Source organism: Scylla paramamosain, chromosome 48 (assembly GCF_035594125.1).
Source record: "Scylla paramamosain isolate STU-SP2022 chromosome 48, ASM3559412v1, whole genome shotgun sequence".
NCBI classification, from domain to species: domain Eukaryota; kingdom Metazoa; phylum Arthropoda; class Malacostraca; order Decapoda; family Portunidae; genus Scylla; species Scylla paramamosain.
This window is the reverse complement of record NC_087198.1, coordinates 7,243,425-7,310,081: the sequence shown is the minus strand read 5'-3', so window position 1 is coordinate 7,310,081 and position 66,657 is coordinate 7,243,425. Positions and strand designations below refer to the sequence as shown.

Sequence of the window (66,657 nt, the reverse complement as noted above, 5' to 3'; positions counted from 1 at the left end):
TAAAAATTTACAAGGAATTTGCTGTAGAGCTAGCAACACCGCTATGCTCCATAATAAACGCTTCACTCTCCCAACACTCTTGCCCCGAGGACTGGAAGACATCTTACGTCATCCCCATCCACAAAACCTCCAGTCCACAGTCACTCAATGACCTCAGGCCAGTCTCTATCACCTCCATCCCTAGACTTATTTGTGAAGATTTTGCATATGACTGGGCCTACACCAAAATCTGTAATACTGTGGATATCAGACAGTTTGGAAATATTAAAGCCACCTCTACCTCCCATTACCTGACCAGCTTCCTTGAATTCATCCACAGCCAACTGGACAAGCGAAAAACCTCTCTAGCTGTTGCTTTTGTGGACTTCAAAAAAGCCTTTGATCTTGTTGATCACACTGTTGTCATCAGCAAGGCAGTAAGTCTGGGTCTCCCTCCTAACCTGATAGCGTGGCTAGCCGACTTCCTCACAGGGAGGCGTCAGGCAGTTCGCTATCAGGGCTCTGTCTCTACTTTCCAACAGCTGACATGTGGAGTCCCCCAGGGGACCAAGATGGGTCCTCTATGCTTCCTCCTCTTCATTAACGACGCCCTCACTGACACCCCCCATCGCTGGAAGTATGTGGACGACTGCACCGTGGGCGTCCCAGTTTCCACCAAGAACCCGGACTACTCGCCACTGCAAACGATTCTGGAGCGACTGCAGACGTGGACGGAGGAGAGCAGGATGACCATCAACCACAGCAAAACCGTGGTGATGCATTTTTGTACCTCCTCTGTACCAGTGCCCCCTCCCCAGCTCTCAGTGGGCCCTCACCCCCTTCCAGGTGGTCAGATGTGCCAAGCTCCTCGGAGTCATGGTGGACGACTAGCTGACCTGGAAGCAGCATGTCGCCAGCACCATAAGATCAGCTACCTACAGGCTGTACATGCTGCGCAGACTCAGGTTGCTCGGGACGCCGACAGATGAGTTAAGGGGGTGTATCTTACCTTTATCCTCCCCAAACTCATGTACGCCTCCCCAGTGTGGTCCTCCTCCCTCACACAAACTCAACAGCTACAGTTGGAGAGTGTGCAGAAAAGGTCGTGCAGGGTCATCCTTGGCCCTGCATACACCACCTATAAAGAAGCCCTGAACACCCTGAGCCTGTCCAGACTATCCACCAGGTACCGCTAGGCTGTGGAGAAGTTTGGAAGGGGACTTCTGCATCATCCACGTCTCAGAAACATGCTGCCGCCTGACGCGCCTCGCCCGGCCCGTGCAACGAGACACCACAACAAGATAACGCCCCTAAAGTCGCCACGTACGGACCAGTACAGACTCAGTGCGATTCCCACCATGGTGCGAGCCATCAATCAATAGTCCTTTCTAGATTTGACTTACCTTTAGGATTAATGTCAAGTATTTCCCCACCCCCAATGTACATTTTCAGTTTGTTGACAGCTTAAAGAATAAACCGTTTATTATTTTTATTATTATTATTATTACACTGCTATCAGAAACAAACAGGCCGACCAAACATGACGACCATCACTGGTCGCAGGTACCATTATACGCACGCATGCAGTATCCACAGCCATTTTTATACGCCCGTACGGAACCATACATCCATACACACGCCCACATAAAGCCATACATACTTCAGCAGACGGCAACACAAGGAAATGCACGTCCACCCAAGTCCACACACCCACACGCACTCACAGGCATTCATACACGCATATACGTATCGATACATCCAAACACACGCCCACATAAAACCATACCTGCTTCCACACTCGCCTACGTAAGGAAATACACGCCCACACACACCCAATTAAAGCTACACGTGCACGCAAACATTTGCACATTCCTGTACGTATACATATACCTACACACACGCCCACACATATGTAAACACGCACCCACACATCCATAAATTAAATAAGATTACATGACATCGAAACAAAAGCTTCAAGATGCTGCCGACATGGTTTTTCAGTCACCACTTTTTAAAGGCTGGCCTTATCCATTTCAGCCACTGACGACTAAAACCAATGATTAGCGGCAAAGATAATACATATAGCTTTGATTTGTTGGTCACTGATGAAACATAACAGCGCCAGATAGACGATTTCTGGAACGCCTAAATTTGCAGTGAAGCCAGCTTAGGCATCTATATAATTTGTGACAAAACATAGCCCAAAATATCAGAAACACCGTCCCATAAACACCCAGAAAACAGAACAACATGGCAAAAACACCCTCAGACAACAGCAACAACACCAATAACAACATCCCTATCCTTCCCAAAACACCTTGAAAATACACAAACGTCAGCAGGGTAGGTAGCGGTACACACACACACACACACACACACACACACACACACACACACACACACACACACACTGGGTAGGTAGATGAGTGAGTGGGTATTTGGATGGGTGACTGGGTGAATTGGTGTGCGGATGCGTGTGGATGGGTGAGTGATTGGGTAGGTGGATGGGTAGGTTGGTAATTGGGATGTGGATGTGTTTGTGGGTGTGTAGGTGCATGGATAATTGGATAGGTTGTGTATGGGAGTTTGTGTGGATGGGTGAGTGGATGGGTAGGTGGATGGGTAAATGGGTAGTTTAATGGGTGGGTGAATGAGTGGAGGGTGTGGGTGATGTGACGTGTGAATGAGGTGAGGAAGGGTACACCAGCTCAGCGTAACACACAAAATTAGAAGTTGTTTCTCTCACCCCTTGCACCTCTTTCATAGCCCAGTTATAAACTGTAATCAGCGGATGTCCGCGCCTCGCAGCCATTCCAGTGAACACAAAAGAGCCGCGTCGGACAGCCTGCGCTTCATAATGAATGGCACCTCTTTATAGTTTCGTATAAAGGAGGCTAATTTCAATACATGACATCATTTGTTTTGTGCGTGTTGCTTCACCACAGACGACAGACAATACTTAGCTATTACGGGCGAATGGGCTGCTATAATACGCCGTCAGACAGTGGGAGGACTCGATACGAGGGGGACAGTGCAGCGGGGTTTTGTACCTCGACCATATATGAGTCGTTGCTTGTTATAAAGTTTTTTTTTTTTTTCCCTAGACGTGGATGGCGATTCTTGCCCAGCGGGTGGAGTTTGTTGTAGATGTTGTATTACTTCCTTGTATGTGGGTTTGTAAAAGAGATTGGTGATCTCATTAGTGTGACCTGGCATTAAAACCAGTTGTGAAAAGAGTGCAGGAGTTACGAGGATCCCTGGACACCCCAATTTGAGCCCTGCACTGAATCACTTGGGAGGTAGTTCAGGCGAGGTAGTCGAATTGCAGCAGCTGTGAGAAGCGGCCGAAAATTGTGGTCGTAACAGAAGAATTTTCCGTAGAGTATTTATTTATTATTTTTTTTTTTTTTGGCAACTAGAAGTGAGTGAGTGAGTCGGTAGGGTTGGGTGGAGTGTCTCCCCGTTCTTCCCTCTCGCCTCTGGCGTGTGTCATCGCCTGAGACGTCACTCTAAGCAGTGTTCTCACGTTCTAGTGGGTCACAGTCCACGCTTTACTAAAGGCAGACGTACAGACAGGCACGTACTACCTGCAGGAGACGGGGAAGGGGTTTACAGCTAGTGGACCAGTTGCTTCAAGGGTTATTTGAGTCACTTACTGCAGTACGCCCATGTCTATACATATAGCTTTCAGGGGTCTCCATCAATCTGCCTATGAGTGTACTTCCCTGCAAGGCACTCAGTATATATATATATTTAGACGTGACTCCTCCCCTTTTCTGGAGGCGAGTACTTTGTGTAGCAGTGAGAGGTCCTCCACTCTCCTGGTGTTTATCGCTTATTGCAACTGTTCTTCCCGGGAACGTAGCTGGCAATTCTTTCCCAGCTGCTGGAAATAGTTGTTGTAATATATCCTTGTCTGTGGATGAGAGATGCAGACTGATGACCCTTATGTGTAACTGGTGCTATGACCGTTTCGTAAAGAGAGCAAGAATTTCAAATGAATCTTATAAACTATACTAAGCACTGCACCCAATCACTTAGGTGGTGACTACTGGGGAAGCTAGTCCATTTGAGGCAGCTATGGGAAGGGAGAAGGCGGTAATAAAACGCAGTCTTCTTATATAAGTATACTAAAGAAGATTTAGCATACAGAGCTGCACGACTCCCCGGTGGAGTGGCTGTTTTTGCTTTGGTAAGGTCAGACAGACGTGGTGAGTGCTCTCATCGTTCTGTCCCAACGTCGCTACCTCACGCATCTTTGCCATTTCTCCTCCAGCCTGACATCACGCCAAACCACAGCCCCGCCTCTGTAAACCATCGCTCCAGAAATACTGGAATACTAAGGAAAATAACATTAACGATATGTTACCTTCAGACAGTTAGTACGTAAATAGCTCGTTCACCAAACTAACATACGAACACACACACACACACACACACACACACACACACAGAGAGAGAGAGAGACACGAGAACCATTCATAGTTAAAACAGAACAAAGGGTAGCCGAAACAACACAAGAAGAAGAAGAAGAAGAAGAAGAAGAAGAAGAAGAAGAAGAAGAAGAAGAAAAAGAAGAAGTTATTTGTAACAGCATACGAGCAAACAGATGAGATAAAAGGGAATCACTAGATTAGTGACAAGGAGCACACAAGACTTCATTTATCCTTTATTGAAGCTTACACCTTCATTCTAAAGGCAATAAAATGTTTCTTCTACTCCTCATGCACTAATCCGCCTGCTACCTGTAACAAGACATGGCACATGAGATTAAAGGGAATTACGAGTGACAGAGAAGACATAATTAAGGCTTTATTTATGACCTACTCCTTTTTTACTTTTATTGTAAAGGCAATAACGTGTTTCTTGTACATTTACCCTGTGTTGTCACTTTACAAAATGGAGCTTTAAGCCTGAAATGTAGCAATTGGGTCTGTTCATGAAAGAAGCTAGGTGTTACGGTGGGCATGAAAGCGTTACCGCCTTTATTTGTGCCTTATTATACATTTTCGCTATCTTTATCGTATTTGTAAAGGAAATAAAGCTTTCATTATACCCTAGACTTATTTTATTCCCCATTCACAATACTTAACGAAACACATATACCAAAGAATTAAACTAAAACAATGCTAGCGAAAAATATACGAGACAAGTCAACAGATGCACGATAATTATTAGATAGTGTACGATATTTGAGATAAAGAAGCAATAATACCTAACTAAACACATAGGAAACAGTAGATAAAAATAACTAAATCAAGACTTGTGAAAATATACGAGTAAAAGGCTTAATTCAACAGATATACGATAGTTATCTAATAGAAGCGGAAATACGTAAGCAAACACATTCTCCAAAATAAAATTAATTAATCTATAACAATACTACTAGAAAAAAAAACAATAATATTTAACCATAAGACATGAGAAAAAAAACTGCCAAATCCTAAACATTTTCCTTTAAAACCGCCTAATTTGCCAACAAATGCTAAAAACATAAAAACTCCACACTCGTCATTAATAGTCTAATTACTTAAATAGGTAGTACAATAGTCTTGCTTCTCACCCCCCAGCCATGCCTACTGTCAACGAACACAACACCCTATCTTATGAGCTACTGTTGGCTTGTTGGCCAGAGTTCAGGCATTTGAACCCTTTGCCAACAAACCAAGACTGCCACGCATCTTATTCTCACTTATAAGCCAATATTGCCGAAGTTTTAAGAGTAATTACGCATTTCAAGCTCGATTTCAAACATAAAATTTTAAGGGATTAAGCTTAAAATATTTACCTAATTTTCAAACAAATTAGTTCAATTCGTCTCAAGAAACATCAGCAAAAAACAAGCGGAAATAATTCATTTCAACACCGTGAAAGTTAGGAATGGACACCATGGTATCTATGAATGGGAGAGTAACAGCCCCCCTATAATGTAGTAGCCGCCCCTCCCATTCCAGCCCTGTGTCCCTCCCCTCCCTAGCACGAGGAACACCCGCACTTATGGCCTGCTGTTGGTTGAATTTTGTGCTTAACTTGAACTTTTTTATGTTTCGTGGCTTTGCGATGAAGGCAATTATTTTGTTCTTGTGGGTTTGTTTTTCATTTATCTCTTATTCCTCGTGTTGGTATGAGTCGTTTGTGAGTTGATGTTTGTTATTCCACGCATTCTAGATATGTTCAGGCTTTTTGATGAGTTCCTCGCCAGCCAGGCTGAGCAGCAGTGATAATAATGAATGTTCCTTCTTCCCGGGTGACTTTTTTTTTCTATCCTTGTATGAAGTTATTCATTATTTCCTGTGTGTTATTCATGTATTCATCTTATTCTATACGTGCACCCTGTTATTCTGTTTATCTGTTTTGTTGTTTATTTCCCTTGTATGAAGTCATTCGTTATTCCCTGTGTGATATTCATGTATTTATCTTGTTTAATACACATATTATTCTGTTACATCTCCTCAATACTTCGTCTGTTACGTTTATTTACTTATTCATCTCTATATATTTTTTTTCTTCTTCTTCTCATCCTTTTTCTTCAAATTCCGTGGATCTCTTTATATTTATTGCTTGCTGTGTGTCTCCCTCAGTTTATTAAAGATTCTTTAAATATAACTATGCATTTTTTTTTTCCTGTTTTGTGTTTTTATATTTGTTCGTTTATTTATGACAAAGTAAAAATGAAAATTTTAGTTTTGTTCCTATTTTTTTTTAATTAATTTATTTATTTATTTTTGTTTTAATTTATATTTCCAGTCTTTTAACACGCTTTTCCAAAATCTTGGACTCTTCTTCTGTCACCTCACCGACTCTGTACATCTTGTGGAATAATTTTAAAATCAGTCACATTTTGATGGCGCTGTCTTAGAAGGAATCAGGTAAAATAAATACTTGCGAATTACAAGCAATCTTAGTCATTTATTGAGCGTAAATACAAAAAAAAACGAAAAAAAAAACATGGTCTTTTATGCCACGAATACAAAAAAATTCCGAGTCTTAATAATGATGATGCCTGTGGGAGCCGGCAAGAGGGGCTGAGTGGCTCGTTCCTGCGCCGGTCAGGCGGCAGAGAGGAGAGCTGTGGGCGTGGGCGTGCGTACCAGACTCGTCTCCTTACGCGGCAGTCACGTGGAATCTGTGTTCACAATGAAAGAGCTTATATTTCACCAGCAAGTTACTTATCAGCTGTATGAATCATTAGTTATGTTTTAACACTTCAGACAACAAAATGCGTGGCATCGCTAAACAAGTGTGTGATCCTCAGAGGTGTGACAAACATGAGGAGAGCAAGTCACTCACACACACACACACACACACACACACACACACACACACATCAGACAAGCATACGCATCTCTGCTCCAGCTACTTTCCCCAACAGCAATTCCAAACAGTGTCTTCATGTCACGTGAGGCTACGTGACACCTTGAGGCTGGATAGGTGGCTGGCTGGGTTGATGGCTGGCTGGTTGGCTCGAGGCTGGCTGGCTGGCTGGCTGACTGGATAGAGGCTGGCTGGCTGGCTGAGTGGCTGGAGGCTGAATGGCTGGAGGCTGGTTTATATCCATCCTGGAAAAAAAAATTCGTGGTGATAAACAATTTCACCACAGTAAATAAGTGAAAATAAAGATTCCCTTATCAATTCTTTATTATTGATATAACAAATCTTATAAAATTTTAACAATAAAGCGAAAAACATAGACTTCCTGAAATCTCTGCTGCAGAAACACAAGCCTGGTAAGTAAAGCAAGATACTTCACCTGATTACACGTGAAGGCAATGCAAACACGTACTGCAACATTCAATAAAGCAATAAAAGACGCACAAACACAAGGCTGGTACACACCGGGACTCTCTCACTATCTGGCCACAAGGAAATGTTTGCAATGAGCCACAGAAGCGCTTACAGGAAAAACAAATTACTCGTATATTGAAACGAACCCTCACAGCAGGCATGGGGCGCCTCACACGCTGCGAAATGGGAAACACGAGCGTCGAGGAGGAGGACTTCACCCGGGCAGCTGGGCACAGCTGCTGCGGCGCTGCTTCATCCAGTCACTCTCAGAACAATCACACAGAGCAGAGAGAGGAAAACACTCCTTTCCGTGTGTCCATGTATCACACAGCAGTACACAAGTTCCCGTGCAATACACTCACTACACACAGAGGCAGGCACAGAGGCGACAGGCACTCGCACCTCGAACTTTACTCCCAAGTAACCAACTCAATTTCTCCTTCACACACTCATAGAACTACAATCAGACGGTACCGTACAACAATTACTGTATTATTCAACACACACGCACACACACACACACACACACACACACACACACACACACACACACTGTACATTGTCAGTTTGTTAACTGCCTAAATTATAATTTAGGCAGTTGCTGGCAGTTTATTATTATTATTATTATTATTATTATTATTATTATTATTATTATTATTATTATTATTATTATTACACTCACACGGGCCTCCTCATGATCCCAGGGCTTCAGAGATGTGTAAAATGTTATGAAAATAAAGATAAAATTTCTGAGAGAAACAGGCAGTGCCAAACGACTGCATATTACGTATAGCATGTAACAGTGGAATAGTTCAGTAGTGGAGAGTAGCAGAGAGTAGCAGGCACAGAAGCAGAGAGGGCTTGACCAGAGAGGGGCTGAGATGGACGGAATAACTTGAAAGTAAGTGGCGCTTGAAAGCGTAATGCAGTCTATAAATGAATGATGTTATTAAAGGAGGAGTAGGATGTTTAACTGATGTTTTATGTTTGGTATGATAGGTTTGTATGGTGTACGAAGATTTACTTCGTTATGGAGAGTGTTTATAGTAACTGATGTGTTCCTGATGTCACGTGTGTTTTTATAACTGAACATTAATGGCGCCGATTGAATAGTTGTTGTGAAGATGCATTTGATATGGTCTGTGTTTTGCACGGTGATTGCCTTGATCAATGAATGTGTTCAACAAACAAAGTGACACCTAAAAACTTTAGATTACTTGAAAATTAATGCGAATGACAAATTTTGACTTGTAAGAAATGTAAATGATTATTAGTGATCAATTGAAATATGAAAATGTTTTTGAGTTTTCCAGTAGCCTTTATAAAGCAATTCCTCGCAATATCTCGGACCACGACAGTTGGATGGGCGAGTGGATGTATGCATGGCTGGATGGATAGATGAATGGATAGATGGATAGACGAGTGGATGGATGGATGAACAGATAGATGGATGTGATGATAGATGAGTGGATGGATGGATGAGTGGATAGATGGATGGATGAGAAGGTGGATGGATGGAACAGTGAACAGATCGATGGATGTATAAATGAATGAATGAGCGGATGGATAGATGGATAGACGGTTGGATGGGTGGATAGGTGGGGATGAGTGGTTATATGAATGAAAGGCTGGCTGGATGGACGAGTGGATGAAGATGTGGATGGATGTATGGACTGATGAATTGATGTAATGGTGGATGAATGAGAGGATACACGGATGGATGTATGATTGGATGGATAGGTAGAAGAATGGATGACTCCATTAGTGGGTGAATGGATGAAGGACACGTAGATGGATGAATGGATAGATGGAAGGATGGATGGGTGGATAAAATGAGAGATGAATGAGTGGATAAATGGATGAATGGGTGAGTAGATTGATGGACGGATGGATATATGGATAAGTGGAGGAGTAGATGGATGAGTGGATGGATGTAGGAGTGGATGAATAAGAGGAAGATTGAATACATGAATGGATGGAAGGATGGATGGGTAGAGAGGCGGATAGTTGGAGGGAGGAGTGAAAACATGGTAGGATGGATGGATGTAATGATGCATGGATGAGATGATGGATTAATGGCTGGCTGGATGTGTGGGTAGGTGGATGGATATATAGGGTGAATAGAAGGATTAAAGGATGGATAGAAGAATGAGTGGATATGTATATATATATATATATATATAGAGAGAGAGAGAGAGAGAGAGAGAGAGAGAGAGAGAGAGAGAGAGAGAGAGAGAGAGAGAGAGAGAGAGAGAGAGAGAGAGAGAGAGAGAGAGAGAGAGAGAGAGAGAGAAGTCTTATGCAGCGAGGACGCAGGAGGACAGCAAGCATGCAGTTAGCAAGATCAGTAGAGCAGTTAACATGAAAATATCGGTAGAAGACAGCTAGAGATGCAACACTGTGGCAATGAGAGAGAGAGAGACAGAGACTGAAGACAGTCAGTTAGAGGAAAGGAGTTGATAGGACGAAAAGCTTTTGATTCCACCCTGTCTAGAAGAGTGGTATTAGTGGAACCCTTCAGACATGTGAAGCATACTCCATACATGGATGGATAAGGCCTTTGTACAGAGTTTTTAGCTGAGGGGAGTGATAAAAGCTGGCGGAGATGTCTCAAAAAACCCAAGTTCACAGAAGCTGTTTTACCTAGAGATGAGATGTGAAATTTTCAGTTCAGATTATAAATAAAGGACACACTGAGGGTCTTCAGTGTAGAAGGGGGGAACAGGTGAGTGTCACTGAAGAAGAGGGGATAGTTGTCTGGAAGTTTGAGTCGAGTTGATAGATGGAGGAATTGAGTTTTTGAGGATACCAAATTTGCTTTGCCCCAATCAGAAATTTTTGAAAGATCAGAAGTCAAGCGTTCTGTGGCTTCCCTGCGTGAAATGTTTACTTCCTGAAATGTTCGACATCTATGAAAAGACGTGGAAAAGTGAAGGGTGGAATCATCAGCATAGGAGTGGACAGGTTCAGAAGATTATTGATGAATAATTAGAAGAGAGTGGGTTACAGGACAGAACACTGAAAAACACCACTGTTAATAGATTTAGGAGAAAAACAGTAACTGTCTACCACAGCGGCAATAGATTTGTTAGAAAGGAAACTTAAGATGAAGTTACAGAGAAAATGATAGAAGTCGTAGGAGGGTAGTTTGGAAATGAAAGCTTTATGCCAGACTCTATCTAAAGCTTTTGATATATCCAAGACAATAGCAAAGGTTTCACCAAAATCTCTAAAAGAGAATGACGAAGATTCAGTAAGGAAAGCCAGAAGATCACTAGTAGAGCGGCCATGACGGAACCCATACTGGCGATTAGATAGAAGATTGTGAAGTGATAGATGTTTAAGAATCTTCCCATTGAGGTTATATTAAAAAAAAAATTACATAGGCAGGAAATTAAGGGATTAGAAAGGTCACCATTTTTAGGAACAGGCTAAATACTCGTATAGGCAAACTTCCAGCAAGAAGGAAAGGTAGATGTTGACAGAGTTGAGTTTGACTAGGCAAGGCGCAAGAACAGAGGCACACTTTCGGAGAACAATATGGAGGACCTTATCAGGTCCATAAGCCTTCCGAGGGTTTAGGCCAGCGAGGGCATGGAGAGCATCATTGTGAAGAATTTTAATAGGTATTGTGAAGTCGTCAGAGGGTGGAGGAGAGGGAGGAACAACCACTAAATCGTCCAAGGTAGAGTTTTTAGGAAAGGTTTGAGTGAAGAGTTCAGCTTTAGAGATAGATGTGATAGCAGTGTTGCCATCTGATTGAAATAAAGGAGGAAAAAAAAAGAAGCAAAGTTATTGGAGATATTTTTGGCTAGATGCCAGAAGTCACTAGAAAAGTTAGATCTTGATAGATTTTGACACTTTCTGTTAGTGAAGGAGTTTTTGGCTAGTTGCAGAACAGACTTGGTATGGCTCCGGCCAGAAACATAAAGTGCATGAGATTCTGGTGATGGAAGGCTTAAGTACCTTTTGTGAGCCACCTCTCTATCATGTATATCACGAGAACAATCTGTATTAAATCAAGGTTTTGAAGGTTTAGGTCAAGAAAAAGACTGAAGAATGTACGACTCCATGCCAGACACTATCACCTCTGTTATGCGCTCGGCATACAAAGAACGGTGTCTGACATGGAAGCAGTAGTCATTCCAAGGAAAATTAGCAAAATACATCCTCAGGTCCTTCGTTTAAGGGGATCCTGAGGAGTAACTGGATAGGTAGGACAAGATACATAAATGAGATTGTGATAGGAGGAGCCTAACGGAAAAGAGAGGATGACAGCATAAACAAAAGGATTAGAGGTCAGGAAAAGGTCAAGAATGTTGGGCTTATCTCCAAGACAGTTAGGAATATGAGTAGGTTGTAGCACCAATTGCTCTAGGTAGTTGAGGATAGCAAAGTCAAGGCTAGTTCACCAGGATGGTCAGTGAAGGGAGATGAAAGCCAAAGCTGGTGGTGAACATTGAAGTCTCAAAGAATGGACATCTCTACAAAAGGGAAGAGAGTCAGAATTTTCTCCACTTTGGAAGTTAAGTAGTCAAAGAATCTCTTATAGTCAAAGGAGTTAGGTAAGAGATATACAGTACAGATAAATTTAGTTTGAGAGTGACTCTGTATTCGTAGCCAGATGGTGTAAAACTCGGAAGATTCAGGAGCGTGGGCACAAGAGCAGGTTAAGTCGTTGCGCACATATGCGCAACATCCAGCTAGGGATTAAAAATGAAGATAGAGAATGTACGAAGGAACAGAAGAGGGGCTATTGTCCGTTGCCTCAGACACCTGAGTTTCAGTGAGTAAATCAAGAAGAGGTTTAGAAGAGGAGACGTGATGCTCTACAAATTGACAATTAGATCTTAGACCACCAATGTTGCAGAAGTTAATGAAAAAAAAAGTTGAGGGGGTTTGTCAAATCTCTTAGGGTCGTTCTCAGAAGGGCAGTCTGAGCTGAAGACATTTATGTTTCCCTCCCTAGATGAGGACTCTGAGGCTGGTGTAGGAGTCGCCATGATAATTTTGAAATTTTGAGTAAAGGGTGTGTGTTATTAGGTGCTTGTAGTTTTATGTGGAGGAAGAGAGTTGTCTTTAGAGGGCAGACTGTGACTGCCCCCTTGTGTTGTGAGACACAAAGGAAAACGTTCAGTGAGGTCACAGCTGGGGTTTAATGATTAGTTCACAGCACCCCCTGAACTGTGCTTTAGACCTCACTGGGAGTAATTATCGTTTCGGCAGGTGCCTCCTGCCTCCTCCAATCCCAGTACCTATAAGGAGAGCCAGACAGTCGTTATGCAGTCAGAATAAAATGGTTGTGTTATATATTGACAAAGACGGATTGAGTAGGTGTAGGATGTGTTCCTCATTGAATGTTAGTTGCGAGGTTTGTGTAGGGTGTGATTTGTCATTGATAATTAAATATGTGAAGTGATTTGAATCGGAACTGTAATGTGAAGTGTTTGAAATATTTAATGGAATTTTATTTTTAAGAGAGACAAAACAATTTTTTGTAGTGTATCGTTGTTGTCAGAAATCGTATATGATTACCATAGTGAAAATACATGTATATAATACAAATTAAGTAAAAATTATAAAAAAAAGTTTAAGCGTTTCCGAGAAAACACAAAAGCCAGTCTCATAGATTAGGGATGCATCAAGATCGTGCAATGTATAAGCACGACACTGGTGGCAGCATTGGGATTTTATATTGCAAAGGATAATGTTGCAAAGATAGCATTGTATAGATTGACACTGCAGAGAGAGATATTATCATACTGTTATTGCAAAATTAAGAATTTTGCAAGTATAGGATGTGGCAAATGTGACACGATAGTTGTAATGATTTGTTGCAATGGATGTTATAATTAATTGTTGTTGAGTCGCCTGCTAAATTTGGTGATGTACTGAAATAATAAGAAAGAAGTTTTGGTCACATCAGAAAAAAAAAAATATATATATATATATATATATATATATATATATATATATATATATATATATATATATATATATATATATATATATATATATATATATATATATATATATATATATATATATATATATATATATATTGCAAAATTTAGAATTTTGCAAGTATAGGATGTGGCAAAAGTGACACGAGAGTTGTAATGATTTGTTATACATTCTGCGTCTGTGTTGCTCGCAAATCATCGTCACACAAGTTCTCACTCCCACACACTTCATGATTATTTGACTGCTTAAACCGTCTTGCTCTGATTAAAAAAAAAATGTAATATGTTCAAAGGATTATATTGCTCATGAGATCAAGAAATTATGTCCTCTTGTTATGGTCATCAGTTACGTACTTGTTTCACCAGCGGCGTACATTTGTGAAGCAGGGAAGCACATATGGCAAAAAAATAAAAATCTACAGCATGTCATAGGTGCTGTCATAGTAACTGGTATAAAAGAAAAAAAAAAAAAAAGGAATATTGTTGCCTTCTGGACGGTAGACCAAATTTAGCAGGCGACTCAACAACAAGTAATTATAACATCCATTGCAACAAATCATTACAACTCTCATGTCACATTTGCCACATCCTATACTTGCAGTATTCTAAATTCAACAAGTTACTTATAGATTCAGCTGGGACATGGAACGCAGGTGCTAGAGATTTGTACAGAAGATGGTGAGGATAAGATTGAGTTGTAAACACTTAATTCTACAAATGGCAGAGTCTGTTTGATACGAGAAAATTTAGTTGTTAAGAGACGTAATGGAAAGGATTTATTAAGCAGAAATTTACAGAGAGAAGCAAGTGAAGAGAAACAAGACGATAACTTTAATGGAGGAAACATACGAGCCGAAAAATTAACAATATATAAGTAGTAGCTTTGATACAGAAGCGAGTGTCTCAAATAATGTTGAAAAATTCTGAAGGGTGATGTATGTTTGTATGATCATTATAAAAAAATAAATAAGTAAATAAAAATAAATAAATAAATAAAATAAATAAAATAAACGAAAACTAAAAAAAAAAAAAAAAGAGCTGTCCTCACAGCTGATGTGAGTACTTGATATGAATAAATTAAAGGTATATGAAAATTACCGTGGAAGCGTATGTGTGATTTCCAGGCCTAAATAAGCCATAACTAAACTGAGTTGATAAGGCGACTGGACATAAAAGGAAATGTTAGGGGTGAAGACAGAGGAAATTTTTCAGTGAAGCATTAACAAAACTCTCAGCTATGTGTTAAGAAACATAAAGGGAAGAATTAGGATACTGAGGTCCCTGTAAAGTACTGGGAGAGGTCATCGAATCAGGTAACACTGTTGGAACGGTGGTAGCTCATGCAACAGAAGGACTGTTAGTTAGACTCTGACTCACGGGACTCTCTCAGTGACGAAATGCGAGATAGATCAGGTTATCACTGCAGCTTCTGCTTGTGCTATGAGATCAATTACAATTAGATCAATTATTTGTAGACAGACTGAGTAAAGAGAATTTAAGCATATGGTAACAAAAAAATAAATAGTGTGGAAAGGTAAATACATGTTAATCATACGGAATCATGACTGTATATTCACAAAAAGTAGTTAACAACAAGTGTCTGTATTAAAAGACGATAGCATGCTGATCTGCCTTCTTGCAAAGTACAATGATATGTGGTAAAAAATATTAAATGATATCGCAAAGAGAGGAGTAGATTTTCAAAATAATAAAGAGATAAGGTTGAAGAAGTCTTAAAAGGTAACGTAAGTCTGAGTTCGCAGTGTGAAAATTAGCCGCCAGTAAATGGCGAGAATTGTTTATGTTAGAATAGTTAAGAGTGGGGCGATGGAACAACTGTTTTGCAACTTCTGTAGCTCACACTCCAAATACACTGCAAATTCGGCGATAATGACTTGATGAGGATTACGAAGATTATGGAAGGGCATCTTGATAAATTAAGACATTGGTCAGAGTCGTATATCACGTACTATTATAATGATGATTTACAAAATTCGTGCTGTTTCATAAATTGAAATCAGAATAAGAGATAATGCAAGTGCATAGTACTGAAATAGACAAGTGCATCACTGAGAAAGCCCTCTCCTTCCTTGCTATTAATAACGATTTCAATAAACAGAATTACGTGTTGGGTAACAAGTTGTTTTCAAGAAACCAGAGCCTCCTGTAGTGGGTACTGTCTACAGCTAGACGCACAGTGTAGTATATCAAAATGACACTGATGGCACAAGCTGACATCAAGGTGAAGTACATTCCCGGGAAAAAAAAAAAAAAAATGATATTATAGCAATGTTATCATGTGTGGATGACCTTAAATGATGGAATATGATGGAGAGATTTTTCATATAATTGAAAGAAAGTATACACTGATGCGTGATATATATATATATATATATATATATATATATATATATATATATATATATATATATATATATATATATATATATATATATATATATATATATATATATATATATATATATATATATATATATATATATATATATATATATATATATATATATATATATATATATATATATATATATATATATATATATATATATATATATATATATATATATATATATATATATATATATATATATATATATTTTCATCTCATTTATATTCTCTCAATCATTTTAAGTAGCAAATTTTGACATTTTAGCACAAGATGAACGATCGTTAATATTTTAAGCACATCACTAATTGGAAATTTAACATTAACTTTTCCTTCCTCGCTTTTTGAAAATACAACACTGAAGCAATTATGCATCAAATTATCTGAGTCTGCGTTGCGTGCAATGTTTTTTTTTCTTTTCCTTTTCTTCAGTTGAGTATTTTTCTTTTCTATCTCGGATAATTTTTCGATCATTCATATATATATATATATATATATATATATATATATATATATATATATATATATATATATATATATATATATATATATATATATATATATATATATATATATATATATATATATATATATATATATATATATATATATATATATATATATATATATATATATATATATATATATATATATATATATATATATATATATATATATATATATATATATATATATATATATATATATATATATATATATATATATATATATATATATATATATATATATATATATATATATATATATATATATATATATATATGAATGATCGAAAAATTATCCGAGATAGAAAAGAAAAATACTCAACTGAAGAAAAGGAAAAGAAAAAAAAACATTGCACGCAACGCAGACTCAGATAATTTGATGCATAATTGCTTCAGTGTTGTATTTTCAAAAAGCGAGGAAGGAAAAGTTAATGTTAAATTTCCAATTAGTGATGTGCTTAAAATATTAACGATCGTTCATCTTGTGCTAAAATGTCAAAATTTGCTACTTAATATGATTGAGAGAATATAAATGAGATGAAAATATTTGTGTCTATGGATAAAGGGAAGTCATTACTTATATATAAGACTCTGATGTTGTCCAGTTGGCTATTGTGTCCATTGCAGCAGTTCATATTGTTCTTATGATGTGATTAAAAACCATGATGAAGGTACATGCTTTTAGATAATTATTGTTGTTCCTTCTGCACATTATTTAAACACATAATGAAATGTTTATTCCTCTAAGAGATGATATTCCTGCCGACACCTGATGTCCGCAGGATGACCTCCCTTCCATTATTTCTTTATAAATACAAGTGTTTTCTGACTGCATCAGACTTGTAGTCATATTGAAAATACTCAGAACTGATTTTCCTGCCTTACGATATAACTATTGTAGAAAAATATGATTGATTGTTGATATCTCTTCTTCCTAGTCAAGATATTGAATTTTATATTTTGTTTTCGCCACAAAGGCTCTATTTCTAAACTCGGAAGTTATGAATTTTGCTAATATATGCCTTCCCAAAAGTTATTGATGGGTACCTTTGTCTCGACACAATGTAGAAATAACATGCACTTCCTGATAAAGGTATCAGCCACACAGGACATGGACAGGTACAACTGGCTGTTGACAATGCTGGCTGTTGGGATCACCCTGGTGTTCGTGGGCGTGGATGAGGGCCGCACCGATGGCTCCCCTGGTTCCGGGAGCATGAAGCGGGCCTTCCAAACCCACACCCTGCACCACATCCACGGATGAGGGAACGAACACCTAGCTAAGTAACCAGTCGCGGGAGGACGCGCGAGCATAAGGAGGGAGGCGTGTTGTAACGCAAAAAAAACAAAAAAAAAAACAAGAAGAAAAGAAACACGTAACAAGAGAGAAAAATTTAAAAAAAATATATAAAAAAATAAGAAATAAAAAAGGAAATAAGAAGTAGAAAGAATAAATGAGGGAAGACGATGATAAAAACGAAAGCATATACCAAGAAGCTATCACCACCTTGATAGATAAGAGACGTGACGTGACCACCGAAGAGATGCGGTGAGTCATCACAAGACTAACATAGCCGGAGATTAATACAAGATTACAAGAAGAGATACCTAGGTATCACTGAATTAGTACACGATTAGAGCAGAAGTCAACGGGATCTGATAACGAGGACAACATGGACAGAAAGAACACCATAGGAGTCGCCGCCTCCTTGTTCCTGACTAGAAGATGCGATTACCAAAGGTACTCGAGAATGAACCTTATTGGAAGTTAAGGAAAAATAAACTGTATGATCGAAGTACGGGGAGATAAATATAGTTACTTGAAAATCAACCTTATTGAAAGATACAGGAAAATGAACTGTGTGATTGAAGTATTGGAAAATAAACCTTACAGAAACGGAAGCCTTCTTGGGGCAAAAGGTCGCTCTAACCTCACGTGTATATTATGAGGTGTAGAAGAAGGGAATAGACAGAAGCAGACAGAGAGATAAGCTAGACAGAGCTGTCAGACCAAAGAGGGTCAGGATGGGCAAGCCGCCTGTCTCAGTACCAGTAAGTAAAGCCAGACAGTTGTAATGCAGTCATAGTAAAATGTTGGTGATATATATTGACAGAGAGGGATTGGATAGGTGTAGGATGTGTTCCTCATTGAATGTTAGTTGCGAGGTTTGTGTAGGATGTGATTTATCATTGAGTATTAAACATGTCAAATGATTTGAATCGGAAGTGTAATGTGAAGTGTTCGAGATTTTTAATGGAATTTATCTAAAGAGAGATGAAACAACATTTTTTTTCGTTATTGTCGGAAGTTGCATATGATTGCTTGAGGATATATATATATATATATATATATATATATATATATATATATATATATATATATATATATATATATATATATATATATATATATATATATATATATATATATATATATATATATATATATATATATATATATATATATTAAGCAAAAATTTGAAAAAACAAAATCCAAGCTTTCCTTTGAACCCACAAAAGCCAGTGTTATAGATGAGGGGCGCAACAAGGTTGTGCGACGTAGAAGCACAGCATCCCAACAAGACACTTAATATGTAGCTTCTTTTTATACACAGCTTCTTTTTCCCGCAAATATTCTACCATAACTGCATCTACAATCAGTGTTAACACAAAGCCTTCTATGTGCTTTTTTGTACTTTCATTTCATGGGAATTCTGAACTGAAATTACTTTTCTTTCAAGTGTTTTTATTCTAAACAAGAACATTACCTGCTTAACGAGTCAAAACTCCCTGAAGCCTCAACCCCTCGCTTGCTGTCTCCTTCCTTCATCTGACAGACAGTGTCAGCGCAGTGTTGCTGAGTCACAGGGGAAGAGCGCAGAGCTGTGTGGTGTCGACTCCTCTGCTGATCCAAGCTGTCAGCATGCAGACAATAAGTCCCCAAGAGAAGACTAAACCTGCATCAGCCAGCAGTTCACTGATCATTGCAAATACAGTATGACACTGACAAAGAAAAAAGTGTACGTGAGGCCTGTAAATCAATTAAAGAAATCACCCGTGGGCTTGAGTATACTGGAATAAAATACCAAGAAAATCTACAGGGAAATGACATAAGTTTTGTGCAGTGGTGTAATAACTACAAAGACTTACTTTTACATAAAAGTTGTGGCTGAGTGGCACTTTTCTATGAAACACTGTACCAACATAATCCTTAACAAGACAGAAAACCACCGGTACATTTCTTTCATTAACTGTAAGTGGTAATGTGCTATTTATAGAACATGGAAAGAAAACAGGCAGACAAGTTTTTGGTGTATAAGGTACCAATACACTTCCTTACACCGTATAAACTGAGTGTACGACTGACGCTTACGAAGTGTGCACCCTAATCCTGCTCAAAACCTGTTTTAAATTGCTCACTATGACAATTACAAGAAACTATGATTAAGAATAATATTACGTGTGTGGAATACCCATCATAAACACATAAGAACTCAAAAAATATATCGTGTTAAAGAAAAGAAAGTGACAAATATGCACTTATGTTTAAATATAGTGAAAGCATTTGCATATATAACCCTCGCAAGCCCATGTTACCATTCCTCACTAAGTGCAGTACTACACCAGAATATATATATATATATATATATATATATATATATATATATATATATATATATATATATATATATATATATATATATATATATATATATATATATATATATATATATATATATATATATATATATATATATATATATATATATATATATATATATATATATATATATATATATATATATATATATATATATATATATATATATATATATATATATATATATATATATATATATATATATATATATATATATATATATATATATATATATATATATATATATATATATATATATATATATATATATATATATATATTAGCACTGGTAGTTCTGTATACCTAAACTTGATGCAAACTCCCGAACAAAAAATAAATAAATAAATAAATAAAAAGAAAAAAATTACACGGATGCACAAAGCAAGCAAACTCCACTCATCGCACATCACCTCCACTCTTGCTCCACTAGGCTTCGCCACCCGCCCGGCTACCACGCCAACATATTATTATTATTATTATTATTATTATTATTATTATTATTATTATTATTATTATTATTATTATTATTATTATTATTATTATTATTATTATTATTACTAACATAATAATTGTTTTAATTTTCATTAGTGTCATTTTAATTATCATTTTTATTACCTATAATCATTACTTTCTTTATTTCCATCAATATTTTTATTAATAATAATAATATATTCAACAATATTATAATTATAACTACAATTGTTATTGTTAACCTAATGTATGGAAGAAGTTGTCGATGGAGAGGCCAGCGGTGCAGGAGGTGCTTCATGGAGAGGAGGAGGCGGCTATGCATGGCAGCATATGTGCAGGGAGGGTGCACTCCATCCTGAGGCGTGCCACGATTAAATGCAATAGAAAAATGCAATATAAAAAAAATGTGAACAAGACTTTGTAAGTTTGCTTTAGTCACCGTCACTGCGTTGATCTCCTCGAAGACTGCGTTGACGGAAGGGGTGACTGCACCAATGCCACTGATGGGATGCACTGCGCTTAAAACTGTCAGGCATTACTGTCATCGTTGAGGGAATTGAAAAAAAAGGGATGTGCTTCAGAACTGGAAAAAAAGCAGGGAGGATCTAGATACTTGCAAAGCCATGGGAGTGACAAATGTAATGGTTGCACCGCTTGTTTAGGTGGCTGATGAATAACAACATAATGAAATTAGTCAAACGCAAAATTTTGTGAGAGGAGGAGCAAAGGGATTTACGTTGTAGCAATGTTTGAGTGACCCCTCTGTGTATTAAGTACATAAGTGATAGAAGCACCGCAGGATAGCAGAGCTGGGTTAAAAAAGACACTTAGTGTTGATGGAAATTTGCCTTGCAGGAAAGATAAGGAAGGGTGCAAAAGAAAGGAGAAACTAGACTTGACGAAGAATGGCATAGGTGAGGCAGCAAGATGGTGAGGAAGACAGCAGAGGAGAATATGACTGGGGCAGTAGACAGTCAGTTGAAGCAATGACAGTGCCAGTATTGTGAAAGCCTCTGCCCTCACCAACTCTGTTAGCGATTGGCTGGGTTTTTTTTTGGTGTTTTTCCTGTAAATAACGTAAAAAAAAAAAGGCAATCTGTCACTAGAAGAGTCAAAACCTCCTTAAAAGCCCGTCTCACTTGAAGCACAGCCTAGTGAACGTAGCGGAGGTGCGGTGCAGAAAGGCTGCACAGTACTAGCTTGTGTAGAATGAAGAGGCGATGGAAAGGTTCAGCGTCAAGTGTTGTAGATGTGAGCGACACAGAGGCACACTTTTTAGAAGGGCAGTTGTGGGAGCCACAGTTGAACCAGCGTGGTGGTGGCAAGGGAGGAGGTGCTTAGACAGAGATGGACTCTGGCAGTGCTGCCAGTGTATCATGGCAATGAAGAAATGGAAGGGACCCTAAAAGAGAAGAAAAGTCCTTTGTGCACTTTTAGGAAGTACGCCACACAGAGCTTACTTTTTAAATTAGAGGAGACATGTTGACACTGTGCTTCAGAAAGCGGACCTACGGAAGGCCCTATCTTGATCTTGGTCTTGATCTTACAGGAGGCTCAGGATTTCTCACAAGCCAGTCCTTTACATCGGCACTCCTGTGGGGAAAACAATGAACGACAAACAGAAAATGGCATGTAGAGTCATGCAGCATCAATCACAACACTGGTTTCCATATCTAGAGCGTTACTTGTTCTCCAGGAACTCTTCCACAGCCTCAATCATCCTTTCATTGTCTCCCACACAGTCCCAGCAGCAACACCATCCATTCCCTTCTTGTCTTCTCCACTCTGGTATGCCCCATTTCCCTCAGCACCACTTGTATCATCTCATATCTGTCTGTGGCATACTTTACACAGTTCAGCACTATCTTCTCCACTGTCACATCCTCTCCCATGGCACACGTTGCTATGGGACTCAGACCATCTGTAGCTCCTTACGTTCACAACCATACACTGCGCCCTCGCTCGGAAGAGATGATCCCCACTCAGGCTTCCCTCTTACCACTTTTCATACATTGTGGCCTCTTTCTCTCTATACCACTCCTAAGTACTCTTTTGTTCCATCTTACTCTTCATTTCACTCAATCCCACATACTTCACTACTCTGTCTCACTTTTCCGCTTTCTTACATCCCATACTAAGCCTTCTCATTTCTGACAATCATACTCCAGTCAATCTCTACATGCCTCCCTTCAAACCGCTGAAAAGCCCAGCTAGTTTCCATGCTACTCTTTACTAACATCTTAACACACTTTTTCCCCCACCTGGTGTTCCTAACATTCCACAGAAACACCTTTTCTCACTAGTCTGGCATCATCCATTCGCTCTAATCTACCTTTGTACCTCAAGGCTGCTTTTGCATGACTCTCTAAAAGTACTCCTTCCCATTTTCCCCTCTCAAAGCCTCTACCGCAGCATACCTTGGTGCATTCAGTGCCATTCTTGCTACTGTACTCTGTCTTACTTTTAAATTTATCAGTACATTCTCATTCCACACAATCACATCCATAACATACACAATGCTCGGAACAGTCACGCTCTTCCTAACTTCTCGTAGCGCGTCATTTTTACTCACTCTCGTCCTTGCTGCACTTCCTAGACGACCCATCCACCCGTCCAGAATGCTCATCTTTTCATTATTTACCTTCACACAGCCATTCGGACTCATCCACATACCCAGCTACTTGTATTCATCTGTCTGTTGCAGCTCATTCCCTGTCGGTCTCCAAACTTAATTTCTCTCATCCTCTAACTTATTCACAATCATGTCCTTGCTTCTCTCACTGCTAAATCTCACACCAAAGTCCCTTCCATACCCATCTACAACAACAAACAAACTTTGAGGCTCATCTGCCGATTCAGTCATAACCACTACATCATCTGGACAAAAAAGCACACACATCTTAACATTCCCCACACTCACTCCCCACATTCATTCGTCTCATTCTGGGTGCTAACTCTTCTGTGTACAAGCTAAAAATGGTTAGTGATAAAAAAACAGCCTTGCCTAACACCCCCTCTGACTCTTTACCCAGTCTGTTTCTATATCTCCTAATCTGTATCTAGCTCTTGTATCCACATATCATTATTATTATTGTTTATTGACCATCAACATCCCTTATAAATTTACACTTAATAACATACGACTGGTTCATAAAAAAATGACAAATAATTCCTCATATATGCCCATAAACTTCATATTTCAATAATAATACATCGCTGTAATGCATCGCTGCTAGCAGTTAACCGAAAGAAGAAAGAAAAGGAACTAAATTATTTACGTAAAAAATCAATAAAACACTACTTTTCAACTGAGAAAACTGCAAAAAAAAAATATCCTGTAAAAAAAATAATCTTCAAAATAGACTTCAAATAAACTGTAACAATTTACATGCGTACTAAACAAAATAAAAGGGAATAACATTCAAAAACATTAACTTAAAACTTAATCAAACTAACCTAATATAAAAAAAAAGTTGTAAATAAAAACTATTCTAAAAAGGTAAATCTCAAGTAAAAGTAATCCAAAACTTAATTACACACGCATCAATACACACAAGAAAAAAAATATTAAAATTAGTTAAATCACAATTAAACATCCCCTAATTAACTACATAAAAAGTATTATTTACACACAAAAAAGCTATTGATATACTATCAAGATCTTATAAATTATCTCACATATCAGAGCATCACTATACTTATCTGAGAACACCTCAGCAACAGCGGAAAAATTGTAGGTGTCTCTTAATTGTTGTGTTAATGTACAATATTGAACCACATGTACCTCTGTTTGTATCTGACCACACACACATGTCCTGTCCTCTACTGGCAATCTTCCTTTACCATTTCTGTTTCACCTTCCAACTTCAATTGCCAGCGAATGTGCCGACACCCGGAACCGAGTGAAGGCAACACGATGGTGCTCACTGACGTTACATTTCGTACTATACACAGAGTGAACTGACAAACTAGGGTTTATATCTTTATATACAATTCGTCTGGAAAAGGTTGAATTAAGGAGATTTGCTCTCAGCTCATTAACTCCCTCACATATGTCGTCAGTGTTGGCATACAACAAATCACTGACGTAATTACGTATCCTATATTGACTTTCCATAACAGTTTTTACAGAGAGAACCAAGGGATCATCATCCATTGACGACCTCTCGTTCCACATCTTACCAAAGAAGTTTCTCTGTCTACTCTTTACTAAAGCGGGCAATGGGGGACAACCAGACTCGGTATAACATACATCATTTCATGTAGATAATCGTACTCCCAATAAATATTTTAATGCCCAATTATATAATTTCATCACCGGTCTCAAGTCAGCGTTCAGCCAGGACTCACACCCATACAGTATAGCTGACATTACACAGGCTTCAAACACTCGTTTTTTGACATGGAATGGAATATCATTATTTTTCTTTAGGAACGATATAAATTTCGTGACATGAGCCATTTTAGCAGTGGCGTGGGCCTTCACTGACGACGACACGGACCCATCAGCAGTGAAGGGTGCAGCCAGTACATGTACTGGCTGCACGGCTCCACCTTCAGGTCACCTATGCGTACGATTTCTTTGTCCTCGATCGTGCCATTTATCACAAAAAAAATTGTTTTTGCCTCATTGACTTCCATTCCGTAATCATCACAAAACTTATTCATAAGAGACAGTTTTTGAATCATTCTTTCTCTGGTAGTTGACAATAAAACAGTGTCATCCATTACAATAATTATGTGTAACCATTTCAAGAAGCCATCATCATTACAGTTATCCTTAATAAGCTTAATAAGATCATTTACATATATAATAAATAACAGACAGGATGTGGGAGAGCCCTGGCGGACCTCGATTGTGGCCACGAACATAGCGGTGCCAATGATACTCTCTGTCATACTGTACATGGCACAGACGACACTCAGCATCACCATTCCACACCCAAGGCGCACTAGAATTCTTATTAATATATGTCTTGGCACTAAATCATACGCTTTCCTAAAATCGAAAAAAAAGTAACAATTTTTTTTCTTTCTTCTTCTGGCAAAGTCCATGAGGAGACGTAAGGTAACAATATTAGTGACCCGTTAGTTTCTGTCTTTAGGAAATCACTGGAGTCGGGTGAGATAGCAGTAATGTGGAGGCAGGCTAATGTAGTACCCATCTTTAAGAAAGGAGATAAAACTTTAGCGTCTAATTATAGACCTGTCAGCTTAACTTCAGTTGTAGGTAAAATGTTACAGTCAATAATAGCGAGGAACATTAGGAAACATTCAAACAAACATAACTTGATAAATCAGTCACAGCATGGCTTCACGAAGGGGAAGTCTTACCTGACAAACTTGTTAAGTTTTTACAGTAAGGTGTACGAGGCAGTAGATAATGGTGATAGCTATGATATCTTATATCTGGACTTTAGTAAAGCATTCGACAAGGTACCCCATCAAAGGCTCTTGAGAAAGGTTAGGGCACACGGGATAGATGGGAAGGTGTTAGGCTGGATAGGGTCATGGTTTAGCGACAGGCGACAGAAAGTGGTAATAAACGGCTCGAAATCCGAGTGGGGTCATGTAATTAGTGGGGTGCCACAGGGATCAGTATTAGGGCCATTGTTATTTCAAATATATATCAATGACTTGGATAGTGGAATTAGTAGTGATGTTAGTAAATTTGCGGATGACACAAAGATAAGTAGATTAATTAGGTCAGAATCGGATGCCATCGCCTTGCAGGCAGACTTAGATAGAATGAATGAATGGACGGATAGATGGCAAATGCAATTTAATATCAATAAATGCAAAGTGTTTAGCGTAGGTAGAGGAAACCCACACAATAGGTACACATTAAACAACCAAACTCTGGTAGGTACAGGGTACGAGAAAGATTTAGGAGTTATAGTTAGCTCTTAACTCCGTCTAGGAAAACAATGCATAGAAGCCAGAAACAAGACAAATAGAGAACTAGGATTCATTTTTAGGAGTGTTAAAAGTAGAAGTAATATTAAAGTTATACTTGGCACTGGTCAGACCTCATCTAGACTACGCTGTGCAGTTCTGGTCCCCACATTACAGGAAAGATATAGGTCTATTAGAATCAGTACAGAGGAGAATGACTTAAAGGATACAGGAGATGAGGAGTATTCCTTGCGAGGCGAGGTTGAAGCTATTAAATTTACATTCTCTAGAGAGACGTAGGTTAAGAGGGGACCTGATAGAAGTCTTTAAGTGGTATAAGGGTTATAACAAGGGAGATGTAAGCAAAATTCTTAGGATCAGCAACCAGGGTAGAACAAAAAATAACGGGTTCAAGCTTAAAAAAATTAGGTTTAGGAAGGAGATAGGAAAAAATTGGTTCGCAAATAGAGTGGTAGATGAGTGGAACGGACTCAGTAATCATGTAGTTAGTGCTAGGACACTAGAGAGCTTTAAGAGAATATTAGACAAGTTTATGGATGGGGATAACAGATGGAAACAGGTAGGTGTGTTCCATACAGGGACTGCCACGTGTAAGCCTGGTCGCTTCTTGCAGCTTCCCTTATTTCTTATGTTCTTATGTTCTTAAGTAAAAGGTTTGTGAAATGTTTTATATGGTCGGTTTTGTTGTATGGCTGTGAGTCCTGGACAATGAGAAAGGCAGATGAACAAAAGACTGCAAGCAGCTGAGATGTGGTTCTGGAGGAGGATGCTTAAGATATCTTGGACAGAAAGAACAAATGAAGAAGTGCTGCAAGGGGTGGGTGTTGGAAGAGAGTTGATGAGTACGGTTAGGAGTAGACAGATGCACTTCCTGGGCCATGTTATGAGAAGAGAGGGACTGGAACATCTATCTCTAACTGGTAAAATAGAAGGCAAGAGACCACAAGGAAGACCAAGACAGAAGTACATGGATGGACTGGTGCAAGTGACTGGAGGAGGAATGTCTGCACTCTGAACCTCACCTAACCTCCCCTAACTTCAACAAATGTCACCTAACATTACTTAACCTTATCTAACCTCACTTAACCTAACCTAACCTCAACTAACTTCAACTATCTTCAACTAACCACAATAATCTTACATAACCTCACCTAACCACACCTAACCTCACCCAACCTCACCTAATCTCACCTAACAATACCTAACCTCACATAACATCACCGAACCTCACCTAATGTCACCTAGCTTTTCAAAACTTCTTCCAACAACAACCTAACTAACCTCTAACAATCACCTAATCTACATAACCTAAAGTAAATTCACCTAACGCTATTAACCTTACATAACCTCACGAACTTCACCTAACCTCTTGTAGTGTAGGATAATGACTATGATTGGGCTGACTTGCTGTATCTTGATTTATTGATTGATTCAGCCTGCAAATTTAATGTCAACATAAACACAGCATACCTCAATATCATGTAACTCCCTTCAATATCTTGTAACTTCACCCAGTAAACAGAAGAATAACATAAGATGAACACATATCCCATTCTATTATTCACTATTGCAATGACACACGATACATATAAAATAGTACTCACAAAATGACCGCCCATAATCAGCCAAGGCAGACTTCACCATATGTCTGATTACAGCATTACCCCAACTATGCTGCAAAGTTACACTTAATCAAATCCTCCTATCAGCACCGCATTCAATATAACACCAACCAATATGCACAATCAGCGGCATAACATAAGTCAAACAAATCAGAGAAATAATGTTATCACAAAACTCACCTCAGTCAAACAACCGCCACTCACCCCTGACAGGCACCAACTGTACCTCTGTCTACCTTCCCCCTACAACCTGAGTGCGGTATAATAATATCCGTGTTACATACACAGACCCTAAAAGAAAACTTCCTCTTGACAAACAAATACACATTACTAACCAATACCAAACTTGTTAATAAGTAAGAAAACAATATATGTATCTCAATAATAATTACAATTCTTGTCATATATGCCAATAACAATTATACAGTAACTGGAATACAACCCGTATCTACACCTCTTTCCAACCAATGACAGCGACACACGCTGCCCGCTCCACATTCAAAGGTGCCAACAATGACATTATAATTCTAATATGATGAGAATCATATTACACCTCTCATAACATAACAAAACCTCATGTAACCTCACATAATTACACCTGACCTCACTTAACCTCACCTAAACACACATAATTCTCCTAACATCGCCTAATCACACCTAACCAAACCTAACCTCATCCAACCTCACCTAATGTCTCCTAACTACACATAGACTCACCTCACCTAACCTCCACAACAAACCTCACCTAACCAAACATAACCCAACCTAACCTCACGTAACTTCTACCCAAACCTAACCACACCTATCCATACTTAACCTCACCATACCTCACGTAACCTAACCTAACGTAAAACAGTCAAGAGGTTAATGAGGAAAGCTAAGGGCAAATATGAATTAAAGATAGCCTCCTGGCGGAAACAGACTCCAAGAGATTTTATCAGGTATACAGGACGATGAATAAGGATACTATAAGTCCATTAAAGGCAGGTGGTTAGTTCTGAGGGGGAGATTAGTAAAATTTGGAATGAGTATTTCTTAACTGTCTTTAACCAGGAAAACATACAGGATATGCCAAATAGTGAACAGATATTTAGAGCAGATGAGAATAAGAAGCTGACATATATTACCTTAACTAAAGAGATAGTGGAACAGGAGATAGATTGGATAAAAAAAAAAGTTCAATACACCAGAACCAGGTGAAATGTGTTCTAGAGTACTTAAGAAATGCAAAGAGGTTATAAGTGAGCCATTCATTTCTGTCTTTTGGAAACCACTTGAGTCAGGTGAGGCACCAGTAACCTAACCTCACATAACCAAACCTACTGAACATACCCTAACCTTACCTAAAAAACACCAATCCACACCTAACCTCAATTAGCCTAACCTAACCTCTCCTAACGTCTCCTAACCTCAGATAATATTTTTTAACCTCACGACACGTAACCTAACCCAACTTCAATTACCATTACCTACCATCCCTTAACCTCAGCTAACTTCACACCTAATCTCACCTAACCTCTCTTAACAACACCTAATCACACCTAACATTACCCAACATCAACTAACAATAACTAACCATAAATAACATTCTCAAACTTCACCTAGCCTCTCCTAACCACACTTAACCACACATAACCTCATATAACCTTACCAAACGTCTCCTAACCTTACTTAACCTCTCCTAAGAACACCTAACCTCCACTAACCTCACCTAAGTCACATAACATTAGTTAATTCCACATTTTTTTTTTTTTTTTATGTAGGAAGGACACTGGCCAAGGGCAACAAAAATCAATAAAAAAAATGCCCACTGAAATGACAGTCCCATAAAAGGGTCAAAGCAGTAGTCAAAAATTGATGAAAAAGTGTCTTGAAACCTCCCTCTTGAAGGAATTCAAGTCATAGGAAGGTGGAAATACAGAAGCAGGCAAGGAGTTCCAGAGTTTACCAGGGAAAGGGATGAATGATTGAGAATACTGGTTAACTCTTACGTTAGAGAGGTGGACAGAATAGGGGTGAGAGAAAGAAGAAAGTCTTGTGCAGCGTGGCCGCGGGAGAAGGGGAGGCATGCAGTTAGCGTGATCAGAAGAGCAGTTAGCATGAAAATAGCGGTAGAAGACAACTAGATATGCAACATTGTGGCGGTGAGAGAGAGGCTGAAGACAGTCAGTTAGAGGAGAGGAGTCGATGAGACAAAAAACTTTTGATTCCAGCCTGTCTAGAAGAGCAGTATGAGTGTAACCCCCCCAGACATGTGAAGCATACTCAATACATGGACGGATAAGACCCTTGTACAGAGTTAGCCGCTGGGGGAGGTGAGAAAAACTGGCGGAGACGTCTCAGAATGCCTAACTTCATAGAAGCTGTTTTAGTTAGAGATGAGATGTGAAGTTTCCAGTTCAGATTATAAGTAAAGGACAGACCGCGGATGTTCAGTGTAGAAGACGGGGACAGTTGAGTGTCATTGAAGAAGAGGAGATAGTTGTCTGGAAGGTTGTGTCGAGTTGATGGATGGAGGAATTGAGTTTTTGAGGCATTGAACAATACCAAGATTGCTCTGCCCCATTCAGAAATTTTAGAAAGATCAGAAGTCAAGCGTTCTATGGCTTCCCTGCGTGAAATGTTTACCTCCTCTCTCACAACAATTCTCACATAACCAAACTTAACCACATTTAATCACAGATAACCACACCTAACCTCTCCTAGCCTCATTTAACTTTACCTAACCTCACCTAATCTCAGTTAACAACACCTAACCACACCTAACCTCACCTAACTTCAATTAATCACACTTAATCTCACCTAACCTCAACTAAACTTACCTAACTTCACCTAAACTCTCCTAACCACATCTGACCTCACATAACCTCTCCTAACTTTCCCTTATATCTTTTAACTTCACCTATCTTCACCTAACTACATGTAACCTCACCTAATCTTAACTAAACACACATATTCTCAACTAACAACACCTAAATACACTTAACCTCACCTAACCTCACCTAACCTCTCTTAACCACATCTAATCTCACCTAACCTTACCTAGCCTCTCCTAACCTCACCAAATCTCACTTAAGCACATCTTATTTCACCTAACTTCACCTAAATTCACATAACTCTAACATCACTTAACAACACCTAACCTAACCTAACCTTTCTTACCCTCTCCTAACCTCATGTAACATCACCTAATTCACCTAACTTTACCTAACCTTACTAACCACACCTAACATCATCTAATATCACGAAAACTACACTTAACCTCACCTAACCTCTTCTAACCTAAGTAACCTGACATAACATGACATACCCTCACCTTACCTATCCTAACATCAGGTAATATCATCTAACCTCACTTAACCTCACCTTCCCTTACTTAACCTCACTTAACTTGACCTAACCATACCTAACCTCATCTAACTTCAACAATCCACAACTAACCACTCATAATCTCACTTAACCTCACCTAAGGACATGGAACATCACCTAACCTTACCTAATCTAACATATCCTCACCTGATCACACCTAACCTCACACAACCTCACCTAACCTCACATACCTTCTCCTAACCTCACATATCCATAACTAACTTCATTTAATCACATCTAACCTCACATAACCTCAACTAACCTTACCTAACCATACCTAACCTCACCTAACTTCACATAACCTCACCTAAACTAATGTAACCTACCATAACCATACCTAACCTCACTTAAACCCCAGAAAACCTCACCTAACTATACCCAACACCACCAAAACTTACCTCACCACAGCTATCCTCATTCAACCTTTACTTAACCTTACTTAACTAACTTACTCACCTAACCTTATCTAACAACACCTAACCTCACCCATCATCAACTAACCATACATAAGGTCACCTAACCTCACCTAACCACACTGAACCTCACCTAACTTTACCTATCACCAACTAAACATACATAATGTCACATAAACTTACCTAACCACACTGAACCTCACCTAACCTCACCTAAACACAACTAACCTCACTTAACCCAACATAAGAACTCCTAAGCTCACCTAACATCACCTAACCTCACCCAACATCTCCTAACCACGTGTAACCTCACCTAACCTCAGCTAACTACTCCAAACCACACCTAACATCAACTAACCACACCTAACCACACCTAACCTCCTATAACCCGACATAACCTCTCTTATACATAGCTAACCAAACCTAACCTCACCTAACCTCTTCTAACCTCACTTAACATCACCCAATTTCAACCTAAGCACACCTAACATCAACTAGACACAAATAACCTCGACTATTGTCATGTAACCACATTTAACCTCATATAAAATATACTAACCTCACTTAACTTAACCTGACATCACCTAAGTCCTTAACTTCACCTAATGACACCTAAACTCATCTAACCTCATCTAATCACAAATAACCACACCTGACCTCACTTAACGTCCCCTAAAAATACCTTACCTACCATAACATCGCCTAACTTCAGATAACCTCGTCTAACCTCGCCTATCTACACCTAATCCCATTTAACGACATTTAACATGACATAGCCTCACAAAACCTTACTTTCCCTCACCTAACTTTACCTAACATTATATAACTTGACCTATCAACACCTGACCATACTTAACGTCACCTAACCTCACTTTAACATACCTAACATCACCTAACCTCACCTAAAATCAACTAAACTCAGCTAACCTCACCTAACCTAATTTAACCTCCACCTCACCTCAACTATCCTTATATATTGACACCTAATCTCACCAAAACAAAAAAGATTATGTAACCTCACATAATCTCATCTAACCTTTGCTAACCACAACTAAAAAAAAAACTTTCCTCAAACAGCCACACCTAGCATCACCTAGACACCTGCCGAAACGATAATTACTCCCAGTGAGGTCTAAAGCACTGTTCAGGGGGTGCTGTGAACTTATCATTAAACCCAGCTGTGACTTCACTGAACGTTTCCCTTTGTGTCTCACAACACAAGGGGGTAGTCACAGCCTGCCCTCTAAAGACAACTCTCTTCCTCCACACAAAACTACAAGCACCTAATAACACACACACCCTTCACTCCAAAAATTTTAAAATCATGGCGACTCCTACACCAGCCTTGGAGTCCCCATCTGGGGAGGGGACCATAAATGTCCCCAGGTCGGACTGCCTTTCCGTCGACGACCCTAAGTGTCTTGACACCCCCCTCAACTTTTTCTTCATTAACTTCTGCAACATTCGCGGTCTAAGATCTAATTTTCAATCTGTAGAACACCACCTCTCCTCTTCTAAACCTCATCTTCTTTTCCTCACTGAAACTCAGGTGTCTGAGGCAATTGACAGTAGCCCCTTTTCTGTTCCCTCCTACTTTCTCTATCCTCATTTTCGATCCAAAGCTGGATGCTGCGTTTATGTCCGCAATGACTTAACCTGCTCTCGTGCCCACGCTCTTGAATCTTCCGAGTTTTCCACCATCTGGCTACTGACAGTAACCCCTTTTCTGTTCCTTCCTACTTTCTCTATCCTCATTTTCGATCCAAAGCTGGATGCTGCGTTTACGTGCGCAATGACTTAACCTGCTCTCGTGCCCACGCTCTTGAATCTTCCGAGTTTTCCACCATCTGGCTACGACTACAGAGTCATTCTCATACTAAATTTATTTGTGCTGTATACCTCTCTCCTAACTCCTCTGACTATAAGAAATTCTTTGACTACTTAACTTCCAAAGTGGAGCACATTCTGACCCTCTTCCCTTTTGCAGAGATCTCCATTCTTGGAGACTTCAATGTTCACCACCAGCTTTGGCTTTCCTCTCCCTTCACTGACCATCCTGGTGAACTAGCCTACAACTTTGTTATCCTCCATGACCTAGAGCAATTGGTGCAACACCCTACTCGTATTCCTGACCGTCTTGGAGATACGCCCAACATTCTTGACCTTCCTGACCTCTAATCCTTCTGCTTATGCTGTCACCCTTTCTTCTCCTTTGGGCTCCTCCGATCACAATCTCATATCTTTATCTTGTCCTATCACTCCAATCCCTCCTCAGGATCCCCCTAAGCGAAGGTGCCTCTGGCGTTTTGCCTCTGCTAGTTGGAGGGACCTCAGGAGGTATTTTGCTGATTTTCCTTGGAATGACTACTGCTTTCGTGTCAGAGACCCGTCTTTGTGTGCTGAGCGCATAACAGAGGTGATAGTGTCTGGCATGGAGGCGTACATTCCTCACTCTTTTTCTCGTCCTAAACCTTCTAAACCTTGGTTTAACACAGCTTGTTCTCGTGCTATACATGATAGAGAGGTGGCCCACAAAAGGTACTTAAGCCTTCCTTCACCAGAATCTCATGCACTTTATATTTCTGCCCGGAACCATGCCAAGTCTGTTCTCCAACTAGCCAAAAACTCCTTCATTAACAGAAAATGTCAAAACCTTTCAAGATCTAACTCCCCTCGTGATTTCTGGCATCTAGCCAAAAATATCTCCAATAACTTTGCTTCTTCTTCTTTCCCTCCTCTACTTCAACCAGATGGCACCACTGCTATCACATCTATTTCTAAAGCTGAACTCTTTGCTCAAACCTTTGCTAAAAACTCTACCTTGGACGATTCTGGGCTTGTTCCTCCCTCTCCTCCACCCTCTGACTACTTCATGCCACGTATTAAAATTCTTCGTAATGATGTCTTCCATGCCCTCGCTGGCCTAAACCCTCGGAAGGCTTATGGACCTGATGGGGTCCCTCCTATTGTTCTCCGAAACTGTGCCTCCGTGCTTGCATCTTGTCTAGTCAAATTCTTTCAGCTCTGTCTGTCAGCATCTACCTTTCCTTCTTGCTGGAAGTTTGCCTACATTCAACCTGTTCCTAAAAAGGGTGACCGCTCTAATCCCTCAAACTACCGTCCTATTGCTTTAATTTCCTGCTTATCTAAAGTTTTTGAATCTATCCTCAACAGGAAGATTCTTAAACATCTATCACTTCACAACTTTCTATCTGATCGCCAGTATGGGTTCCGTCAAGGCCGCTCTACTGGTGATCTTCTGGCTTTCCTTACTGAGTCTTGGTCATCCTCTTTTAGAGACTTTGGTGAAACTTTTGCTGTTGCCTTGGACATATCAAAAGCTTTTGATAGAGTCTGGCACAAAGCTTTGATTTCCAAACTACCCTCCTACGGTTTCTATTCTTCTCTCTGTAACTTCATCTCAAGTTTCCTTTCTGACCGTTCTATTGCTGCTGTGGTAGACGGTCACTGTTCTTCTCCTAAATCTATTAACAGTGGTGTTCCTGAGGGTTCTGTCCTGTCACCCACTCTCTTCTTATTATTCATTAATGATCTTCTAAATCAAACTTCTTGTCCTATCCACTCCTATGCTGATGATACCACCCTGCACTTTTCCACGTCTTTTCATAGACGTCCAACCCTTCAGGAGGTAAACATATCATGCAGGGAAGCCTCAGAACGCCTGACTTCTGATCTTTCTAAAATTTCTGATTGGGGCAGGGCAAACTTGGTATTGTTCAATGCCTCAAAAACTCAATTCCTCCATCTATCAACTCGACACAATCTTCCAGACAACTATCCCCTCTTCTTCAATGACACTCAACTGTCCCCGTCTTCTACACTGAACATCCTCGGTCTGTCCTTTACTTATAATCTGAACTGGAAACTTCACATCTCATCTTTAGCTAAAACAGCTTCTATGAAGTTAGGTGTTCTGAGACGTCTCCGCCAGTTTTTCTCACCCCCCCAGCTGCTAACTCTGTACAAGGGCCTTATCCGTCCATGTATGGAGTATGCTTCACATGTCTGGGGGGGTTCCACTCATACTGCTCTTCTAGACAGGGTGGAATCAAAAGCTTTTCGTCTCATCAACTCCTCTCCTCTAACTGACTGTCTTCAGCCCCTCTCTCACCGCCGCAATGTTGCATATCTAGCTGTCTTCTACCGCTATTTTCATGCCAACTGCTCTTCTGATCTTGCTAACTGCATGCCTCCCCTCCTTCTACGGCCTCGCTGCACAAGACTTTCTTCTTTCTCTCACCCCTATTCTGTCCACCTCTCTAACACAAGAGTTAACCAGTATTCTCAATCATTCATCCCTTTTTCTGGTAAACTCTGGAACTCCTTGCCTGCTTCTGTATTTCCACCTTCCTATGACTTGAATTCCTTCAAGAGGGAGGTTTCAAGACACTTATCCACCAATTTTTGACCACTGCTTTGACCCTTTTAAGGGACTGGCATTTCAGTGGGCATTTTTTTTTATTAGATTTTTGTTGCCCTTGGCCAGTATCCTTCCTACATAAAAAAAAAAAAAAACACACATAACCTCAAATAGTCTTATGTAACCTTTCTTAATGACACCAAACCTCATCTAGCTTTCCCTAACCTTCCTTAAGGAAACTAACATCACTTAACCTTGCCTAAATACACCGATCCTCACCGAATATCAACTAACTCACTTACTGCTAACTAACTAACTAACTCACTTACATCTAAACTATCTCACTTAAGCACACCTCATATCACCTAACCTCACCAAACCACACTTTAGCACACCTAACCTCAACTAACCTCACCTAACATCACCTAAACTAACATAAGCACACCTAACCTCATCTAACCTCACATTAGCACATCTAACCTAATGTAACCTCAAGTAAGATCACCTAACCTCACTGACCTTCAAATAACCTCACCTAACCACACCTTTCCACACCTAACCTCACCTAGCCTCACTTAACCTCATCTGACATCACCTTATGTTTCCTAACCTAAGCTAATCTCACTTAACCACAGCTAAGCTTATATAACCTCCCCTGACAACACATACTCACAAATAACCTTAACATCACTTAAACATACCTAAGGACAACTAACCTTACATAACCTCACTTGACTACATCTAACCTCAAATAACTTTACCCAACCTCTTCTAACAATACCAAATCTCACCTAAGCAGAAATGTCTCACCTAACCACACCTAACATCACCTAAGTCACCTAAACTCTGATCACACCAAACCACACAGAAACACACCTATCCTCACCTAGCCACAGTAGACACCTGACGAAACGATAATTACTCCCAGTGAGGTCTAAAGCACTGTTCAGGGGGTGCTGTGAACTTATCACTAAACCCAGCTGTGACCTCACTGAACGTTTCCCTTAATGTCTCACAACACAAGGGGGCAGTCACAGCCTGCCCTCTAAAGACAACTCTCTTCCTCCACACAAAACTACAAGCACCTAATAACACACACACCCTTCACTCAAAAATTTTAAAATCATGGCGACTCCTACACCAGCCTCGGAGTCCCCATCAGGGGAGGGGACCATAAATGTCTCCAGGTCGGACTGCCTTTCTGTCGACGACCCTAAGTGTCTTGACACCCCCTTCAACTTTTTCTTCATTAACTTCTGCAACATTCGCGGTCTAAGATCTAATTTTCAATCTGTAGAACACCACCTCTCCTCTTCTAAACCTCATCTTCTTTTCCTCACTGAAACTCAGGTGTCTGAGGCAACTGACAGTAGCCCCTTTTCTGTTCCCTCCTACTTTCTCTATCCTCATTTTCGATCCAAAGCTGGATGCTGCGTTTATGTCCGCAATGACTTAACCTGCTCTCGTGCCCACGCTCTTGAATCTTCCGAGTTTTCCACCATCTGGCTACGACTACAGAGTCATTCTCATACTAAATTTATCTGTGCTGTATACCTCTCTCCTAACTCCTCTGACTATAAGAAATTCTTTGACTACTTAACTTCTAAACTGGAGCACATTCTGACCCTCTTCCCTTTTGCAGAGATCTCCATTCTTGGATACTTCAATGTTCACCACCAGCTTTGGCTTTCCTCTCCCTTCACTGACCATCCTGGTGAACTAGCCTACAACTTTGCTATCCTCCATGACTTAGAGCAATTGGTGCAATACCCTACTCGTATTTCTGACTGTCTTGGAGATACGCCCAACATTCTTGACCTTTTCCTGAACTCTAATCCTTCTGCTTATGCTGTCACCCTTTCTTCTCTGTTGGGTTCTTCCGATCACAATCTCATATCTTTATCTTGTCCTATCACTCCAATCCCTCCTCAGGATACCCCTAAGCGAAGGTGCCTCTGGCGTTTTGCCTCTGCTAGTTGGGGGGACCTGAGGAGGTATTTTGCTGATTTTCCTTGGAATGACTACTGCTTCCATGTCAGAGACCCATCTTTGTGTGCTGAGCGCATAACAGAGGTGATAGTGTCTGGCATGGAGGCGTACATTCCTCACTCTTTTTCTCGTCCTAAACCTTCTAAACCTTGGTTTAACACAGCTTGTTCTCGTGCTATACATAATAGAGAGGTGGCCCACAAAAGGTACTTAAGCCTTCCATCACCAGAATCTCTTGCACTTTATATTTCTGCCCGGAACCATGCGAAATCTGTTCTCCAACTAGCCAAAAACTCCTTCATTAACAGAAAATGTCAAAACCTTTCAAGATCTAACTCCTCTCGTGATTTCTGGCATCTAGCCAAAAATATCTCCAATAACTTTGCTTCTTCTTCTTTTCCTCCTCTACTTCAACCAGATGGCACCACTGCTATCACATCTAACTCTGAACTCTTTGCTCAAACCTTTGCTAAAAACTCTACCTTGGACGATTCTGGGCTTGTTCCTCCCTCTCCTCCACCCTCTGACTACTTCATGCCACGTATTAAAATTCTTCGTAATGATGTTTTCCATGCCCTCGCTGGTCTAAACCCTCGGAAGGCTTATGGACCTGATGGGGTCCCTCCTATTGTTCTCCGAAACTGTGCCTCCGTGCTTGCACCTTGCCTAGTCAAACTCTTTCAGCTCTGTCTGTCAACATCTACCTTTCCTTCTTGCTGGAAGTTTGCCTACATTCAACCTCTTCCTAAAAAGGGTGACCGCTCTAATCCCTCAAACTATCGTCCTATTGCTTTAATTTCCTGCTTATCTAAAGTTTTTGAATCTATCCTCAACAGGAAGATTCTTAAACATCTATCACTTCACAACCTTCTATCTGATCTTGATCACCGCTCTACTGGTGATCTTCTGGCTTTCCTTACTGAGTCTTGGTGATCTTCTTTTAGAGACTTTGGTGAAACTTTTGCTGTTGCCTTGGACATATCAAAAGCCTTTGATAGAGTCTGGCACAAAGCTTTGATTTCCAAATTACCCTCTTACGGTTTCTATCCTTCTCTCTAAAACTTTATCTCAAGTTTCCTTTCTGACCATTCTATTGCTGCTGTGGTAGACGGTCACTGTTCTTCTCCTAAATCTATTAACAGTGGTGTTCCTCAGGGTTCTGTCCTGTCACCCACTCTCTTCTTATTATTTATTAATGATTTTCTAAACCAAACTTCTTGTCCTATCCACTCCTATGCTGATGATACCACCCTGCACTTTTCCACGTCTTTTCATAGACGTCCAACCCTTCAGGAGGTAAACATATCATGCAGGGAAGCCACAGAACGCCTGACTTCTGATCTTTCTAAAATTTCTGATTGGGGCAGAGCAAACTTGGTTGTGTTCAATGCCTCTAAAACTCAATTCCTCCATCTATCAACTCGACACAACCTTCCAGACAACTATCCCCTCTTCTTGACACTCAACTGTCCCCCTCATCTACACTGAACATCCTCGGTCTGTCCTTTACTTATGATCTGAGCTGTAAACTTCACATCTCATCTCTAGCTAAAACAGCTTCTATGAAGTTAGGTGTTCTGAGACGTCTCCGCCAGTTTTTCTCACCCCCCCCAGCTGCTAACTCTGTACAAGGGCCTTATCCGTCCATGTATGGAGTATGCTTCACATGTGTCTGGGGGTTCCACTCATACTGCTCTTCTAGACAGGGTGGAATCAAAAGCCTTTCGTCTCATCAACTCCTCTCCTCTAACTGACTGTCTTCACCCCCTCTCTCACCGCCGCAATGTTGCATATCTAGCTGTCTTCTACCGCTATTTTCATGCCAACTGCTCTTCTGATCTTGCTAACTGCATGCCTCCCCTCCTTCCGTGGTCTCGCTGCACAAGACTTTCTTCTTTCTCTCACCCCTATTCTGTCCACCTCTCTAACGCAAGAGTTAACCAGTATTCTCAATCATTCATCCCTTTCTCTGGTAAACTCTGGAACTCCCTTCCTGCTTCTGTATTTCCACCTTCCTATGACTTGAATTCCTTCAAGAGGGAGGTTTCAAGACACTTATCCACCAATTTTTGACTACTGCTTTGACCCTTTTATGGGACTGGCATTTCATTGGGCATTTTTTTTTTTTTATTAGATTTTTGTTGCCCTTGGACATTATCCTTCCTACATGAAAAAAAAAAAAAAGAAAAAGACCTAACATCACTTAACCTCACCTAACCTCCCACAACCTTACCTAATATCTTTAATATTCACCTAACTTAACCTTACCCGATTTAACCTCACCTAACCTTACATAACTTCATCTAACTTCAACTGTCCTCAACTAACCACTCATAACCTTACCTAACATCACCTAACCACAGCTAACCTCACTTAACCTCACCTAATCTCATCTATCCTTATCTAAATATACCTAACCTCACATAAAATCACCTAATCTCATATAAGCTCACCTAACATGAAATATCCTATTCTAACCTAATCTAACCACACCTAACCTTACCTAACTTCACCTAGCCAAAACTATACCTAACATTACCTATCCTCAACTAATATCACCTTATGTTTCCTAACCTAAGCTAATCTCACTTAACCACAGCTAAGCTTATATAACCTCCCCTGACAACACATACTCACAAATAACCTTACCTAACATCACTTAAACATACCTAAGGACAACTAACCTTACATAACCTCACTTGACTACATCTAATCTCAAATAACTTTACCTAACCTCTTCTAACAACACCTAATCTCAGCTAAGCAGAAATGTCTCACCTAACCACACCTAACATCACCTAAGTCACCTAAACTCTGATCACACCAAACCCACCATAAACTAACATTAACTAACGTCAGCTAAATTCACCTAACCACACCTATACTCGTTTATCGTCTCCAAGCCTCACCTAACTTAAATTCACTTCACATAAGTTCCTAATCTCACCTAATCACACTACACTCAACCTCACCTAATGACATCTAACCACATCTAACCTCACCTAATTTCGCCTAACCACACCAATCTTCACCTAACCTCTCCTAACCCCAGCTAACCTTCCCTAACCTCACCTAACTCACCTTACATTAACTAACCTCTTATAGCCTCACTTAACCATACTAACACCTGACTTCAGCAAACCAAAGTTAACAACACCTAAGAAAAAATAGCCTCACCTATTCACACCTAACCTAAAGTTACCTAACCTCACCTATCCACACCTAACATCACCTAACCTCACTTAACCACAGTTAACATCACATAACCTCACTTATCCTTACCTAACCTCACCTAACCACATGTAACATGAAATGACCTCACCAAACCTTAACTTACCTCACCTAACCTTAATTATACTCACTTAACCATACCTATTCTCACCTAACCTCAACTACCAACACCTAACCTAATCTAACAACACCTAACTACACCTAAACTCACCTGACCTCACTTAACCTCACCTAACCTTTACACATATTACAAAATCTAACATCACACAACCTTACCTAACCAGACCTAACATCACTTTAAGCTCACCTAACCTCCCAAAACCTTACCTAATATCTTTAAAATTCACCTAACCTAACCTTACCTGATTTAACCTCACCTAACCTTACATAACTTCATCTAACTTCAACTGTCCTCAACTAATCATTCATAACCTTACCTAACATCACCTAACCACAGCTAACCTCATTTAACCTCACCTAATCTCATCTATCCTTATCTAATTATACCTAATCTCACATAAAATCACCTAATCTCATATAATAATAATAATAATAATAATAATAATAATAATAATAATAATAATAATAATAATAATAATAATAATAATAATAAACGGTTTATTATTTAGGCAGTTGACAAACTGAAAATGTACATAGGGGATGGGGAAAAACTTAACATTAATCCTAAAGGTAAGTCTAATCTAGGAGGGAAATATTATAAGCTCACCTAACATGAAATATCCTATTCTAACCTAATCTAACCACACCTAACCTTACCTAACTTCACCTAACCATAACTATACCTAATATCACCTAACCTCACTTAATATCAACTAACTTTATCTAACCTCACCTAATCTAAAATCAACTAAATTAACTTCACTAACCTTCCATAACATCTCTTAACCACACTTCTCTTCATCTCTTATCCTCACTAACTATAGCTAACTTGAGCAAACCTTTCCTAAACACACCTAATATCACCTAATCTAACCTAACTTCACATATGCTCACCTAACCACATCTAACGTCACTTAACCTCATCTAATAACATTTAACTTCACCTTCCTAAAAACAAATAACCACACCTAACCTCACCTACCAATACCTAAACTCACATATGTTCACCTAACCTAACCTAACCTAAACTAACTTCACCTAACCTTTCCTAAGCAAAACTAAACACACCTAACATCACCTTACCTCACCTAAACCTTACAACGCCTAACCTCACATAACCTCACCTAACCAAGCAAAACCTTTCTTAACCTTATTAAGGACACCTAACCTCTCCTAAAATTACTTAAGCTCACCCAAGCACAACTAAATACAACTAACCTCACTTAAATCTCTGAGCAGACCTAACATCAGCTAATCTCACCTAACCTCACCTAACATTAACTAATCTCACTTCACCACACCTAAATACACCTAACCTCACATAACCACACCTAACCACACCTAATCTAAACTCTCCTGAACATGCAAAACCTTATCTAACCTCACCTAAACCCACCTAACCTCACATATACTCACTTAATAACACCTAACATCACTAACCTTAGCACACTTAACCTCATCTAACCACACTTAAACACAACCAACTCAACCAACCCCACATAAACTCACCTAACATCACTTAACCTCACCAAAACACATCTAACCTCACCTAACCACACCTAACCTCTCCTAAACTCTCATGACCACACCTATCCATCCTTATCTCATTTAACCTCCCCTACTTTTTATCTAACCTTACTTACCACACCTAACCTCACTTAACTTCACCTAAACTATCCTAAAAACACCTAATATTCCCTAATCTAATTTAATCACACCTAACCTCATCTAATCTTTCCCAACTACATCTATCCATACCTAACCATACCTAATCCCACATAGCCTTTTGTAATCTCAGTTAACGTCACTTAATATCACCTAAAAACACAAAACCACACCTAACCTCACCTAACCTCAGCGAACCTTAATATAACCTCATCTAACCATATGTAACCTCACTTAACGTCACATCACCTAACCACACCTAACTGCACCTAACCTCACCTAGTCTCTCCTATCTTCACCTTAACTCATAACCTCAAATAATCACAAATAACGTCACCTAGCATAACCTACCCTCATCTAACCAAACCTAACCACATGTAGCCTCACCTAACCACATCAAACTACGAGTACACTTAATCTTACCTAACCTCACCTAACCTCTCCTAACCACACCTAACCAATTTAACCTAATTTAACACCTCATAACCTCTATAACCTCACTTAATTTATGCATACCTAACTTCATCTAACCTCACCTGACCTCACATAACCACAACTAACCTTACCTAACCTGTCTTAACCTCACATAACCGCACTTAATCTCATCTAAGTGGCCTAACCTTACATAATCAAAGCTAACCGAACCTAACCTCACCTAATATCATCTAACCAAACCTAACCATATGCAACCTCACCTAACCACAATTAACCACATCTAACCACACCTAACCACACCTAACCACATCCAAGTTAACATCAGCTAACATCACATAAGCCCACCTAACCTCACCTATAACTCACCTATACCAAACCTACTATAACCTTACCTAGCCTCTCTTAAGTTCATCTAATCTCACATAATCTCTCTTAAGTCATCTAGCCTCACCTAATCACACCTGATCGCATCTAACCTCAACTAACATCATGTAACCATACCTAAACACATATAAGCTCACATAACCTAACTTAACCTCACCTAACCATACCTAACATAAACTACTCTTACCTCACGTAATTTCACGTAACCCTAGCTAATATTATCTAACCATATCTAACATAACCTAACAACACATAACCTCACGTAATGCTAGCTAATATCACCTACCCTCAACTAACCTTACTTATCTTCACCTAACCTCACCTAACCATACCTAAAATCACCAATCCTTACCTATACTAACCTAACCACACCTAACCTAACCTAACATCACCTAACCTTAACTAACAACACTTAACCTCATTAAACCTCACTGACCCTCACCAAACCTTTCCTAACAACACCAAACCTCACAAAATCTCAAGTAATCACAATTAACCTCACATATCCTTGCCTAAACATAACCTGTCATAACCTCAACTAACCTCACAAAAGACCTCTAAAACCTTTTCTAACTTCACCTAATGTCTTGTAAATACATCAAATATCACCTAAACTCACTCAACCACACCTTACCTTACTTAACCTCACCTAACCACAGCTAAGCTCAAATAACCTCACCTAACCTCTCTTAACCACACCTAACTAAACCTAACCATACTTAACCTCACTTAACTTCTCTTAATGAAACTTAACCTTGCCTAACTTCACCTATCATCACTTAACCTCAGTTAACCTTACACAACCTTACCTAAACTTAGCTAAGCTCAAGTAATCTCACCTAACCACACCGAACTCTCCTATTCTCATGTAACTTCTCTTAACGACAAATAACCTCACCTAACTATAACTAACCTCACTTAACCTCACCTAAAAACATCTAATCTCACCTAACCTCTCTTAAGTACTACTAAACACACCTAACCACAACTAACCTTGCCTAACAAAACCTAACCACACATAGCATAACATAACCTCACATAATCTCATCTAACCTGTTTTAACCTCACCTAACTTAATCTTAGCACACCTACCCTCATCTAATTACAGCTAAGGACACCTAACCTTCCTAAACCGTTCCTAATTTTTCCTAGCACACCAAACCTTTCTTAACCTCACCTAACCACACCTAAACTAATCTAACACCACCTAACCTCATATTACCTTACCTAACTTTACCTAAGCACATCTAACTTCATCTAACAACACCTAAGCACACTTAATCTGAAGTAAACTAAAAAAAAAACTTATTTATAGACATCTAACCTCATCTAACAACACCTACCCTAACATAACCTCTCTTAAGCACACATACCATCAACGAACCTCACCTAAACTCACCTAACCATACCTATCCATATAAAACCTTACTTAGCTTCACCTAACCTCACCTATGCTCACCTAACATCTCTTAACATCTCAATTAGCCTGGTCTAACATCTTCTTATCTCAATTAACTTTACCTAAACTCACCTAACCTCACCTAAACTCACCAATTCTCACCTAACCTCTCCTAACCACAACTAACTACACATATCTATACCTAACTTAACCTAACCTCACTCAACGCAACCTGACCTCAACCAACCTCACATAAACACTTCTAAACACACCTAACCTCACATAACCTCACCTAATCTCTCTTAACCACTCCTAACCACATCTAACCTCACGAAACCTTACCTAACCTCTCCTAACGTCACCTAATCTCATATAAGGATGTCAAACCTCATCTAATAACATCTAACCGCACCTAACCACACCTAACCTCTCCAAACCTCAGCTAACCTAACGTCGCCTCACAAAACTCACCTAATCGCACTTAATCACACATAACTTCACCTAATGAGACCTCAAAAAATCTAATCTTATCTAACCTTACCTAACTACATCTAACCTCAATAACATAACTGTCCTCACTTACCCTCACCTAACCTTACCTAACTTCACCTAACCTAATTTAACAACACAAAAGCATAAATAACCACACCTAACATCAACTAACCATACAAAACGTCATCTAACATAATGTAACCTCATCTAATGTTAGCTAATCTCACCTAAGCTCACTTAATATTACCGAACCTAAAACTAAACTAACCTAAGCTAAATTCACCTACCCACAGATAACCTCATCTAACCATCATTTAAACATATCTAACCTCACCTAATCTTCTCTAATATCATTTAACATCTCATAAACTCCTTACCTAATATAATAACACCTAACTACACCAAGCATTATCTAACCTCATCTAACCTCACCTAACCCTTAATAACCTCACCTAACCACACATAAGCACACAAAACTTCACCTAACCTCCCAAGAGCACACCTAACTTCCCATAACCCCACCTAACCACACATAATTTTAACTAACTTCATCTAACTTCATCTAAACAACTCCAACTAACCACACCTGACATCATATAACCTCACCTAACCTCATATAAGCACATCTAACCTCGTTTAACTTCACCTAAGCACACTTAACCTCAACTAACCTCACCTAAACTCATCTAAGCATACCCAACTTCACCTAACCTCTCATACCCTTACCTAACGTCAGTTATGTACACCTAACCTCACTTAACCTCACCTAAGCACACCTAACATAACCTAACCTATCATAACCTCACCTAACCTCACTTAACCTTACCTAACCTCTCCTAACCAGACCTAATGAGACCTATCCACACATAACTTAACCTAACTTCCCTTAACGAAGCATGACCCTAATTAACATTACCTAAACTCTCCTAACCACACAAAACCACACCTAACCTCACCTAACTACACCACTAACAGAAATATCCTCACCCAAACTTACATAACGTTATCTAACAACACCTAACCACACATAACCTCACCTAACCTCAAATAACCTCGCCTAACCTCACATTATCTCACCTACCTAACCTAATTTAACCTCACCTAACGAAACCTAACTCACCTAAACTCTCTTAATGTAACTTCACCTAAATCACCTAAATTCACCTAATCAAACCTAAACTCACTAATCACACCTAACTACACCTAACCTCACCTAACCTCACCTAACCATACCTGACCTCAACTAACCTCACATAACCTCAGATAACCTCACCTAACCTCACTTATTTTTACCTAACCTCACCTAACCACTCCTAACCATACCTAACCATATGTAACACTTTGCCTATACTTATGTAACCTCACCTAACCTCAGCTAACCTCACCTAAACCTCACTTAACCTAACCGAACCTAAACTAACTTAACCTAACCTAACTTTACCTAAGTTCACCCAATCACACCTAACCTCACCTAGCCTGATCTGACCACACCTAACCTCAAATAATGTCTTCTAACCTTATTTAATCTCACTTAAACTCTCCTAAATTCATCTAACTTCACATAACCAAACCTAACCTCACCTTAACTCACCTATCCACTCCTAACCTAACCCAACCTAACCTAACTTCAAGTAACAACATCTAACATTACCTAACCTCTCCTAACATCACCTAATCACACCTAACCTCACCTTGCCTAGCCTCACGAAACCTCTCCTAACCATACCTAACCTCACCTAACCACCTATTTTTTCATAACCTCACCTAACCTCCCATAACTTGACCTAACCCCAACCAACCTCACATTTTAACACCTAAGCTCATCTAACCTCTCTTAACCCCAATTAACCTCACAAAACGTCACTTATTCACAGCTAACCTCACCTAACCTCACATAACGTCATCTAACCTCAAGTATTGTGACCTAACCACACCTAATTTCACCTAACTTCATCTAACCTCTCCTAACCATACCTAACGTCAACTAAACTCTTCTAATCATACCTAACCACCTAAACTCACCTAACCTCATCTATCCTCACCGGACCACACCTAACCTTACCTAACAACTACCAACCTCACTTAACCTTACAGAACCTTCCCTAACCACACCTAAGCACAACTGACATAACCTAAACCCATATAACCTCAAATAAAATCACCTAATGACAATTAAACATAACATCTCTCAACCTCATCCAACCTAACTTAATATCACCTCACGACACATAACTACACCTAACCTCTCCTAACGTTACTTAACCTCTCTTAATCATACCTAATTATCTTAGTCTCAACCTACTATCTCAAACTTCAGCTAATATCATCTCATTTCACCTAACCTCACCTAACATTACTTAACCTCACTTAACCTCACCTAACTTCAACTATCCTCAAATAATCATTCATAACCTCACCTAACCACACCCAAGCTCACCTAACATTACCTAATCTCACCTATTATCACCTAACCATACCTGTAGGACAAAAGTAGCCTGGCTGAGCGCCGTCAAATGTTTAATATCAACCTGATAAATATATCACAATAAGATAATTGATACTGACAATGTAATCCTGGCCAGTACAATAAATCAATAAACTCACAATGTTAATGATATAAATACACCACAAAACATGGCCCCAAAGCTGATAGTGGTAAAATATACCAGAGAAAAAGCGAAAATGTTGTACCAAATCCATGATCTATTTTCACCATACACATGTATGTAAATAATAATCATTATACGGAAAGAAACATAATGCTGAAAGGTATACATAATTCAATGAGCCTACACCACTTTTGTCCTAAGCAGTGCTGGACAGCCGCCTCAAATATGCACACTTGTCACCACTCGGACAGTTACCATGCAGCGTAACCTGAATCACGTCATAAATTCACACAACAATAAAAACCTGCGCTATTATCAAAACTAAACATGTAACACCAATACTGAATATTCATCATAACACTATTTCACCCAACACCGCGTAACTCTCTAACCCCACAGTAAAATACAACGTGAAAACATAGTAGTATAAATTATACATACATCACTGGTCCTATGGAGCCCAAAGCAGTCCTGAGATCACTTGCACTGGCCCCACACCCTGGCCACCTTGCTCCACCAAATCCAAGCGTTCAAGAGACGTAGTCACATGACATAAAACAGTAATAGGATTAACGATCCACGGAGAGTAGTTGGGAAATTGCCATGGGGGTCGCCCCCCTAAAAAGGCTTGCCACTGAGGTCCCCATTGCATGGGGACCTCAGTGGCAAGCCTTTTTAGGGGGGCTCGACCCCCATGGCAATTACCCGGAGTGGCAATCCATTTCAGGATGGAGACCCTGACTGTAAATAGAGTGTTGGGGGATGGGAGAGGGAGGGAGGGGGGGGGGAGGGAGGGGGGGGGAGGGGGGGGGAGGGGGATCCCACCCCCACCCCAGGAGCGACTCTGATGGCATGCCATATTGTGAGTGTGGGGCTGATCAAGTTGCAATGGGGAAACCTGACAGCAATTTTCCGTAGACTTCAGTGGCAGTCCATGTCAGGATGGAGACCCAGGCTTGGGAAAGGGAGGATGGCGATTCACGACGGCAACACCAAGGGGTGGGGGGGAGGGAGGGGGGAGGGACGGTGACGGCGACACTGACGGAGAGGTGGGGGGCGTGCGTCCTTATCCTTCGGCGACGATGGAATGACTAAATGAATCAATGATGGTGGGTGGAAAATAATTGAGTGAAAGGAGGGGGGAGGGTGTGGACTGGCGGCCAGACGTGGAAGTCGCCACACACACGCGTGGCTAGGGGACTGTGACGGCAATGCCGTGTAGGTCGCCCTTTCACGTCCCCCCCCCCACCCCCAACCCACCCACCCAGGGGCGACTCTGACGGCAAGCCATATTGCGATGGTGATCCTGATAGCAATTTTCCATAGATCCATGCTTGGGAAGGGGGGGGTGATTCACGACGGCAAACACCAAGGGGGGGGAGGGAGGGGGGAGGGACGGTGACGGCGACACTGACGGAGAGGTGAGGGGGCGTGCGTCCTTATGCTTCGGCGACGATGGAATGACTAATGAATCAATGATGGTGGGCGGAAAATAATTGAGTGAAAAGGGGGTGGAGGGGGGGAGGAGAGGTGATGGGGGGGCTGGCGGCCAGACGTGGCAGCCGCCCGCCACACACGCGTGATTAGGGGGACTCTGACGGCGCTTGCCATAGAAGTCGCCCTTTCCCTTTCATTCACGGAATCCTGGAGGGTGGGATGACCGAGTGTTGCCATCACGCGTTCCCTCCGACGTCTCAATACATCCCCTATGGTCAAGGTCGTCGCGACTGCCGCACGAGATCCCGTTACCTGTCCATCCTTTTTACCTGGAGAAAGCGTCTGTGACGGCCAGGGCGGAGCGGCGGCCTCTTCCACTTTCACCGACCACCAGCGGCATGGCTGACGTAATACTTATGTCGGATGGCGGTCTTATTACTATCATTATTATTATTATTATTATTAATATTATTATTATTATTATTATTATTATTAGAAAGGTTATGCAGAGTCGATGGAACATTTTATTTTTATTAGGACAAATACAGCTCATTGCTTATTAGGGCAAATACATCTCTTTCATTCAAAACATTTGCGAATTGAAGGCGAAGAGATCATCGTCATCGCTGTCAATGACGGGCGTAGTTTTAATAACTCTAGGAACCAGCTTCTTACGAGGGGCGGCTGGAGCAACGGGGAGTTTTGGTGTGCTGTCGTCCTCTGGCGTGTTAGGGGGAATATTTTTTTTTTTTCTGTTTTCCTGCGACTTCTTCTTCACCTCCTGACCCTCTTTGCCGCCTACTGTCGACTCATCTGACCGTTGCGGCTGTGCTTCGGTCGGAGGTGGCATCAGCGACTCCTGAGGTGGCGGAATCGACTGCGATGTCGGCTGCTGCTGTTGCGACTCCTGTCCTGATGGAGCGTCAGGAGGTGGGCTGGCCGGCAGTGGCGACATGTCGTCATCACTAAAGATCAATTTCTTCTTTGCAGGTTCTGACATTTTCTCCACATTGACATCCTCATGGTCAGCACGGCTTCGCTTACCCCCAGCATCGCCCAGATAGATATCAAAGCGGAAAGAGATGCGTTCTGTAACAGACAAAAAAAAAAAAAAACGATGAGAACAATGGAAAAGTTTTTATTTCCCCTCCCACTCTCCCTCTTCTTATTCATTGGCAAAGAACGTTAATGTAATTTACAATGGTGAAGATGTCAGATGCCGTGCAAGGTAATGGCGTACTCACCCGCAGTTCTCAAGATGAAATGTTTGTTAGCTTGCTCCATTCTTGGAGATGAGGCTTCGACGTCCGACTGGGTTGAGAGGTGATGGCGAAGTGACGCTTATCCGTCAGCAATTACCCCATATTGACCCCCTTTCCCACCCCCACCCCACCCCCCAATCTACCTTATTACCGCTTTACAGATGTTACGACATCTCGCCTGGCTGCCGGCTGGGCAAAACGTAGGCATGCAATGCGGCATATTACGAAATATTACGTATGCCATACGAGTAATTTTTTTGTCATTATATAGATATTGATGCTTTTTGAAGGTGGCGTGAATAATGCACATTGCACGTTTTAATGTATGCCAACTCAGTAGAAGGCAAAAGAACATGCAATAAATGCCACACACGAGGGAATTCAACCCCTGAAGTCGATAATTTAATGTGCTAATTTTCATATGTGGACAAGTTTGCATAAAATGATGTAAGACAGCGGAATTGTATTTGGGATGCAAGTTATAGCTATCGTAATAGCCTATGGTCTGACTTTGAAAATTAAGATAAACAGTAATCCAGTGGCCCATGGTCTTTGAGTCACTCAATGTATTTAGAATGAAAACGCATGGCTTCACCTGTTTTCTGGCAAGATTTATCAGATCTGTCACATGGCGATGATCGTGACAGCCTAAAAAATAAACTCGATCGCCCAAGATGCCTGCTAGACCGGCCTGTATTTCACGTGCATTCATGACGGCTTATGCGCGGACAATGCAGCGAACGTGACGATAATGATCAATTTCTATGACGCCAGTAGTGTCGGCGAAAAACATTATGACGCGGTTGTGATTACGTCCCTTGGCAAACGACAGATTAATTCTTAGATTTCCTGATTTATCCAGAGGGATGGCATTGTGCACGTCCTCCGTCACAAAGTTAAAGAAACATACTGTCCGACCTTTATTGAATGCATCAAATGTTAGGGAATTACGCGTGTCCAATCCTAGTGACTCAAGGGTCGTGTAAAACAATTTTGACGCGTGATGCGGGAAAGAGCTGCGAACGTTATAAATGGTCGCCCCGTTCACGGTGATATGTACATGTGACAGATCGGCGTGTTGAAAATATAAACCATTCTTATCAATTACGCCTTGTAAGCTGTCCATATCAACTATTGCCATGGTCAAATTTTGAGGTATGATTTGCGCAAAAGGTAATTCGGCAATCAAAGACGTTTGATTGGCGGCTAACACATACGTTTTATTGAGCGTTCTATTAAAAGTGTATTGCATTGGATTTCGAGTCAAGGAGTTATTTAACGATTCTAAGGCGGGCGGATGTGGCGTGACGCGGTCAACCCATAACTTAGCCATCTCGAGCTTAAATTTGAAACTGCTGGCATCTTGGTGTGAATTAAGAATCCATGTTTTGTTAGCCAATTCTAATCGAATTCTCACATCAACAGAGTCAAGCAGATAAGCGTCCAGACTTGATATATCCGAAAACAAAGGCGCAGTCATCGAAATGCCGTGCGTTTTACAATCTTTCATCATTTGTTTCTCGTCTTTATTCCCTCCCGTGAAATAGTCTTCATCAAATTTATTGATTATGCCTTTTGATCCATCATAATCGCGATGGTAGAAGGCGACGCGACCGATAGAGTCAATTTTATCCTGAGGGATTGTTGTAATCATTTTAATGAAGGCGTGATAGTTGAACAAAGAGGATGACTCCACAAGCTGTTCGTTAAAATAACAAGCGCATGACTTAAACATCGTATTATTCAAACCATTACTAAAAACGACGTGATCGCCATCGTCTAGTGGCGCGCCGTCTGCCTTCGTCGCGCTAACTCGCAATTCTAGAGACAGCGTTGATAGATCCAAAAATTGCCCTGGAATACCAGGCAGTCTAAATTCAATGTAAGGATCGTTGATCCCCGCATGATTATTAGCATTTGCATCTAAATTAACGGGTAATACGTCCAACTTTCCCCTCGCAGCGACTGACGATTCGATGGTATGCAAGCGATTCACCCGCGGAAAGTTCTCACTCACGGCCGTCAGATAATTGCTCAGGGGGGTGGAGGTCGCTCCACCCTGCACATCCGGACCGTAATGAGTCATCTTTGCGACTAAGCTAAATATTGAAGATATCTGCTTTATAGCAAGTCTTTCTTTTCAGTTGCCTGGTTGGTGGTTTTCTCTTTTTTTTTTTTTTTCCGACTCCAACTTTCCTCTTTTTCATTACTCGTCCGCCTCGAACTATCCTTTCCCCCACACCCTTCACGGCTGCAACACCTCTATTTCTTAATGATTCGCGAAGTCGCTTCCCTTCTAAAACATCTGTTAATAAACCTTTTCCCATTTGGAGCGCTTCGGGTGCTACAGTGCGCATGAGAAAGGGAATTGCTCTTTTAGCAAAGCCACTCAAAACGGAAAATAGACCGCCACCTCTTCTTGAATGGGGTGGAATAAAAACCCGGATGTCGTCTAAGCCTCCACCTTTGCTTTGCGTAAAAAGCAAGTCGTATTCCGCTCGAGTGGGAGGTGTGAACGCTCTCGTCATGATGGTTGTCACGTCATGAATAAGACGTCGAGCATAATCACCGGCTATTTATTTCTGTCTGATATGCTGCTCCCGCCATGATCAAAATAAATAATAACGGTCACCCAATTAAGGAATACATTTATACTCGATTTGTCAAACACACATCAACTTTATTTTAAAATTTACATGATATAGTTATTCAGACTTCCTCACCAGAATAGTTTCAACTCCAAAAGGTTGAAGTCGCTGCGCCAGCCCTTCCACCATAGGCAGGTAATTATTCTTCCACTCATCCTGGCAGCGACCTCTACATCCCAGTCCTTCCGGGATAATAATTTGCTCTACTTCAGCGTTCGCCATGGCTAGCAGGGCAATCTTTTTCAGGCAATTCTGGAAGTGTTGACGTCGATTCACGCTTGTATCCATCTTGAGTCCTTCCACGTAAGGCAAATCCTTCGACGTCGCGATTGCCTGTCGCGCCTTCTCGTTTCCCTCGACGGCCTCGCCCCAACCATACTGAGTCACGCAGGCCACCAGGTGAGGGAGATTTACGCTTCCTGTGGGAGGCGCGTGGATAATGATACGTCCTGGGTCATCTCTCGTGTCTGCCGTGGCCCGATGAAGCGAGTAGAGTCTCTTTCTAGCTGCATGTGTATTCTCGTATGGGTAAATCGTTTTGAGATCCCGCGCAATCCCACTCGGTTCGGTGGAGACGGCATTTACTGAATAAATGATATAACAGCGGCGGTCGCGGAAGATGCCATCGGTCAGCTTGCCCTCGACCACCTTCATCTTGACGAGTAATTGGAGGGCTGATCCGCACGTTGAACCCTCTGTGAGGGGAGTGAGGGGGAAATGTGACATCGCAGACCTTTATTCGCACGTATTGGTCGATATTACACCTTCTGCGTAGTAGAATTTATTCATTCAAATTGACGCAGGTGTTATTTTTTTTTTCCTTTGTTGGTGGGAAGGGATGGAGGGTGGGGAACGTATTATTTATTAGGGGATGTGGGTTAGGGGGGGGTGAACCTTTTTTTGACCATAACCCTCATCAATTATCCATCCGTGGGCCTGCACCCCTGACGCGCCTAACACGTGCTCTCATGTATTATTGATGTACTTACTCGTTTACAGAGTAAGATGGGGAGCTTTCTCATTTAATATGCTTCCCAGATGTCACCGACCCCGCCACCTATCAGTTTACTTCGTTGAGTCGTATTTCTGATGGCATCCGCGGGGAGTTGCGCCATGCGAAGTAGCAGTGATAATAATGGACGCTTATCGGGTGAAAGTCTTTTCGCGGCCCCCTTTTCGTGACCGAGTACTCGTATGAGATCAAACACGCTTATGCCAGAAAATGGTGGAAGTAAGTTACCGCGCTCATCCCATGAAATCCCAGGTTTGCCCTCCAATAATTTCAAGAGAGATAAACCATATTCTCTAAAGGAAGGAGGAACGGCAACTCGAATCAAATCATCCAAGGGTGGATTGACAGGTGCGCGTGGTGGTGGCGTCACGCTGGCGGCGTCGGGGAGGGCGGCGGCCGGTAGCGGAAGTGAAGTTTTTTTTTTTTTCTTGACTTGTTTTGACGTGAATCGGTGCTGAGTTGCGCTGTCGGTCGGTTTAAACTTACACCTCTCGGCAACTGAGACGGGAACTAAACAATATTCTTTCATCTCTGTAGTAAACTTGTTATTGCCGACACGGCTATCGGGAGTAACGCGGCCAATATGTTACCACCTCGTTTGGAGATTAGAATCGCTTTCTTCTTGTACACGGGCGTCTTCTTCAAGGCTACAGTGCGAATATCACTCTTGAATTTTTTCAGGCGGTTAATGATGGTATCGTCGTCCGTCAGGCGTCTCTTCAAAAAGTTGGCGAATATTTCCGAGATGCAATTGACTTCGCGCTTATTCAAACTTTGCAAGACCTGCTTCCGCAATTTAGGGGTGACGTGCGAGAGGAGAAAAACCAAATCCTTGTACTTCAATATCAATGGTTTTTCCTCATCCATATCTTATACTAAGTCGTCCGCATCTATCCAGCTGTCAAATTTATCTGGGTACCCACGCCAGTGGACGAAGTACTTTCTCTTACCTCGCTCGACCTTCGATCGTAATATATCGACCTGGTAATGTGAGGGAAGAGAGGACTTGATTAATTCTTCCCTGTAGAAAGCGCCGGTCACGTCCTCCCCCGCCAAATCCCTTATGAAATAAATAGGGATTTTATGTGAGTAATCCACACGACTTATCTTAAAAAGCTCCTCGGTATTGTTGACGGTATAACCCTTATTGAATTTAAATTGCGTTCGGGAAGCACGTTGCAAGCGTACAATGTCTCCCACGTCTAATTTATGACTGACAACTTTCTTTCCCCTTGGCCGATTTAAATACATTCGTTTAAATTGCTTCCTGACTTGTGACAGCTCGCGGAGGTGGTGAACCTGAGCCGGCGTTTGGTTGCCGCCCAAACCGCGGTGTGGGGTGTGATTGTACGTATTTATTAGGGTGGGCAAGACGTTAATATACGTCAGTGTGTTGTTCTGCGTGAGATATTTATATATTTTTGTCTTTATGGTTCGGATGACCCTTTCTGCCAAACTCGCCTTTGTTTCACGCGAGTAATTGGAATACAAGGTAATACCTTTCAAAGTTAGATATTTTTTCACTGCTTGATTATAAAATTCGGATCCCTGATCGGTAAAAAGACGCGACACGCCTGTAAAACTCCCCGACTCTAGAACTTTTTTCAGCGCTTGCAGGCTACTGTGTCCGGATTTACTTGTCAGCGTTGCCACTTTCAAGTATCTGCTGAAAACGTCCAGGCAAAACATGATGTATCGGACGCCGCCATTGTGTCTGTGCAGCCTCGCAAAATCAGCCAAATCGCAAGTTAAAATGACGGACGGTTTAGGAGCGAGAATTTTTCGTCGCGGAAAACGTTTCAGTGTCGGCTTGTGAAGCGTATAAGTGCGGTTGCCCTGCAGAAATGCCCTCACATCGCGGAGTGTTAGATTCTTATCCCTTTTCTTCCCCTCTCTGTAGAGTGCTTGCACACCTCCTAAAGCCGCAGGATTCGTCATATCACGGTAAAGTTCGTCCAAAACGGCGTTCATAGCAGATAGACTTTCTCACAGGGTGGCTCATCCACAATATTCGTGCGCAGTTGAATTTCTTCGGGTGCGTTCGGGGATAAATCACACAACAAATAACCGTGATCTCGTCTAAGCACGACATTTTTATAAACTTCCACAAAGTGTTTGGCGCGCTCCCTTCCATAAAGTTGCCTGCCCAGACATTCAATTTGATATATATCTCTGTTTTTCATAAGAATGTAATGTGAGGCATTTAAAGTTATCGTTCTAGCATACTTTCCGGGGAAAAAGACATTCTGTGCTATCATTATAACTGACAAATTTTTATGTCTCCCTTTGGTGAAAGCCTCTGCTATCGTTTGAGAATTGCCAGCCGTGAGGAAATTGTCATCTAATATCAGGAGTGTGTGCGTTTGCGGGTCGGCGTATGGACTGTTATCATCCATCACGGGATCAATAATTTTCTCATGCACTTCGACCTTATCTTGAAAAGGGGAATTCTGCTGCAGCGAATGCGATGAGACGCCACAAATGATAATTCTGTTAAATCCATGCTGATATTTCTCTATAATTTTATTGCAGAGGTGTGTTTTGCCGGAATTTGTATAACCTGCAATAATTATGCGTGCAGGATATCTGAAGAGATTCAGCATCTCTTCGCTAAATGTCTTGTCCATGTTAAGTTCAGAGGGTTACTAAAAGACGCTACGATATGTTTACAGTATTTATTACTTAACCTTTATTTACATGGTCATGTAGGTAACAGCATAACTAACCTCCTAGCTGCATCCTCATCCCTGCCTTCTAATTATGACGTGGATCTCCCCCGACCCACACCTCTTCCTCAACCTCCCCCCCCCCTCCCCCCTCTCCTTAACCTAAGTACAAATGTTCTTACATTACCTCCTCCTCCTCATCCTCCTTATCCCACGTGGACAGTACAAATGTCCTTACAGTACATGAACAATCTCCTCATTCCTCTCCTTAACTCCATACTCAAAACAAATGTTCTTACATTACATGAATGGCAGCTGCTGGCGGCCGCGGTCTCTCTCCACCCCTTAATTATGACGTGAATAATGTCATGGAAGGCCACTCCCGATCACGACACAACCCATCCTCCACCTCCCCCTCTTCCTTAGCCTACGTGGTCAGAGCAAATGTTTTTTTACATTACATGAAGGGCGTCTGCTAGCAGCTGCGTCCTCTCTTTCTCTACCCCTTAATCATGATGTGAATAATGCCGCGGAAAGTCTCTCCCGATCACGCCACAGACCACTCATTACCCCATCCTCCCCCTCTTCCTCCCCCTCTTCCTCCTCCTCCTCCTCCTCCTCCTCCTCCTCCTCTTCCTCATCCACATCCACCTCCCCCACATCCACCGCCACCTCCTCTTCCATCTCATTCTCCACATCTCTTTCCCGCGGATCATTGTCGGGGTGATAATACGCCCTTGAGGTATAGCCATCGACGTGAAAGCGCTTGTCGTCAAAATGTGACAACGTTCGCTTTCGCATACGAGTGGTACAAATTTGTCCTTTCACATTCCTGATATTATAGCAATCCACCATCCCACATGCGACATTATTAAGTGTTTCCCTATACTGCTGATGCAATATATTTTGCTGAAGGTGAGTTGGAATGCCTTTACCTCGAGATACTTGCTTGTCATCTTCCAACAGCAGCGAATACATCTTTGGCTTTAATATAATCGCCTCTTTGATGAGCGTGGATCCGGTTTCAGATTTCAACAAGCCTAGTTGACCCTTCCGCTCCCCATTAAAACACGGGTGATCTGAAGCAAAGTTACTGGTGTCGAGAAAATTTGCCATGGGTCCATGTTTCAGTTCATCATTTAAGTTTGTAGGTATGTGCAGACTGAAAATGAAACTGTCAGTATCTTCATAAGCTAATTTAGCTCTCTCCCCATAATTAGCTTTGATGACACGATACCAAAAGTTGTACATGTACTTCTTTGCCACTTCTAAAATATGGTATCCCAAGTAATTTGGCTGCCTGATTTTAATCGTGTTCTTACTGTTGACACATATGACTCGGTCCTCGCCTAATTGGTGGACCCTTTTAAAGGATGGATTTCTTGCATACTTCAGGAAAGACTTTCTTTTTGTCACTAATTTCTGCTGGAGGCCATACTTCACTTCAGATAACATGGATCTACCATAAACTGCGTTTGACATCAGTTTGCAAATGCGATTTTTAATGGCGCACGTCTCATTTTTACGCTGAGCGACGTTCCTTTCTATGAAAGGTTTCAGGTATGGAGCCTGTCTGAACCTATATATAGCATGAACACATTGTATTTCCAGTCCAAGTGAGAGTAAAAGTTGCAGCAATTCCAGACTGATGAGATGATCTTTCAGTCCCTTATGACTGGCCACGAGTTTACGATTTTTCCTCCCCAGCTTACGACCCTCAGCTTCTAACAGTCTTTTACTGTACGGCGAGATGTCATCTTCTGTAATAGTCATGTGTGCGAGGCACAGAGGGAACTCGTCCGTGATCCGAGCTACGTCGGGGGAAACGTCACAGCTGTCTAAATGCAGCCAGTAACCGACGTCGCCATCTGTCGCATGATTCTGGATGCCAACTTCAAAAAAATCATCCATCTCTGACTGAGAAAGCTTTTTGATGTCACCCATAGGCAGGGGGGAACACATAACGCTTGCATATAATGAATTATAGTCCAGATAGAACACATAGGTGCCGGGTCCACCGTCGGGTTCGTGGTTTGACTGCAGGTGTGGCCTGACGCAAGTTACAAAGCCTCCTCGTACATTTCTTTTGATCAGGTGATACATGTTAGGGTCGTAAGGTGGATCAAGTTGAACGCCTGTCGACTTTAAAAAAGCGTCATAAGCATAAGAAGACAGTGACACGTAATGTGACACGTCCAGCCCATAAAATTCATGCAGGTATGATCTATATTTGAGATATGTGTCGGCTAATAATCCCACATCAATCTCACAATACAGTCTTATGTAATCGCCTAAAGTGCGGCAGGATGTCATACTCCACACGCTTTGAGCGTGTTCATATTCTCCAGGTGGCAGAGCCTTCCCCTTGAGCGTGTCATAAAATGCCTCACGAGGTGGCAATTGTCGATCTTCTAAGCGGCCAAGGTCGGTGATGTACTCATAACAAAGAAACTGTTTTTGAGTGCAAATTACACGCCTTACATCCTCGGGGAGGTAATTCACCATTTCCTGGGCGTAACGCGTGCTATAGCCCGCCTGCACGTGACTCTGAGCGAGATGACCGAGGCCAGCATTCATAATGGAAAGCGTGTCCTGAAACTGCAATTCCTTAATCCTTACTTTCAATAAATGCGATTCTGACTTGGCAAGGATGTCCACGTGCGACTCTGGCAAGTGAAGGTCTTTTATGATTAAGGAGACGTCAAAGCTCATATTATGTGCCAGAGTGATGAGATATTTCCTCATGTCACGACACTGGAGGTTGCATCGCGCGCACAAAGCCCCCTTGTAATTATTTTGTGGTAATGAGTGGTCGTGATGTTTATGAGGTGGGGTTTTCACATTAAAGGGTTGATGGCAGAGCTCGCAGTGACGCTGACGTTTGAAGTGGGCTTCATCCTCCGCAGACATGCTAATTGGATAGCTAACTACACTTTCCTTGATGATTCCCCAAGCATTGGATAGGCTATCAATGAAATTATTCACGGGATCTTCACCGAAATAACTTCTCTTTTCCACGACATCTCCATGCCTATTGATGATGAGATACGAGTATCCAATTGGGTCATGTTCAGCTATCACACTCCTATTCTCCTTAGGTTTTATCATAGTTTCAAAATCAAAAAATGCTAAGTATGCAGGCTGATAGGTGTAGGCAAAATTTTTAAATTTTACTTTTTCACCGTCACCTGGAAAGAGAAGAGTTTGAGTGAAGTCGCAGTGACACTCGTGATCGCTCAAACTGACAGACTTGGGAACTGAGCTGAAACATACTTTGCAAAACTGATGACCCTCTGGGGTGGGACTGCTTCTCGTCAATTTCCGGTGCAGCTTCTCCACGTCTTTAATGAGCGTCATATGTTTTCCACCTAGTAAAAGGAGTGAGACTACAGTTTTATACTTCCGCGAGCCTTTTCTTGATAATGTTAAATAGTATATCTCACCGCTTTTTGTCAGTGTATAAACGTCCAGAGACAGACAATTTAACCTTTCTAACTGACTCAAGTTCTCCCAAGTCACTGGACTGCCTACTTTTCCGCGCGTGACGTATTTCTCTCCGCCATGCCGTCTCCGTAATATTTTTGGAATTCTTTTCCAAGGTACACCTCGAGCATGAAGTCTGAAAGCCGCCAAACACTGAATAACACAGGATGAATGTCGGCCATCAGGATTGAAAATTTCATTCCCTCCTCGCACGCCTCTAGGATAAGCAACATAATCTCCTATGCCACTACATGCGACATGCAAGCAATAGTTGATGAAAAAATTCTGTACTCTTGAAATGATAAAACCAGATCCTTCAGTCTCGCTGGTAAGGCTTTCCAGCCGACTGTTCAGCTGATGGATCCATAAATCAACAAGGTCAGGCACATCTTGATAGGTGATCAGTCGTGCTCTAAAAGCAATATGAATGACTCGATGTTCATCCTCGCCTAAGGTAGAGAATTTCACTAGTAACAGAGAAATGTGTGAAAATATTTTCAGGGTGGGGGGGAATGGCGAGCCGTGTGACGTGAAATATGATCTAATTTCCCGTATAAAGAACTCCCTGTATTCGGTAAGTAGACCGAGTGGATCTCTGCTTACATGATCAGGTATGTCATATTGATGTCTGGTGAAGCTCCTCATAAAATTTTCCCTCGAGTCAATTAACCGCGGCTCTTCCGGCATCCCGCGCTCGTCAAGGTCTGCATCCGCCGACTCTCCTGCCATGCTGCGCTCATCGTGGTCCGCCTCCGCTTGTGGCGTGTCTGGGAAGAAAAAATAGAAGTAGCAGCGACAGTTTATTATTATTATTATTATTATTATTATTATTATTATTATTATTATTATTATTATTGAATTGATATTTACCTTGTGTAGGTAGTGAAGGACTTGAAGTCTCGGAAGAATTGAATACGTTCCCCGATAATCCACTCGGTCCCGGCCGTGGCGAGTCTTAAAAAAAAGAATATTAGTAGTGGCGGTGGCACCGTATTTATTGCTTTATTATTTGTAGTATTTTTTTTTTTTCTCACCTCTTCCCCCGCCTCCGCGTGGGATGTCGCCTTGTGACGTCCGCCGACGTGGGCCTTCTACGCCGGCGTTCTGCTCAACCTCAATCGAGTGTGAGCCTGTACAGGAAGATGTGCTCAGAGCTCAAACTTGTAAAGATTGACAGTCATTTCATCTTTATTATTATACATTCCCGCCAAAATAAGTAATAATGCTTACCAGAAGAAGCAGGATTGCCAACTTCGCAGGTGTGTTCTGGCGGTGGATGTGGAAACAGAAGTCCACACCGCTCGCATAAATCACACTGGTCTTCCACACATGAGGGGCAGGATGGATTAGTGCGCCATCTCCCACACACTTCACATAAAATCCGCGCCTCTGCTGTTCCACAGTGAACACCCATTTTCTTTTCTTTTTTTTTTCTATAACATTGTCAACACTTTGTCCCGGCCGCCATGCCGCGCGGGGAAACACTGAAGCTTCCCGCGCAGATGGTCGCGAGGCGCGTGCCTTGACTCGGAAGTAGGCAACACCTGCCTGTTTCATTATCCTCCACTCCACCCATTATCCCACCTTGATCGATTCTCTTCAAAATTTTACGTCCGAGACGCAAAGTTAACGTGGTCTTATATGTAACACGCAAGTAACACTGTTTTCCCCATCTTCAAACTGAATAGGTTTGCCTCTTTGATTAGCAATTTTGATGGCCACACTCTCTATAGTTGATGCAGAAAGTGGTTTATACGTAATTGAATTCGCACCTTTACTGGTGCTGTCGCCGGGGAGTGGTATGACGTCTAATATATTAACTAGTTGGTTGCCAAATCGCGAGGGGGAAATGATGTCGGTATAAACGTACATATAATCCGTCCCTGCATCAGCTCGCGGTACGTATTGAGCGAATAATTTTATGGGTGATGAGGAGGAAGCTTCGCTGGCGTCGGAAGATGAAATGCCGTCGCCAGATCTTTGAAAGTAGACGGTGTAGCGAAAATTTGGATTGAAACCCAGAATGTGAGCTATATGCGATGCAAATTTTATACTTATATCACTGTAAATACGATCGTCATTAGGAGGGACAATCGCGTTATTCACAACGACCCGCTCCAAGTCGCGGTCATAATAAATGATATCCGAGTAAGGGAAATAGATCTTAAAGGAGTCATTCAAGATTGCTTGAAGTTCTCTCACTATCTGTCCATTAATTGCCTTAGTTATGGCCGGTATGTTCTTATCGGTAAAATTGGAGATGATATTCCTTTCCGGTAGATAGGTATACATATTATATTCATACATATCAAAGTCTGACTGCTTAACCCGACCATAGAACGATATACTGGAATTTGGATCCCCTTCCGCAATGCAGTAGAAATATTTAGGGAATAAAATATTACACAGGCCGACTTCATAATCCCTGCCGGTGTCTAAATGAATGGGTAAGATTCTGTTTTCAAATTCTGTTGTTGTGTTGTTGGGAAATGACCTACCACCTGCAAGAGAAGATAGGTATACGTATATATCGTCACTATCTCTCAATGACATGTTTTTTAAACCCTGTCAACTAACAGACTGACTTTAAACTTTACCTTTTCATGACATATATACGTCGGCAGACTGGAGATTATGGCGGTACGGCGTGGATAGTCGCGACGACCTTGACCATAGGGGAATGTACTGAGATATCGGAGGGAGCACGTGTCGGCTATAATAATAATAATAATAGTAATAATAATAATAATAATAATAATAATAATAATAATAATAATAATAATGATAGTAATAAGACCGCCATCCGACATAAGTATTACGTCAGCCATGCCGCTGGTGGTCGGTGAAAGTGGAAGAGGCCGCCGCTCCGCCCTGGCCGTCACAGACGCTTTCTCCAGGTAAAAAGGATGGACAGGTAACGGGATCTCGTGCGGCAGTCGCGACGACCTTGACCATAGGGGATGTATTGAGACGTCGGAGGGAACGCGTGATGGCAACACTCGGTCATCCCACCCTCCAGGATTCCGTGAATGAAAGGGAAAGGGCGACTTCTATGGCAAGCGCCGTCAGAGTCCCCCTAATCACGCGTGTGTGGCGGGCGGCTGCCACGTCTGGCCGCCAGCCCCCCCATCACCTCTCCTCCCCCCCTCCACCCCCTTTTCACTCAATTATTTTCCGCCCACCATCATTGATTCATTAGTCATTCCATCGTCGCCGAAGCATAAGGACGCACGCCCCCTCACCTCTCCGTCAGTGTCGCCGTCACCGTCCCTCCCCCCTCCCTCCCCCCCCTTGGTGTTTGCCGTCGTGAATCACCCCCCCCTTCCCAAGCATGGATCTATGGAAAATTGCTATCAGGATCACCATCGCAATATGGCTTGCCGTCAGAGTCGCCCCTGGGTGGGTGGGTTGGGGGTGGGGGGGGGGACGTGAAAGGGCGACCTACACGGCATTGCCGTCACAGTCCCCTAGCCACGCGTGTGTGTGGCGACTTCCACGTCTGGCCGCCAGTCCACACCCTCCCCCCTCCTTTCACTCAATTATTTTCCACCCACCATCATTGATTCATTTAGTCATTCCATCGTCGCCGAAGGATAAGGACGCACGCCCCCCACCTCTCCGTCAGTGTCGCCGTCACCGTCCCTCCCCCCTCCCTCCCCCCCACCCCTTGGTGTTGCCGTCGTGAATCGCCATCCTCCCTTTCCCAAGCCTGGGTCTCCATCCTGACATGGACTGCCACTGAAGTCTACGGAAAATTGCTGTCAGGTTTCCCCATTGCAACTTGATCAGCCCCACACTCACAATATGGCATGCCATCAGAGTCGCTCCTGGGGTGGGGGTGGGATCCCCCTCCCCCCCCCCTCCCCCCCTCCCTCCCCCCCCCCCCTCCCTCCCTCTCCCATCCCCCAACACTCTATTTACAGTCAGGGTCTCCATCCTGAAATGGATTGCCACTCCGGGTAATTGCCATGGGGGTCGAGCCCCCCTAAAAAGGCTTGCCACTGAGGTCCCCATGCAATGGGGACCTCAGTGGCAAGCCTTTTTAGGGGGGCGACCCCCATGGCAATTTCCCAACTACTACGGAGTGTAGAGCGGCAGAACTGGCTCAGGTCTGCCTGACAGCCATCACAAAGACGCTTCCACGCCTGCAAACGAGCAAATGACGAACTACATGCATGGGGATCAAGCCTTACAAGAAGCATGATTTCATAAATATCATACTCATGATACTATACCTAATATCACTTAAAATTACCTAAACACACCTAACCTCACCTAATCATACATAACCTCAGCTAATATCACCTAACTTCACATATCCTCATCTAACCACACCTAACCTCACCTAACCTCATCTAACTGCGCCTAAACTCACCTAATCTTACCTAACCTTTCCTAACCACAAGAAACCACACCTAATCTCATCTAACCACACCTAACCTTATCTAACCTTAGCTATCTTTTCCTAACCACACTTAACTTCATTTAAACTCAAATAACCTCACCTATGTACATCTAATCACACCTGACCTCACCTATAGCTACTTAACCTAGCTTAAACAGTTGTAATGTCACAAAACCTCACCTAAGCAAACCTGATCTCACCTTAAATCACCTAACCTCTACTAAGCACACCTAACTTCAGATAACCTCTTTTAATCTTCTCTAAGCACACCTAACCTCACCTAACCTCTCCTAACTTTGTTTTACCTAACCTAAGCGCATCCAACCTCATTTAATCTTAACTAATCACAACTAACCTTATCTAACCTCACTTAAGCACACCTAACTTAATATAAATACAACTAATTTCACCTATCCTCACCTAACCTCACCTTACCACACCTAAAACATCTAATCTCCCCTAGCCTTACCTAACGTCACTTATCCTAATCAAATGTCTCCCACAATCACCTAATCTCACTAAAACTTACCACACTTAACCTCACTAAGCCTATCCACACTTAACCTCACTAAGCCTATCCACACTTAACCTCACTTAACCTCACCTAATCTCAAATAACCTCATCTAACCACACCTAATCTCACATAAACTCAAATAACGACACAAAAGCTCACGTAAAATAATCTGACCTCTAGTAACAACACCTTATCTCAACTAACCTCACTTAACCACACCTAGGCTAACCTAACTTCTCTTAACTACACTTATCCACACCTAACCTCACCTAACATCACATAAACTTTTCTAACCTTGGTTAAACACACATACCTTTACCTAAACACAAATAACCTCATCTAAAATCACCTAACCCACCAAATCTTATCTAACCTCACATAATGAAATCTAACTTCACTTAACATCACCTAACCTCATCTAACCACACTTAA

The 66,657-nt window shown here is 41.2% G+C and overlaps 1 protein-coding gene and 1 long non-coding RNA gene across 12 annotated transcripts; both read right to left on the bottom strand.

The window, feature by feature from the left end:
* Positions 1 to 6,866: 6,866 nt before the first annotated feature.
* Positions 6,867 to 28,879, bottom strand: LOC135095222 (uncharacterized). 9 transcript variants are annotated; one of them, XR_010264155.1, is made up of 7 exons: positions 28,293 to 28,879; positions 22,233 to 22,365; positions 21,212 to 21,355; positions 21,015 to 21,127; positions 19,409 to 19,555; positions 7,321 to 7,538; positions 6,867 to 7,105 (listed from the first exon to the last, which is right to left on the bottom strand). It is a non-coding gene; the product is annotated as an uncharacterized LOC135095222 (long non-coding RNA). The 9 variants fall into 9 exon arrangements; XR_010264158.1 differs by having other exon boundaries at positions 21,212 to 21,310; XR_010264156.1 differs by lacking the exon at positions 21,212 to 21,355 and adding an exon at positions 19,791 to 19,891.
* Positions 28,880 to 50,153: 21,274 nt separating this feature from the next.
* Positions 50,154 to 64,607, bottom strand: LOC135095183 (uncharacterized). 3 transcript variants are annotated; one of them, XM_063995967.1, is made up of 5 exons: positions 62,536 to 64,607; positions 62,340 to 62,435; positions 62,176 to 62,259; positions 61,909 to 62,072; positions 50,155 to 51,323 (listed from the first exon to the last, which is right to left on the bottom strand). In XM_063995967.1, exons 1-5 carry the CDS (start codon positions 62,717 to 62,719, stop codon positions 51,207 to 51,209), a joined length of 645 nt encoding a protein of 214 aa, XP_063852037.1. In that variant the 5' UTR covers positions 62,720 to 64,607; the 3' UTR covers positions 50,155 to 51,206. The 3 variants fall into 3 exon arrangements, with proteins under 3 accessions (XP_063852038.1, XP_063852037.1, XP_063852036.1); XM_063995966.1 differs by lacking the exon at positions 50,155 to 51,323 and having other exon boundaries at positions 58,000 to 62,072; positions 62,536 to 64,602; XM_063995968.1 differs by lacking the exons at positions 61,909 to 62,072; positions 62,176 to 62,259; positions 62,340 to 62,435; positions 62,536 to 64,607 and adding an exon at positions 51,479 to 51,626 and having other exon boundaries at positions 50,154 to 51,323.
* Between the last annotated feature and the right edge of the window lie 2,050 nt (positions 64,608 to 66,657).

Bases quoted from the DNA above. Each gene is read 5' to 3' on its own strand.
- LOC135095183 (XM_063995966.1), bottom strand. From the start codon at position 62,719: ATGGGTGTTCACTGTGGAACAGCAGAGGCGCGGATTTTATGTGAAGTG. The intron at 62,436-62,535 runs GTAAGCATTATT...CTTCCTGTACAG, and splicing joins TGGCAATCCTGCTTCTTCTG to GCTCACACTCGATTGAGGTT. The intron at 62,260-62,339 runs GTGAGAAAAAAA...CTTTTTTTTAAG, and splicing joins ACGCGGAGGCGGGGGAAGAG to ACTCGCCACGGCCGGGACCG.